The 72,089-nt window shown below is 41.5% G+C and overlaps 3 protein-coding genes across 4 annotated transcripts in view; 2 read left to right on the forward strand and 1 right to left on the reverse strand.

Moving 5' to 3' along the window:
• The first annotated feature begins 2,877 nt into the window (after window positions 1-2,877).
• Window positions 2,878-14,718, forward strand: slc38a9 (solute carrier family 38 member 9). Its single transcript, XM_056265574.1, has 14 exons — window positions 2,878-2,996; window positions 4,662-4,794; window positions 7,080-7,198; window positions 7,476-7,539; window positions 7,635-7,728; window positions 8,310-8,480; window positions 8,574-8,630; window positions 9,263-9,460; window positions 9,947-10,054; window positions 10,530-10,636; window positions 11,635-11,748; window positions 11,842-11,990; window positions 14,246-14,335; window positions 14,415-14,718. Exons 1-14 carry the CDS (start codon window positions 2,914-2,916, stop codon window positions 14,578-14,580), a joined length of 1,653 nt encoding a protein of 550 aa, XP_056121549.1. The 5' UTR covers window positions 2,878-2,913; the 3' UTR covers window positions 14,581-14,718.
• A 1,010-nt stretch (window positions 14,719-15,728) lies between these two features.
• On the reverse strand, window positions 15,729-35,534 carry sh2d4a (SH2 domain containing 4A). The gene is made up of 8 exons (XM_056265566.1): window positions 35,291-35,534; window positions 35,010-35,169; window positions 29,459-29,582; window positions 29,246-29,381; window positions 22,523-22,712; window positions 19,067-19,197; window positions 17,135-17,352; window positions 15,729-16,385 (listed from the first exon to the last, which is right to left on the reverse strand). Exons 1-8 carry the CDS (start codon window positions 35,463-35,465, stop codon window positions 16,290-16,292), a joined length of 1,230 nt encoding a protein of 409 aa, XP_056121541.1. The 5' UTR covers window positions 35,466-35,534; the 3' UTR covers window positions 15,729-16,289.
• A 13,794-nt stretch (window positions 35,535-49,328) lies between these two features.
• Window positions 49,329-72,089, forward strand: part of psd3l (pleckstrin and Sec7 domain containing 3, like) — a 146,494-nt gene continuing 123,733 nt past the window's right edge. Inside the window, exon 1 of one of the 2 annotated variants that reach the window (XM_056265554.1) lies at window positions 49,329-49,881. In XM_056265554.1, the coding sequence (XP_056121529.1) occupies window positions 49,354-49,881 (528 nt within the window). In that variant the 5' untranslated portion in view covers window positions 49,329-49,353. The remainder of the gene's footprint in view (window positions 49,882-72,089) is intronic. The other variant, XM_056265552.1, reaches the window with a different exon arrangement.

A 72,089-nucleotide genomic window follows, 5' to 3' on the forward strand; every position in this document is an offset into this window, starting at 1 on the left:
GAACATGCAGGTCTTCTGAAATCTCAAGGGGCATTTTAAAATATTGCTCCAGTTTTCGTTTACTATAAATCTTTAAACAAAAGCTGCTTTGTTTACAGGAGAGGAGAATGTCTGTGGTTGTCAAACTACTGTGATAGAATCCATTATCGTGAAAACCTCAAACAGATTCTCAATGTTCACGTCTGCGCTTTATGACAAAATGACATTTAAACAATTTCTCGCACAGTAACCCTTAACCACAGCATCTGGTTTGTAGTGTCCAGTATTGGTTCACTCGGTTATGTATGCATAAAGTTTATCATTAAGACCACTGTAAATAAACAGTCCTGCTTCTCTGGTGTGATTGGCTGAGTTGTGTCCTGGAATGAAGAGGCCGCAGTAATGAATGGTCATAATAAACGTTTTAGAAACACCATGTATTAATTTTTTCTGCAGTGCATGGAAGTGAAGTCTCAAAAGACTGGCACAAATCATAACTACCTATCCATAACTTATTAAATATAGAATGAGTTTGAGGCTACTGTATTCTGGTCTCCATTAGAGACACTACATGGCCCTTCAGGAGCCCCAGCCTCATGCTTTCCAGTGTGAGATTTATTAAGGATTTTAAATATACATTTCTTCTCAATTTATACCGAAAAAATATGAGTTTGGTATAATTAGAAAAACTTATTTTTATAACATGCCTGGAATTATAAGACGTTGATGGGGTGAATTAGAATAAGAAATATCTGGAATTTTAGTGGTCTTAGCTTATTGCTTTTATTTATTTGTTTGTATGTCATCCTGAGCCCCTTAGAAGTATCATGAGGACCACACTGCCCTGGGCCTCTATTATACACATTTGAACTCTCATAAATCATATAAGAGCTTGAGTAATTTCTAATACCAACAGCAACACTATTACAATGACATTATAACGCTTAATATAAACATTTTAATTTGAACATAAATAGAAAAAACTGTATAAAATAAATAAATGGGACTCTGCTGATTAAAGGTTTTAGGAACTCAATATGAAATGTTAGTTTTGTGTTTAATAACTTTTACTACATTAAAAGGACACATTTGGATCTGTTCTCAGAACAGCTTCCATCGCGTATGCACCGCCGCCCGCTGGGGAATTGTGGGTAATGTAGTTGTTTGAACTCTTTCTCACGTTCCACATGCGTTGTGTATCCGTGAAATCCGCACTACTAATCCCATGCGTCATCTGACAGGCATGTGCCGTTTAAAGACTGAGTTTCCTTTTCAAAACATTTGTCTCAGCACAGCAGATTGTCGGCTTTTGTCTGGTTTTGGTAAGTTTATTATTAAAACTTTCTTATAGATGGGCTTATATTTAAAAAGTAAAGCAACAAGCGATATTCATGTGAAGCGTACGGATATGTAAACATAGCCACATACCTAACAGTGTTGTTTATGACAGATTGAGCCGATGTAAAGGTGTTTTAGTGTATGCAGGAATGCTCGCATGAATGATGTGTTAATCTGTTTCTAGGCTAAACGCATATACTTTAACATGATGCACTCACACATTCACATTCGTGCTATGATTTACCTATCATATTGTAGAGAAGCTGCAGGTGTCTTAAACTGAGTATAGACATATTTCATTATTGGACATTGGATATGAATGTGTTTTCCCCATAAAAGCTGCAGGGCTCATAACACCTGATGATGTCATATGACTTTCAGAAGTGTCTTCAAACTGCAGAGATGATATTATGAGCTTCAGTTTATCAGTGAATGGCGTTTATATGCAGAAGTAAAAGAATTATGAGCATTAATGCTCTTTTCCGAACTTGTTTTGTTTGTCAATACCACAAACGACAGGAAACGTAATCTACTTACATTGCGTGTTTGTTTACAGGATTTAGTGATGATTAGATTTGCTGTTTCTGAATAACTTGTGGATGATCATGTGGATGACACACACACACACACACGCACACACACACACACACACACACACACACACTTGGTGGTATTTATCTGACAAAATTATTTGGCAAAAAATTGTCAAGAAAATGCATAGAAAAACAATCAACCTTACAGGAAAAAACATACATTGACAACAACACAATCAATCATTAATATTTCATTGGTTCTCTCTTGTTCATAATTTCTTTGTATGACAGCATGGACAAAAATTAAGTTGTGTTATCACAAATAAAACTATTAACTACGCAACAACTATGCATTATGCTTACAAAATCTTGAACACATTTTGAATAAAAGGTGAAGATAATGTAACTGTACGTAGAAGTTGTTGTCAGGGGCTGTGAGTGCCGGTGTCCTGCCGCATGTGTCCACGTTACTCACAGGACAGGAATCTGTGTGACGCTTTAGAGTGTGTGTGTGACATGCCTCATCATGTGTCATCATGTCTTATTATTCAGTCATGTGTATGTGCAGAGTTTGAAGTGTCATGTCTGCTTTTTACACAGGACATTGATATTGAAGTGTGGTCCTCCCTGTGGAAAGTCTTCTGATGTTTGGCTGTTAGTGTGGTGCTTTAGAGGAGGAGATCCTCTTTCTCACTGACCCGCCTCAGATCCCGCCTCAGATCCCGTCTCAGATCCCGCCTCAGATCCCGCCTCAGATCCCGCCTCAGATCCCGCCTCAGATCCCGTCTCAGATCCCGCCTCAGATCCCGCCTCAGATCCCGCCTCAGATCCCGCCTCAGATCCCGCCTCAGATCCCGCCTCAGATCCCGCCTCAGATCCCGCCTCAGATCCCGCCTCAGATCCCGCCTCAGATCCCGTCTCAGATCCCGCCTCAGATCCCGCCTCAGATCCCGCCTCAGATCCCGCCTCAGATCCCGCCTCAGATCCCGTCTCAGATCCCGTCTCAGATCCCGTCTCAGATCCATCTGTACAGCTGATGACGGTTTAATCGAAGCACAGCATCATGGATGAGGACAGCAAACCGTTACTGGGATCAGTGCGAGCTGGGGACTATTACACCGATTCACTGGACCCCAAACAGAGGAGGTACTGTGTGTGTGTGTGTGTGTGAGAGAGAGAGAGAGAGCTGGGGAGTATTACACTGATTCACTGGACCCCAAACAGAGGAGGTACTGAGTGTGTGTGTGTGTGAGAGAGAGAGAGCTGGGGAGTATTACACTGATTCACTGGACCCCAAACAGAGGAGGTACTGAGTGTGTGTGTGTGTGAGAGAGAGAGAGCTGGGGAGTATTACACTGATTCACTGGACCCCACACAGAGGAAGGTGTGTGTGTGTGTGTGTGAGAGAGAGAGAGCTGGGGAGTATTACACTGATTCACTGGACCCCAAACAGAGGAAGTACTGAGTGTGTGTGTGTGTGAGAGAGAGAGAGCTGGGGAGTATTACACTGATTCACTGGACCCCAAACAGAGGAGGTACTGAGTGTGTGTGTGTGTGAGAGAGAGAGAGCTGGGGAGTATTACACTGATTCACTGGACCCCACACAGAGGAAGGTGTGTGTGTGTGTGTGTGAGAGAGAGAGAGCTGGGGAGTATTACACTGATTCACTGGACCCCAAACAGAGGAGGTTGTGTGTGTGTGTGAGAGAGAGAGAGAGAGAGAGAGCTGGGGAGTATTACACTGATTCACTGGACCCCAAACAGAGGTGTGTGTGAGTGTGTGTGTGTGAGTGAGAGAGAGCGCTGGGGAGTATTACACTGATTCACTGGACCCCAAACAGAGGTGTGTGTGAGTGTGTGTGTGTGAGTGAGAGAGAGAGCTGGGGAGTATTACACTGATTCACTGGACCCCAAACAGAGGTGTGTGTGTGTGTGTGTGTGTGAGTGAGAGAGAGCGCTGGGGAGTATTACACTGATTCACTGGACCCCAAACAGAGGAGGTTGTGTGTGTGTGTGTGAGAGAGAGAGAGCGCTGGGGAGTATTACACTGATTCACTGGACCCCAAACAGAGGTGTGTGAGAGAGCGTGTGAGTGAGAGAGCGTGTGTGCGAGAGCGTGAGTGTGTGTGTTTGAGTGAGTGAGAGAGCGTGTGTGTGTGTGTGAGTGAGAGAGTGTGTGTGCAAGAGCGTGAGTGAGAAAGCGTGTGTGCGAGAGCGTGTGTGTGAGTGAGAGAGTGTGTATGCGAGAGTGTGTGTGCGAGAGCGTGAGTGAGAAAGCGTGTGTGTGTGTGTGTGTGTGTGTGTGTGTGTGCGAGAGCGTGAGTGAGAGAGTGTGTGTGCGAGAGCGTGTGAGTGAGAAAGCGTGTGTGTGTGTGTGTGTGTGTGTGTGTGTGTGTGTGTGTGTGCGAGAGCGTGAGTGAGAGAGTGTGTGTGCGAGAACGTGAGTGTGTGTGTGTCCATCAAAATTCCATAATGTAGTTTACTCATGAATACTTTCCACCCTCTCTCAGACCCTTACAATTAAACTAAACAATTTAGGTTTCCTTCCAGGACTAATTAGCAATACCGGCAGGATCAAATGAACTCAGTCTGGTATTTCACAAATACTGTATAAGATGTCCCCCCCCCCCCACCCCCACACACACACACACTGCTGTTGAAAGCGTGCGATTATATCACACAACACACTAATGCAATCCTCACCAATCCTGTCCTCATCGATCTACCGTCCTAATATCCACTAATGTACAGTAGCAGACATGTGTGCATTCTGAGACATGCTCCTGAACCCTGTTTGCTCATGATCCTTCAGGCCGTTCCACGTGGAGCCGAGGAACATTGTGGAGGACTCGTCGGCCCAGGAGAGGGTTTCTGCTGAAGCTGCGGTGCTGAGCAGCAGAGTCCACTACTACAGCCGTCTCACCGGCTCCTCAGATAGACTGCTGGTGGGTCACCCTCCACACCTCACGACCAGCACAGGCTTCACGAGCGCGGCTCTGTGTGAGGACAAACACGACAATAGCAACAACAGGTTTAGGAGGTTTATTAAAGGGATCGTTCACCCAAAAAATAAAATTAGCCCATGATTTACTCCCCCTCAAGTCATGCTAGGTGTATATGACTCTTTTTCAGACAAACACAATCAGAGTTATACGGTATTAAAACATATCCTGGCTCTTCCAAGCTTTATAATGGCAGTGAATGGCCGTTTCTGTTTTGTAGTCCATCAAAGTGCATCTATTCATGATAAAAGTGCATCTATTCATGATAAAAGTGCATCTATCCATGATAAAAGTGCGTCTATTCTTGATAAAAGTGCATCTATCCATGATAAAAGTGCATCTATCCTTGATAAAAGTGCATCTATCCATGATAAAAGTGCATCTATCCATGATAAAAGTGCGTCTATTCATGATAAAAGTGCATCTACCCATGATAAAAGTGCATCTATCCATGATAAAAGTGCATCTACCCATGATAAAAGTGCATCTATTCATGATAAAAGTGCATCTGTCCATGATAAAAGTGCATCTATCCATGATAAAAGTGCATCTATTCTTGATAAAAGTGCATCTATTCTTGATAAAAGTGCATCTGTCCATGATAAAAGTGCATCTATTCTTGATAAAAGTGCATCTGTCCATGATAAAAGTGCATCTATTCTTGATAAAAGTGCATCTATTCTTGATAAAAGTGCATCTGTCCATGATAAAAGTGCATCTATTCTTGATAAAAGTGCATCTACCCATGATAAAAGTGCATCTATCCATGATAAAAGTGCATCTATCCTTGATAAAAGTGCATCTATCCATGATAAAAGTGCATCTATCCATGATAAAAGTGCGTCTATTCATGATAAAAGTGCATCTACCCATGATAAAAGTGCATCTATCCATGATAAAAGTGCATCTACCCATGATAAAAGTGCATCTATTCATGATAAAAGTGCATCTGTCCATGATAAAAGTGCATCTGTCCATGATAAAAGTGCATCTGTCCATGATAAAAGTGCATCTATTCTTGATAAAAGTGCATCTATTCTTGATAAAAGTGCATCTGTCCATGATAAAAGTGCATCTATCCATGATAAAAGTGCATCTGTCCATGATAAAAGTGCATCTATCCATGATAAAAGTGCATCTATCCATGATAAAAGTGCATCTCTACTTACGCCTAAAGAACAATTTGCGCAGCTTGTGCCGTCAGTAGAAGCGTAGTGAGCCACTGTTTTGCAGTGCTTTCTGCAAAGCTTTTTCTGTGGGCAAAAGCGTTGTCTATTGTCAGTAGTGTAGTGATGTATGAAGCAGCGCTCACACAGAGATCACGAGCAGCTTCCCGTTGGTCAACACAACACATCCACATTACAAAACCTGCGAGGGGAAGTCTCCCGTTCCCCACGTGAAATTCACAATCGCATGGATTCCTATTATTACTGTATCTTACCCGCACAAACTCACAGAACAACGGCAAATGGACTGCGGCTTTAGAATGAAGAATATATTAAAACAACTTTTGTCAAATACACACACCAACGCAATAGTCTTCCTTTGTGTGAAGTGAAAGCTTGTGGGTTCAATCAGACCACCTTAAAATACAAATGAAAATGGAGAATTCAGGATAAAGTATTCAACACAATTGTAAATAATGTATTTAGAATTTCATTCATTCATTCATAACATTCATTCATTCATAACATTCATTCATTCATAACATTCATTCTACCCCTTTCCAATACTGGTTTACACTTGGTTTAAAGGGATAGTTTACCGAAACATGTAAATCCAGTCACTGTGTACTCGCACTCATGTCATTAGTTTAATGCAGCACATAACACAGGTTTGGATGGACGTGAGAGAGCAAGTGACAGATGTCAGTCTCCCCGTAAGCGTGCGCTGTGACTACAGGACAGAGGATTAAGATGTTAATGGTATTGTATGTCAGTTAGCCTGTGAGATCGTGCTGTAGTTTGAGGGCATCTTTATCCTGCCTTATTTCACTGATATGCCGTTTTAAATCTGTGTATGATTACATTTTCCAGTTGCTTTGATTTTCCTTCTTTGTTTTTCCTGGTTTGGTTTGTGGAGGATGCGTTTCTAAAGCCAGATTAGCAGGTCTTCAGCCATGCTTGTGTTTTAGGACAGGGCCTGGGTTGTTTGGGGACTCCTGGAGGTTGTGGTCTAGTCCTGTACTGTGATGTAATGCATGTGTGTATGCACCTTATCTTCCTCAGGCACCGCCAGACCATGTGATTCCTTCTCTCGAGGACCTCTATATCTACAGTCCACTGGGAACAGCGTTCAAAGTCCAGGGAGGCGACAGTACTGCCAAAAACCCCAGCATTGTCACAATGTAAGACCGATCTCATAAAGGCTTTTAATGCAGTGCTTTTCACACCCAGTTATGAAGTGCCAAAGCTAAACGCAGCCAGAATGTTATGGCGAGTTGATTACCAAAAGACAACCAATCAGAAAACTAAGCAATACTTGCCTCGTTCAATATTCATGGGCTTTAAACAGTAGTTGGATTTTTAAACGTGCAAGTGGCTTTACGTGGTGACATTTCTACAGATGTACAAGCAGTTATTATTACTTATATTGTGTGTGTGTGTGTGTGTGTGTGTGTGCAGCTTTGCCATATGGAACACAATGATGGGAACATCTATATTAAGTATACCATGGGGAATAAAACAAGTAAGTTACCTCGTGTGTGTGTGTGTGTGTGTGCTGTATTTATTTTGCTCACTGCAGGCTATAGTGAAGATGCATTATTGTTGGCTCTGTTCTAGGCTGGGTTCACTCTGGGCATCATCATCATTGTTCTCATGGGCCTGCTGACGCTTTACTGCTGCTACAGAGTGTTAAAGTCCACAAAGTCCATACGTAAGCCCACCACATGACTTCACTCGAAGAAACAGCCAATCTTTCACATTCTTACACCCGCAGTACACAAGGCTCATAGTGGACTGAAGGTTTACTTGATTATCCACACACAGCTTTTCATTTTACATCAGGCTTTTGAGGAATGTTTATTTGTTCATGTAAATTTGTAAAACTACAGAGCTTTGACCATAACACTAAATAAATAAAGCATTTAAATATCATCTTAAAGACATATTTGGCAGATTAAGTGTGACTGATGTTTATGCGCATGTTATGTCAGTAGTCTGCTGTTCTACAGATCTTGATGATTCCAAGCTATCTCAATTTCATCATTTTTTTGGCCATTAAATATGATCCAAACTGCATATGTTTGGGGCTCTGAATACCTCGTCGGGTTTGAGCTCTATATTCTCACGATATCATACTATATGAGCCATAAATGCAGATGTATCAAATATTAACTCCACAACAAACGCTAGGACTCTTTGCCTAGAGGTTCTAGAAGGCCTAATGCTCCGGGATTTCCCTGACTTCCTCCATATGTCGCGTTTACAGGGATAACGTGACTTCTGTGTTTGCAGCTTATATGGATACCTCAGACTGGGAGTTTCCTGACGTGTGCAAATATTACTTTGGGGCATTTGGAAAATGGTCGAGCCTTGTCTTCTCACTGGTGTCACTGGTTGGTGCAATGGTGGTCTACTGGGTTCTCATGTCCAACTTCCTGTTCAATACTGGGAAATTCATTTACAGTAAGTGATAGTTTTCCCAGCATTCCTCGTGTATGGGATGTTGATGTTTTCTGGGAAGATCTGTGTAACTGCTTGTGTATTTTGCATCCACAGACTATGTTCACAATGTCAGCTCATCAGATACATTTGGCACAAATGGAACAGATAGAGGTGAGTCGTCATAGTGTTTTTATGATTATTATTAGTAGTAGTAATTGGTTTGAAGACGTGAGCCTGGTCTCTTTGGATTCCTCTAATAATACACAGGGTTTAATGGTTTGAATCTTGTGTATTTTTTTTTTTTATTTGAACAAAACTTGGTAAGTGTCATTGGGACGATGCCCTGAAATACGGGGGGGATTTTGAGATGGCGCCATCTAGTGGTTGGGAAGTTATGCATGAAACATGAGTCCGTCAGCCATGTTGCCTAGAGGAGGTTTTTGACAATCCTCTCACAAATTATGACCATTTTTTGCACCATATAATTTGCAGACATGGCCTCACCAAAATTATTCACTACATTTTCGATATTCCAAACCATTTTTGTGACACTATAACAAATATGATCATGAAGATCACAAAAAGCAAGTATCTACTGAAGTGAAAATGTAAAAATTCTGTTTTTCTTGTTGCTTTAAAAAAAAATCTACTTATAACTTTAGAGCTGATTTGCTTGAAACATAGTTTTCTTAAACATTGGGATGATTAGAGATGTTTAGATATGCTCATTTGGCCATCGAAGCTGCAGTTCATGTCATCCATTCATTGATTCAGAATGAGCAGGTGTGTTCCTCTTGCACTAGTGATCTGCCCGTATCCAGATGTGGATCCACACGGGAACAGCAGCGCTCTCCTGCACGACGCGCGTGAGAACAGCACAGGTCATGTGTTCGACCTCTGGTGGAGTAAAACCAACACCATCCCGTTTTACCTCATCGTTCTGCTGCTGCCGCTGCTCAACTTCCGCTCCGCGTCCTTCTTCGCCAGGTTCACTTTCCTCGGTATGACCTTCATTTTCACAGCTAGAGGGATCATGTTTCGTCACAAATACTGTTTTAGGCAAGAAAGACATTTAGATATCAAGGCACATGTATCCACTAGGAATTGAGGGTGTAATAAGTTTTGCTGTATTAGTCTGTCATGTGTGTATGTCGGGGGTATTTCTTTATTAATAGTTCATTAATGATCTTGCACTCCTAGACGAGTATTTTGGACTTGATCTGATCTGGGATGGTGAGTTAGTGTAGCAGCGATGTGAAAATACTTGGAGAGGTTAAATGTTGAACTGGGTCAGCGGCATCGGTCAAGAAGACAGAGCAGAGAACGACTCAAAATCAACAAATCAACGTGAAACAGGACGGCTCTTGACACTCCTGTCTACTGAAATGGATTAGTCTTGCCAGTGCAGTGTTATGACTGATCTGAACAGCAGCTTGTGTTTTCATCAGTGTCACCCTGTTGTCTAAGAGGCTTTCATTGTTCCACAGGCACTATATCGGTGGTCTATCTCATCTTTTTGGTCACGTATAAAGCTATTCGACTGGGCTTTCACCTGGAGTTCCACTGGTTCGATTCTTCAATGTTTTTTGTTCCAGGTAAAGGAATCTTTTTTTTCTTCTTTTCCTCCAATCTGGCAACTTCTTGAGAAAGAAGTCATGAAATCACCTGTAAACACATTCTGAAGGCATATCTATGGTTGTTTATTCATTTCCTTTCACACGACTCTGTTACCCGTTGCAGTGACCTCAAGCGAGCCAAGCATCAAGCCACAAGCTCAAAAAAGTTTCAGAAAGCTAATTCAACTTTGACCCCATTTGCTGTTTAACTTTTGAAACACGACCAATAGCCCCTTTCACACAACAATCCCTGTAAATTACTGTAAAATTTTTGATTGCATGATGTTAAATGTCCAATTCAAGTGCAAAATCAGGCATCCACAGATGGAAAAGGTTTGCGAACCCACATTTAGTTTGTGTTTTCTTTCCCATGGTGTACTGGAGTCCGGTGAAAGAGAAGTGTGGTGGTGTGAATAAGCACGCACTGATGTATGTGGTCTCTGGCTTGATTTAGAGTTCAGATCTCTGTTTGTTCAGCTGAGTGGAGTTCTCACATTAGCATTCTTCATTCACAACTGCATCATCACGCTTATGAAGAGCAACAGGCATCAAGAAAACAACGTGAGTGCTCTCCGCCTGTCATCATCACTGCATGATCACCCACTCAGCACATTCATATTCGCACATTATACTTCTGCATTGTGTGCAAAAGGGACTGCTAACCTTCCACAAAGGGGAAATAGGAGTTGAGTCATTGTGCTGTCAGTAGAACAGAAATAACCTCACTGTCAGCCATTTTCTGTCCATGTCATGATTCTTGGACTTCTGAGGAGTTTGGTCATAACGCTTCACTTCACATTGTTACTGAGCAAACACAGGAAATGTTTATTATGGCAACATGAAGATTTCTCTCCTTTTTTTATATTGGAGTGAGTCTCACAAAACCTTTTCAAGAATACCCAGATAACATTTCACCAAAAACAATGGGTTATATATATTGCATAAAGACATTTTAGGACCGTTGAGATGCTCTAGAACAGGGTTTGCTAAACCGGGGATCGTGAAGGAACCGCAGGGGGTCCACGAGCTGAAGAAAACCTAATAATCCAATCAAATCTAACATTAAAATAATCAAATTGGCCTGAACAATGAATTAAATAAATCTGAAATCGCGACTAAATCTTATCAAATCAAAGGCTGTGATTTTACCTGCAGAAGCATAAAGTGTGTTGCTCCGTGTGTTTCCGAGTGTGAAGATGTTTCATTTACACACACGCTGCTTATCATCATATTATAGACCTTATTCAGAGCAGCGCCACGAGCAGTGAGGGACCGTCTTTTCAATGGCATTCACTGTACAAAGCTCAGGGATTACTTATCATTTTCCACAGATCATGTTGTCTGGAGTTTTTTGACTACTTAGTTTTCTTGTAAAGATGTTCTTGCAGTGTTTCGTCAACAGAATAATCCAAAAACACGTTAAATAACAGTACAGCCCACTGACGAGATGTGTGTCTCTCTTCAGTCCTGTTGTTTTTATCATCATCATCAAGTATTTTGCTTCTACAGTTGCTGTCACTGGTGTAGAGTGTATCTGAGTGTGGTGTGTGTGTGTTCAGGTGCGGGATCTGTCCTTGGCGTACCTGCTGGTGGGACTGACGTACCTGTATGTGGGAGTGCTGATCTTCGCTGCTTTCCCATCACCCCCGCTGTCTAAAGAGTGCATCGAGCCTGTAAGACCTGCAAACGAAGCATCACACACCTTCAGTTGTTAGTAATGAGCCGTTTGAAGTGCAGACATGAAGTGGTCGTCTCCTCGATTACAGAACTTCCTGGATAACTTTCCCAGCGGCGATGTGCTGGTGTTCGTGGCGAGGACCTTCCTCCTGTTCCAGATGACCACTGTGTATCCGCTGCTCGGGTACCTGGTGCGCGTGCAGCTCATGGGACAGGTCTTCGGGGATCATTACCCAGGGTCAGTCATAGCTGTGGGCACCAATCACTATTATAACCCAGTCTCACTATCAACTACGACTTTTGCCTCAACAAACTCGCTTATTGGTAGTTGTTAAGTTTAGGGATTGGGTGAATTATGGGATGTAGAATACGGCATGTAGAATAATAATAAAGCATTAATATGTGCACTACACAGGTGAAACTCAAAAAATTTGAATATGGTGCAAAAGTTCATTTATTTCAGTAATTCAACTTAAAAGGTGAAACTAATATATTATATAGACTCAATACATGCAAAGTGAGATATTTCAAGCCTTTATTTGTAGTAATTGTAATGATTATGGCTTACAGCTTATGAAACCTTTTCACAATATTCTAATTTTGACTTTGGGGTTTTCATATCTGTAAGCCATAATCATGAAAATTATTGCAAATAAAGGCTTGAAATATCTCACTTTGCATGTATTGAGTCTATATAATATTTTAGTTTCACCTTTTAAGTTGAATTACTGAAATAAATGAACTTTTGCACCATATTCTAATTTTTCGAGTTTCACCTGTTAGTACTAATAAACAGCACAATATCCTAGTAATATGCATGTTAGCAACTAGTTAATAGTGAGAATTGGACCCTAAGCTAAAGTGTTACCAAAGTTGTGTGGATGGTAATGAGTAATGACTGTGGCGAGTGATGATGGGTGCCTTTCAAATCAGTGCTTTGTAACCAAGTCACCTGACCTCACATCATACTGGTTTGAAACATTTAGAAAAGTCAGCGCTTTGATGTTGACGTGTTATGAACCTCAACTGAACCCTTAAACCAGTATTACAGTCTTGAGACAGTTTGAGTAGAATTGTTCTTGGGATTCTGTCTGCAAGTGTTATTACAAACATGTTTGTGGCACTTAAAAGGTAACATGATATTTAATGGTATTTGCTGATTATAGAGTTCACTTTAAAGACCAGACTTGCAGTTGTTTTGCGGAACAAGTGTTTGAACAAATAGCCAGTAGATGTCCTCAGCAAGTTTCAATCGCTTCGAAACGGCAAATAATTGTGAAATGATCACAAGTGTTGCTTCTGCCTTCCCTAAAGCTGCATGACACGTCCACTGAAACACACATGAGCTTCCCATCCAGTCTTCATGGCTGTTTGGATGAAATGTTGCTCCTCTGAATGAAATAAGTGTAGAACAACAATCATACTTGACAGAGCGCATACATAAATATCATTATATGTATATAAAATATTGTCAAAAGGTCCACTTTTCCACTTTCTTGAACAGTAAACAAGCAGGCTTTAACAAATAACTGTTATAAAGCAAAGTCTGTCGAGTCGCCGGTCATATTAGAGACGTCTTTCAGGCATCAAGACCAAGTCCTGTCTCACAATTAAACGACATCTTTCAAATCAGCAACGAAATCTGTCATGAGCTGACGCATAAATGTAGTGCCTTATGCTCAAATAGCATTAAAAAAGCTTATTCTTCAGGCTAGAGCAGCCAATGCTGTTCTATAGTATCAATGTAATCTGGACGCACCATGATGTCATTATCATGTGATCCATCAGTGTCAGTTACGTCGCTTCACTGCCATTCACAATCCTCTCCCGTGGCCTCATGGGATAGTGTCCATCGTGTACTTCAGAAGGTCGTCCGGGGGCTTCCTCCTACTCTTTGATGAGTACATACTTGCTATATAGCGGGGAAGTGTGTGATCTCAGACGCAGCCTTTATAAGTTACCTTCTTTTATTTAGAAGGTAGGACTTATTCTGCCATACTGTACATTGCCCTTTCTCCCATTCATTGTGGACCGTCTTTGTATAAAGTAACATTTAAAACCATCCGCACACCTAATGTAAAGGGTAATGAAACACACATTTTTGAGATGCGTTTGCAGATTATCGAACAAAATTAGGATCTGTTATTATTTTTTGCTCTTATTTTTAAGAGCAAAATGAGTTATTAATTTGAGACTGAGTGGCCTAATCCTTTAAGAAGGTGCTGTCTCATAACTATTCATGACGTCATGTGACATTTGTCCAAGTTGAAAGATGGGTTGTGAGTGTGAGTTTGACTGTCTGCCACTGATCGCAAACATCACATTTGTAAAACGGTTAAGCCACAGCCTCACTCATTAACAATTACAAAACCCCATGAAAATGATCATACGCAATGCTTGGAAATCATATATTATGAGCAGAATATACAAGAATGGTCTTAAAGATTAGCCCGTCTTCATGATTGCGTCAATCCCTTGTTTCTCCATTGCTAGTTTCCTCCATGTGTTTGTGCTGAACGTGGTGGTTGTCGGAGCTGGAGTCGTGACGGCCCGGTTCTACCCCAACATTGGCTCCATCATCAGGTGAGAGAGCAGTGCCGTGTTAGCTCCAGGACCAGTGTGGCGCCGGCGCGTGGTGTTAAACTGCTGTGTTTGCCGTCAGGTACTCGGGGGCCATCTGTGGCCTGGCTCTGGTGTTCGTGCTCCCCTCTCTGGTCCACATGGTGTCTCTGAGACGCAGAGGAGAGCTGCGCTGGCCCTCGGCGCTCTTCCACGGCCTCCTCATCCTCCTCGGGGGGGCCAACCTGCTCGGACAGTTCTTCATGTGACGCGCTCCAGCGCCCACAGGAGGCCAGGGTGCTGGAAGCCTTAACCTACTAAACAAGTACACGTGATTTCCATCTCAAGAAACTCACCCGAAGGCACCAAACATCGAAGTTTTGACATTTAAAAAAAGTTAAAGATCTGTCATAACTGCTCTTCCTAGCTCAAGACAAGCTGTTTCAACAGGGATTTGATCTTTAAAAAAAAAAAAGTATTTTTCTTTAAAATCACAATAATCGTCATGATTGCATCGAGATTGAAGCGGTTTAGTTGAGTGCGGAGTTGATGAGCAGATGATGTGTACTGAACGCCAGTGGGTTCTGCCTAACATCACTGTTGCTTCCAACCGAGAGCGAGATGAAGTCATGTGATCTCGCAGCTCTGCCCCGGGCCTCACTGTGACAGTGTTGTGTACTGAAATATAACCTGTGTGATTAATGGATACATAAAGGGAAACTTCAGTCTCTAGACTGGGTTACAGCGCACATTTCCTGATGACTGTCTTTGTGTCATTCTCCAGCTGAATCTGAGCGTACTGATGCATTCTGGGTGAGGTTATGTCACTTTATGAAGTATGTGCACAACAATAAGGGAAGCTTAAATTTGCACATTTTGTGAGATTCCAAATCTTGAGTCACTTTTCTGTCTTGTCTCTTGTGTGTTTTTAAACAATTAAATTGAAGTGACATTGTAACCTTTCTATATTTGAACTTGCATTTCAGAGTATAAAATGAACAGCATAGTCAAACCCTAAAACAAATCCAATACCAGTGTTCTTGTTAAGAGAGGGAGTTTTTTTATGGTTTCCTTCATAATGTTTCCACTCACTTCACAAGCGCAAAACTAAATGTGCTGCTTTTGCACAGGAAAACTGTTGAATTTACTGTCGTAAATGTGTTCATATCGCAGCCAAACATTTTTATTATAAAGTGTCGGAGGGAAAAAAACTGCACAGTTCCAAAAATATGTTTTAAACATCTGTTGTGAATAAAAAGAATAAACTGTTCATGTTCCATCAGAGTTATGATTTCGCCATTATTCCCGGCACACCCGTGACAGTCGGTTACACTGGGCCAGCTACAGTTAGTCCAGGAGAAGTGAAGAGTGCATTTAGTAATCATCAACATCAGATCCGTTTCTGAAGTGGAAAACTCTGTTCTACACGAAGGAACAGGCGCATATATGTAGATGGAAAATTGCGGATTTATACTTTTCAGTTAAATTCAATACTTTTAAAACGGGGTGTTTATGAATTGTGAAACTGACTGTAATGAGAGTCATGATTGTGTGTTGTTCTGATTGATGTGAGAGTAGTGTGTGTGTGTGTGTGTGTGTCAGGTGAAGAGCTCGGTATAGTCCGCTGTGGCCTCGCTCGGTCCGCACGTGTGTGTGTGTGTGTGTGTGTGTGTGTGTGTCAGGTGAAGAGCTCGGTATAGTCCGCTGTGGCCTCGCTCTGTCCGCACGTGTGTGTGTGTGTGTCAGGTGAAGAGCTCGGTATAGTCCGCTGTGGCCTCACTCTGTCCGCACGTGTGTGTGTGTGTGTGTGTGTGTGTCAGGTGAAGAGCTCGGTATAGTCCGCTGTGGCCTCACTCTGTCCGCACGTGTGTGTGTGTGTGTGTGTGTGTGTGTGTGTGTGTGTCAGGTGAAGAGCTCGGTATAGTCCGCTGTGGCCTCGCTCTGTCCGCACGTGTGTGTGTGTGTGTGTGTGTGTGTGTCAGGTGAAGAGCTCGGTATAGTCCGCTGTGGCCTCGCTCTGTCCGCACGCCTGCAGCAGAAACTCCTCTTCTCCACACGAGCTCAGCGGCTCCACCTGGTGCCAGAAAACACAGTTACACACGGCTTGGCTGAGCTGCACACTGACCCCAACACTGAAGCACTGCATCAATAACCAATGTGGCGTGAGAACTAATATGTGAATCAATACGCTGTATTGTGACGTTCCTTTCCTTTGTTTCTGGTGTAAGGAATGCACTCGGCGGCCCGTCTATTTAAACCCGATGACTCTCCGCCTATGACTGGCATGCATGTGAACGCACATGTTTCCTGTTAGCAGGCGTGAGATGCCAATCCGTCTCTGTGCTCATTATCACCATGTTAACAATCACACTGAGGGGAGAAGCATCTCATTTATACTGTACATTAAAAAACATCAATTCAATAGGAGTGTGAGCATTACATTTAGAATGAAATGATTTGTTCTCTAAAATAACTATAATCATTTCAATGCAACATGAGTCATACACAGACTGCTGGCCACACATTTGAAGACTTTAAGGCTGATTTTATATTGTGGCACACATTAGACACCAATATCAGGACACTATATTGAATTTTACACAAGCTTGTGAGAGAGACTTATGATGTTTAAAACCACAAGCACTGTATAAAGACATCACTTGTAACTTTCAGAACTGTTTTATGGAGTTTTTTTGGACAACTGGCATGTTGCTAAACAACAGTACAATGCATTGAACGCACTGTGCTTCTGTCCCTCACAGCCTGATCTAGGAATCTAGACCTCGGCCCAGTTTACCCCGAGTGGTGTGCGCAGTACGTCACCTGATGATACTCCACGAGTTCACTGAGGGATGTGAATCTGATCTGGTCCCCCAGGAGCATGTAGCAGTTCTCCGAGGCGTCGATCAGCAGGTGCTTGACTTCCTCTTTCGATCGGTAGGAGAGCACATATCCAAATATCCTCTCGCTAACACGCACCAGGAAGAGCCCGGGCCCGCCGTCCTTCAGCAGCGCCTCCGCCTGTTCACGAGATATTATACCTGAGGGGATATGAGATGATGCACATTACAGGAAAGCCAGCAGCGTTCGGTGTCGATGCAGTGCACACCACAGGGACATTCACTTTACAGTGACCACTCACTCATTTTAACAGGAAAGACGCAGTCGTTGATTTTTCTTTTTGGGGAAAAATGTTGCTAAAATGTTTTAAAGCAGCTTCACAGTGACAAATATCGCTGCAAGCTGCAATTAAGGGGCCAAGCACAACACAAATCTAAATGATTTTTTTTATGCAAGCATGGACGGAAGAGTCAGATCAACTGCAACACTTATTTTAGGCAAAGCGGCTGACAAATCACAAATACAATCACGTGATAGGATTTTACTTGCTTATCACTTTTGACCAATAGGTGGCGCTGTTACTAAATGGATGTTGTATGGGCAGTGTGAAGAGGCCAAAGCAGTGCAGAGATACAGCCTCAGAATCAGCTAGGCATCAAGCCATCAGTTTCGCTGATGCGTTATTCCACAATGGTTTGGTCTCACGATGATTTGAGCTGATTTTGGTAAATATCAGATCAACAGTCTAGGAACAGTTATTCTCTACATTATTCTCAATATGACTCAAGGAATCTACCAGACCAGTTTCAGACCAGCAAAATTAATCAAAAGCTATGAATATTTTTTCAAATTTCATTATAACTTTTGACTGAATCAAGAGACCAGTTTTACAATTTCAGAGGTTATAAACAAAAAAAGGCTATTTTTCATTTCTCCTGACCAGTAGGTGGCGCTGTGCCGAAACGCAGCATGTAGCCTCAGGTCATGCTTGTGATGACATGTACCAAGTTTGGTCTGAATACACTAAAGCGTTGGGGAGATACAGCCAGTCACACATTCATTTTGCCCTGCTGTTCATTAAATTCATTAGCACATTATTCGAGAACAGTTTGGTCTATTAAAAAGCTTTTTCACAACTGTTTGCCAGTAAGGTCTAAAGATGATCTGAGCCAATTTTGGTGAAAATCAGACAAACCTCCAAGGACGAGTTTGAAAAAGTATGTTTTTACAAAAATGCGAAATGGCTGATGTCAATCGAATCGTTTTGAGCCACTGAAGTTATTAGCATAAACGAGGCAAATTTGGACAGTTGGTGGTGCTAGAGTGATTGAATTAGACCAAAATTGCTGTAGTTAAAGTTCAGATTGTCTATCTGTGCGCCGAATTTATAAATAAATACACGAAGAAATGTAAAGAAACAACAATATTTATACTTTTATTTCCTTATTTATGTATAATTGTATTTTTTCCCAGATTTATTTATTTTTCATTTATTTATTTATGCATTATTTATTTCCACATTTATTTATGTAGGCCTATATATGCATTTATTTATGTCTCCATTTATTTATGTCTACATTTCTTGCTCTGTATGCTAATGAGGGGGCGTGTTGTACCTCAGACATAGCAATCGAGCTCAGAGTGGCAGTGCAGAAGCTTTGAGGTTTGTGGTTTGACCAAACGAGCTCATTCAGCTCTGTTCAATTCAGGTTTTATTCTCATCCAATAGTGTCACTGCAGTCAGATCAGATCGATGAATATGAAATGTCTTTTAAACCCCAGCTAAGCTAGTCAGAGTCAGCAGTAAAGCCCAGCTCCCCCAGAACAGGAGCTTGCTGGGTCCGGGTCTGGGTCTGCCAGGTGTGTCTGAAGAGAGAGGACTGGAGCGGGTCCAGATGAACAGCTGTATCTCACCGTGAAACCAGCGGGCGATCCGGCTGTGGTCGCGCTGGAATCCTGCTCTGAGGGGGAACTGCTCCTCCCGAAACCAGCGGACGATATGATCTCGACTAGTCGTCGAAAACGAGCGCCGCATACCAGCCTTCCTGCCAACCACAACAGAAGACACATTCATCACATCCCTGTCCAATCCTGGATCATCACAACCCCAGCAACTGAAGCGGTGGGAAAGATATTTACCCAGGCTAAGACACTGAGCTCTACACGGGTCGTACAGTAGACATTGAGCTCTATGAGTAGCTCAGATTGTGAGCTATTGTGTTGTTCAGATGTGTTGAGGGGAAATTCCTGTAAATATGTACAGTCTGCAGTATGACATTCCTGAGATGAGTATGACTGATGAATGAAGACATGACGTACAATATATCACTATTAATAGCACAAGACAGGTGGCATTGCAGTTGTGGAATGAGTCAAGGTCTCCGCATGTACTTACATTACTGATTATTAAACAGATAGCAGGTTTTCAACATTGATAATAATTATAAATGTTTTTTGATCATCAAATAATCATATTAGAGTGATTTCTGAAGGATCATGTGACACTGAAGACTGGAGTAATGATGCTGAAAACTCAGCTTTGATCACAGAAATACATTACACTAGTGATGTAGTACTCGAGTCCGGTCTCGAGACCGATTTCTGCTTTCTCGGACTTGTCTCGGACTTGTTCCTTCAAAGACTCGGTCTCGACTCGGACTCGACCCTTCAAAGACTCGGTCTTGACTCGGACTCGACCCTTCGAAGACTCGGTCTCGACTCGGACTCGACCCTTCGAAGACTCGGTCTCGACTCGGACTCGACCCTTCGAAGACTCGGTCTCGACTCGGACTCGACCCTTCGAAGACTCGGTCTCGACTCGGACTCGACCCTTCGAAGACTCGGTCTCGACTCGGACTCGACCCTTCAAAGACTCGGTCTTGACTCGGACTCGACCCTTAAAAGACTCGGTCTTGACTCGGACTCGACCCTTCGAAGACTCGGTCTTGACTCGGACTCGACCCTTCAAAGACTCGGTCTTGACTCGGACTCGACCCTTCAAAGACTCGGTCTCGACTCGGACTCGGCATAGGCGGTCTCGTCCCCATCACTAGTTAAGACTGGTCCTCTAAACAATTACCAGTCTAGCTTAGTCTGTAGGCCTAACTGTTGATTATTAACTGGGTTGATATTAAATCATGAATATCAAAACTGACATGTCGAGACAAAATCTCGACTCGGACTTGCTTCCTCAAAGACTCGGTCTTGACTCGGACTCGACCCTTCAAAGACTCGGTCTTGACTCGGCCGCGACTGTATTTGAAAACCAATGGACTCGGTCTTGACTCGGACTCGACCCTTCAAAGACTCGGTCTTGACTCGGACTCGACTGTATTTGAAAACCAATGGACTCGGTCTTGACTCGGACTCGACCCTTCAAAGACTCGGTCTTGACTCGGACTCGACTGTATTTGAAAACCAATGGACTCGGTCTTGACTCGGACTCGACCCTTCAAAGACTCGGTCTTGACTCGGACTCGACTGTATTTGAAAACCAATGGACTCGGTCTTGACTCGGACTCGACCCTTCAAAGACTCGGTCTTGACTCGGACTCGACCCTTCAAAGACTCGGTCTTGACTCGGACTCGACCCTTTAAAGACTCGGTCTTGACTCGGACTCGACCCTTCAAAGACTCGGTCTTGACTCGGACTCGACCCTTCAAAGACTCGGTCTTGACTCGGACTCGACTGTATTTGAAAACCAATGGACTCGGTCTTGACTCGGACTCGACCCTTCAAAGACTCGGTCTTGACTCGGACTCGACCCTTTAAAGACTCGGTCTTGACTCGGACTCGACCCTTCAAAGACTCGGTCTTGACTCGGACTCGACCCTTCAAAGACTCGGTCTTGACTCGGACTCGACCCTTCAAAGACTCGGTCTCGACTCGGACTCGGCATAGGCGGTCTCGTCCCCATCACTACATTACACTACTATATTTATTCACATAGACAACAGTTATTTTAAATTATAATAATATTTCACTGTTTTTACTGTATTTTTGATCAAATAAATGCAGCCTTGGTGAGCAGAAGAGACTTCTTCCAAATTTTCAAAAAAATATTACTGCACCACAAACATTTGATGTGAATGTGTTTCCTAGACATAAATAATTGCTATATCATCACGACAACATAGCCCAGATATTGATATAATGTCATATTTTTGGGTTCCAAATGAATGTGGCTGTTGATAAAAGACACCGAACAGTATTATTTTTGAGGAGGAGGACGATTCCATGCAACCATTAAAGGGTTAATTCACCCAAAAATGATCATCATTTACTCACCCTCGTTTCATTCATTCACTTTCGTTCATCTTCGGAACACAAATGACGATCTTTTCAATGTGAAATCTGAACGATTTCTGTCCCTCTTTTGACAGCCACGCAACTACCACGGTGTGTTGACGCGGGAGCAGACGTGGTTGCGTGAACATGCGTTGGAGATTCATATTTTTGTAAATAAAGTGGTAAATTATGTTTGTTTGCGCAAACAAAGCACTCGCATCACTTCATAAAACTGAGGTTATGGTGTTATGGTGTCACTGGTGTCATGGATTACTTAAATGAAGTCTTTACTACCTTTCAGGGCTTGAAAGTGGAAGTTGCGTAGCTGTCAATGCAGGGACAGAATGCTCTCATATTTCATCAAGATCTTCATTTGTGTTCCGAAGATGAAGTGAGGGCGAGTAATTAATAACAGAACTAACCATTTAAACAAAATGAGCATAAATCAATACAGACAGGCTACAGCACCATAAGAGTCTCATGAATGAGCAGGAATACGGTTTAATTACAGTGCAATTACAACAACTGAACTATAATAACTGTCAAGAGCAAGCATTTCCAGTATTTCCACAAGAGAACAGCAGGTAAAAGACACGCAGCTCTTCACAGTTCATGTGGAATATGCTGATTACATGAATGCAGGAATAATCCAATGTAATATTGAATAATCCCTGTATATTTGGGTCACAAAAATATTTAAGTATTTGTATATATTTTATTTTGTCTATTTCAATTTATTTACAGTATATATATGTTTTATTTAAATTACTTTAATTATAATGAATTTGCACTGAATAGTTCAGTTGCATTTTCTGAATTCTGAGTGGCAGTTGGGATTTGAGAGTTGCCATGACGACTGTGGCACATCCTCAAACAACAATACAGAGAGGACCACTGGAATAACACACAGTTTTGTCTCTCTCACTCTCATTTATTACTAAAGGGAGTACTACATAAACAAACTTTGTTATGCAAACATGCTCACCATGACTTTCAAACCACCAGCTCTTCTTTTTAATTATGTAATTATTGTTGAGTTATTGTCACAGTCAGAGATGAAGGACACTGGCTGTGGGACTCACCGGCTGATGGCAGCGCTGGTGTTTCTGGGTTTGGGTTTCGGTGGAGGGTCTGGGTTTGGGCTGGCGAAGGCCTTTGTGACGGCCGCTACACGTCCTCTCTCCAGAGCTTTCACTGAGCGCCTGCGGTGATCCTCCATCGTCTGCTTGGCTAGAGACCGTCTACGCACGTCTGCGGCTTTTGACTTCTGCACTGGAACCACATATGCAAAATCACACTGTTAGTCCTACTGTACATGTATGAGAAAATAACACAAACACAACCGTAGAGAACAAAACTTCCCTATTCAGACTACAACTGTCATGTGTCACTGTCACCAACCTCACCCCAAATAAACCGTAGCTATTCTCATTATTCTCCATGATGATTTTTAAATTCAAATATGTTTACTGTAAAGCAGAATAAAGCAATAATGCATCAGTATTTGTATTTACTGTATACATATATGAATTTGGCACAATTGCTCGATGATAAAAGTGTTAGTAAGCACAATAAGCAGTGAAGAAGAACTCAGCATAATTGCGCGTCTTACTGCGCTTGAACAGTCAAATACACACGCAATAATGTCAAAATGCATTTCGTGTGGAGTAATCATGTAAACAGCTGTGTATCAGTATAATGGATCATGTACGTTTGGTCTTAAAGTGACAGCAGCCTAACAATAGCTAACTAATAGCACCGCAATAAATTAGAAAAATACTCTGTAAATAAATAACTACAAGTAAAATAATCGGTTTGTTGATGGACATGCACTTGTTAATGCTGATGGTGAGGAATTACAGTTGCAACATCTCATAATGTCCCTCAAACTGAGTAGTGTATCACTGAGAAGCACTGAGTGCTGCTCGAGTCGTCCTTGCGATGGAGGTTCGGGTGAATAACGAGCTCTTCCAGTGTTTCATCATCGCACTCGCGCGATTGATATGGTCAAATCGACATCATTTTTCGTTACTGTGTTTAGTTTACGGTTTAGGAAGCCTCAGGCCAAGCTGTCTGGCCAATCAGAGCAGAGACCAATCATAACAGACTGAGCTGTCTGGCCAATCAGAGCAGAGACCAATCATAACAGACTGAGCTGTCTGGCCAATCAGAGCAGAGTAGACCAATCACAACAGACTGGGTCATCTGACCAATCAGAGCAGAGTAGACCAATCACAACAGACTGAGCTGTCTGACCAATCAGAGCAGAGTAGACCAATCACAACAGACTGAGCTGTCTGGCCAATCAGAGCAGAGTAGACCAATCACAACAGACTGGGTCATCTGACCAATCAGAGCAGAGTAGACCAATCACAACAGACTGAGCTGTCTCGCCAATCAGAGCAGAGTAGACCAATCACAACAGACTGAGCTGTCTGGCCAATCAGAGCAGAGTAGACCAATCACAACAGACTGAGCTGTCTGACCAATCAGAGCAGGGTAGACCAATCACAACAGACTGAGCTGTCTGGCCAATCAGAGCAGAGCAGACCAATCACAACAGACTGAGCTGTCTGGCCAATCAGAGCAGAGTAGACCAATCACAACAGACTGAGCTGTCTGACCAATCAGAGCAGAGTAGACCAATCACAACAGACTGAGCTGTCTGACCAATCAGAGCAGAGTAGATCAATCACAACAGACTGAGGTGTCTGGCCAATCAGAGCAGAGTAGATCAATCACAACAGACTGAGCTGTCTGGCCAATCAGAGCAGAGTAGACCAATCACAACAGACTGAGCTGTCTGGCCAATCAGAGCAGAGTAGACCAATCACAACAGATCGAGCTGTCTGGCCAATCAGAGCAGAGTAGACCAATCACAACAGACTGAGCTGTCTGGCCAATCAGAGCAGAGTAGACCAATCACAACAGACTGAGCTGTCTAGCCAATCAGAGCAGAGTAGATCAATCACAACAGACTGAGCTGTCTGGCCAATCAGAGCAGAGTAGATCAATCACAACAGACTGAGCTGTCTGACCAATCAGAGCAGAGTAGACCAATCACAACAGACTGAGCTGTCTGGCCAATCAGAGCAGAGTAGACCAATCACAACAGATCGAGCTGTCTGGCCAATCAGAGCAGAGTAGACCAATCACAACAGACTGAGCTGTCTGGCCAATCAGAGCAGAGTAGACCAATCACAACAGACTGAGCTGTCTGGCCAATCAGAGCAGAGTAGACCAATCACAACAGACTGAGCTGTCTGGCCAATCAGAGCAGAGTAGACCAATCACAACAGACTGAGCTGTCTGGCCAATCAGAGCAGAGTAGACCAATCACAACAGACCGAGCTGTCTGGCCAATCAGAGCAGAGTAGATCAATCACAACAGACCGAGCTGTCTGGCCAATCAGAGCAGAGTAGACCAATCACAACAGACTGAGCTGTCTGACCAATCAGAGCAGAGTAGACCAATCATAACAGACTGAGCTGTCTGGCCAATCAGAGCAGAGTAGACCAATCACAACAGACTGAGCTGTCTGGCCAATCAGAGCAGAGTAGATCAATCACAACAGACTGAGCTGTCTGGCCAATCAGAGCAGAGTAGACCAATCACAACAGACTGAGCTGTCTGACCAATCAGAGCAGAGTAGACCAATCACAACAGACTGAGCTGTCTGGCCAATCAGAGCAGAGTAGACCAATCACAACAGACTGAGCTGTCTGGCCAATCAGAGCAGAGTAGACCAATCACAACAGACTGAGCTGTCTGGCCAATCAGAGCAGAGTAGACCAATCACAACAGACTGAGCTGTCTGACCAATCAGAGCAGAGTAGACCAATCACAACAGACTGAGCTGTCTGACCAATCAGAGCAGAGTAGACCAATCACAACAGACTGAGCTGTCTGACCAATCAGAGCAGAGTAGACCAATCACAACAGACTGAGCTGTCTGGCCAATCAGAGCAGAGTAGACCAATCACAACAGACTGAGCTGTCTGGCCAATCAGAGCAGAGTAGACCAATCACAACAGACCGAGCTGTCTGGCCAATCAGAGCAGAGTAGATCAATCACAACAGACTGAGCTGTCTGACCAATCAGAGCAGAGTAGACCAATCACAACAGACTGAGCTGTCTGGCCAATCAGAGCAGAGTAGACCAATCACAACAGACTGAGCTGTCTGACCAATCAGAGCAGAGTAGACCAATCACAACAGACTGAGCTGTCTGGCCAATCAGAGCAGAGTAGACCAATCACAACAGACTGAGCTGTCTGACCAATCAGAGCAGAGTAGACCAATCACAACAGACTGAGCTGTCTGGCCAATCAGAGCAGAGTAGACCAATCACAACAGACTGAGCTGTCTGACCAATCAGAGCAGAGTAGACCAATCACAACAGACTGAGCTGTCTGACCAATCAGAGCAGAGTAGACCAATCACAACAGACTGAGCTGTCTGACCAATCAGAGCAGAGTAGACCAATCACAACAGACTGAGCTGTCTGGCCAATCAGAGCAGAGTAGACCAATCACAACAGACTGAGCTGTCTGGCCAATCAGAGCAGAGTAGACCAATCACAACAGACTGAGCTGTCTGGCCAATCAGAGCAGAGTAGACCAATCACAACAGACTGAGCTGTCTGGCCAATCAGAGCAGAGTAGACCAATCACAACAGACTGAGCTGTCTGACCAATCAGAGCAGAGTAGACCAATCACAACAGACTGAGCTGTCTGACCAATCAGAGCAGAGTAGACCAATCACAACAGACTGAGCTGTCTGGCCAATCAGAGCAGAGTAGACCAATCACAACAGACTGAGCTGTCTGGCCAATCAGAGCAGAGTAGACCAATCACAACAGACCGAGCTGTCTGGCCAATCAGAGCAGAGTAGATCAATCACAACAGACCGAGCTGTCTGGCCAATCAGAGCAGAGTAGACCAATCACAACAGACCGAGCTGTCTGACCAATCAGAGCAGAGTAGACCAATCACTACAGACCGAGCTGTCTGACCAATCAGAGCAGAGTAGACCAATCACAACAGACTGAGCTGTCTGGCCAATCAGAGCAGAGTAGATCAATCACAACAGACTGAGCTGTCTGGCCAATCAGAGCAGAGTAGACCAATCACAACAGACTGAGCTGTCTGACCAATCAGAGCAGAGTAGACCAATCACAACAGACTGAGCTGTCTGGCCAATCAGAGCAGAGTAGACCAATCACAACAGACTGAGCTGTCTGGCCAATCAGAGCAGAGTAGACCAATCACAACAGACTGAGCTGTCTGGCCAATCAGAGCAGAGTAGATCAATCACAACAGACTGAGCTGTCTGGCCAATCAGAGCAGAGTAGACCAATCACAACAGACTGAGCTGTCTGGCCAATCAGAGCAGAGTAGACCAATCACAACAGACTGAGCTGTCTGGCCAATCAGAGCAGAGTAGACCAATCACAACAGACTGAGCTGTCTGACCAATCAGAGCAGAGTAGACCAATCACAACAGACTGAGCTGTCTGGCCAATCAGAGCAGAGTAGATCAATCACAACAGACTGAGCTGTCTGGCCAATCAGAGCAGAGTAGACCAATCACAACAGACTGAGCTGTCTGGCCAATCAGAGCAGAGTAGACCAATCACAACAGACTGAGCTGTCTGGCCAATCAGAGCAGAGTAGACCAATCACAACAGACTGAGCTGTCTGGCCAATCAGAGCAGAGTAGACCAATCACAACAGACTGAGCTGTCTGGCCAATCAGAGCAGAGTAGACCAATCACAACAGACTGAGCTGTCTGGCCAATCAGAGCAGAGTAGACCAATCACAACAGACTGAGCTGTCTGGCCAATCAGAGCAGAGTAGACCAATCACAACAGACTGAGCTGTCTGGCCAATCAGAGCAGAGTAGACCAATCACAACAGACTGAGCTGTCTGACCAATCAGAGCAGAGTAGACCAATCACAACAGACTGAGCTGTCTGACCAATCAGAGCAGAGTAGACCAATCACAACAGACTGAGCTGTCTGGCCAATCAGAGCAGAGTAGACCAATCACAACAGACTGAGCTGTCTGGCCAATCAGAGCAGAGTAGACCAATCACAACAGACCGAGCTGTCTGGCCAATCAGAGCAGAGTAGACCAATCACAACAGACTGAGCTGTCTGGCCAATCAGAGCAGAGTAGACCAATCACAACAGACTGAGCTGTCTGACCAATCAGAGCAGAGTAGACCAATCACAACAGACTGAGCTGTCTGGCCAATCAGAGCAGAGTAGACCAATCACAACAGACTGAGCTGTCTGGCCAATCAGAGCAGAGTAGACCAATCACAACAGACTGAGCTGTCTGACCAATCAGAGCAGAGTAGACCAATCACAACAGACTGAGCTGTCTGGCCAATCAGAGCAGAGTAGACCAATCACAACAGACTGAGCTGTCTGGCCAATCAGAGCAGAGTAGACCAATCACAACAGACTGAGCTGTCTGACCAATCAGAGCAGAGTAGACCAATCACAGCAGACTGAGCTGTCTGGCCAATCAGAGCAGAGTAGACCAATCACAACAGACTGAGCTGTCTGGCCAATCAGAGCAGAGTAGACCAATCACAACAGACTGAGCTGTCTGGCCAATCAGAGCAGAGTAGACCAATCACAACAGACTGAGCTGTCTGACCAATCAGAGCAGAGTAGACCAATCACAACAGACTGAGCTGTCTGGCCAATCAGAGCAGAGTAGACCAATCACAACAGACTGAGCTGTCTGACCAATCAGAGCAGGGTAGACCAATCACAACAGACTGAGCTGTCTGACCAATCAGAGCAGAGTAGACCAATCACAACAGACTGAGCTGTCTGGCCAATCAGAGCAGAGTAGACCAATCACAACAGACTGAGCTGTCTGACCAATCAGAGCAGAGTAGACCAATCACAACAGACTGAGCTGTCTGGCCAATCAGAGCAGAGTAGACCAATCACAACAGACTGAGCTGTCTGGCCAATCAGAGCAGAGTAGACCAATCACAACAGACTGAGCTGTCTGACCAATCAGAGCAGAGTAGACCAATCACAACAGACTGAGCTGTCTGGCCAATCAGAGCAGAGTAGACCAATCACAACAGACTGGGCTGTCTGACCAATCAGAGCAGAGTAGACCAATCACAACAGACTGAGCTGTCTGGCCAATCAGAGCAGAGTAGACCAATCACAACAGACTGAGCTGTCTGACCAATCAGAGCAGAGTAGACCAATCACAACAGACTGAGCTGTCTGACCAATCAGAGCAGAGTAGATCAATCACAACAGACCGAGCTGTCTGGCCAATCAGAGCAGAGTAGACCAATCACAACAGACTGAGCTGTCTGGCCAATCAGAGCAGAGTAGACCAATCACAACAGACTGAGCTGTCTGGCTGGCAAAGTAGCTCGCGGAAAGGAGGGATTTAGAGATTGATTCATCTGACGAGTCGTTTGAGAATCATTGAAAATGTGATGATGTGCAAATGTAGGCTATATTATGAAGAAATTAAACAGTTTTTTGACCTTTGATGCATGTAAACCTGTTGTAGGAGACAACATTAGGAAACTGTAAAATAGCATAATCGGGGCACTTTAAAATAACAAGAATTTTGATGGAAATTCCCCCCAAAAAACTCTTAATTTTCTTTATTAGGTTTATTATTTTTTCCTTGTGGTTTTTGGGGTGATATATGACTTTTTTGTGAGATGAACCATATGAACCCTTTAGATTAGATATTTGATAAGTGGTTGTGATCAGTAACTGAGGGCAGAGTGAGTGTGTGTTGTTTACATGTCTGCTGCCAGTGGTTGTCCTGCTGGTCGTGTGTGTGTTCTTGCTGCTTCTTCTCCTTCAGGCTGATGTAGATCTGCTGTTTTCTCTCCTGCTCCAGCCTCCTCAGATCCTCCTCAGCCTTACGCCTCTCCTCCTGACACACACACACACACACACACACACACTGAGACCAGGGCAGAACGCGTGAGTGTGTGTGTGTGACGGCAGTACCTTGAGTTCCTCGTCTGCTCTTCTCTGTTCCTCTCTGGCCTTCAGCTGATCCGCCAACACGACCTGCTCCGGCTCGAGACTCAGCCCAGAGAAGCGCTTCTCCAGCTCAGCTTCTTTCCTCGCCCTGGACAATTATACGCGGAAAACATTAAACATGCAGGCCACTTGCAGAGGTTATCAGAGGTCATTAATTATTAACTGAAGAAATGTTGCTCTGAGGGGAGAGCGTGAATGTCAATGAGAACGTTCATCATGAAATGGCAAAACATAAGTGCTCATGTTCACACACACACACACACACACACACTATTCCTTTTGCTCATTGTCTAGTTGTCAACGTGAAAAGAAAAGCAGTCAAACGTGTTTTCCCACATATTTTCCATGATATAAAATCAGAGATCTGTCAGTTTGTGTTGGATTCAAGCCCCTGTTTCATTCTGCAGTTGTTTAATGTTGCATAAACCGTTATTTTTATGCCTGGATAACAGAGCACATTTGTCTCACACCTGATGTTAAATCCTGCAGAAGCCTCTTCAGGTTTTGCCCTTTGGCTCAGGGCAGGTCTCTACAACACACATTGCATCATGGAAATACAGATCATACAGGTTGTGCTTGAACTGATATACACCAAAACTGTGATTATCATAATCTCACATCAGAAGTGCCTCTAAAAACAGAAACAAATCCTCATATTAAGTTCTGATTAAGTTGTCCATGACGAGATCAGGCACACGAGGAGGAATGAACGCACCAGCCCTGTGTTGATAACATTCCTTTACTGGTCAAATATTAAACTAGCCTTGACCGAGTGGATTACTCTGTAGTTTATGCCAAACAATACATGTTCAAAGAATATTTATAGGTCAATTCAGCTATAAAGCAGCTCCAGAGTCATTATTCAGATCAAGGAAAGATTATTTTCTGATTTCTTTTTATTTACTCTTACAACTTTCATCACTTTTGTTGATTATTTTATTATTCTTTATTTTGTAATCATCATTTATGGATTATTGCTATAAATGTATCTTTTACTTATTAAACTTCGTTATTCCTTATAGGATATGATCATTTTTCATTGTCCCAGATCAGAGAAAATATTCTCTTTGATTATTTGTATTTCATCAGTTTTACCACAGAAATAATCTCTAATGTAACACAACACATGAGAACAATACTGAATAATATGTGCTGTTGCAGAGTATAACTGTTAAACTCTCAAAAATATTCATAATTCTCCTCAAAATTGAAAGAAATGAAATCTTAAGCCTATTCTAACAGTTTTATTTTACTTCTAAAATAAGTTTGAATGTATTTTTTAGGTACATTATTCTAAACAAGGTTATTATTGTTAAAAAAAAAAATTTGTTAATTGAAATAAAACTGAAATAAAATAAAATACAAATATTAGACGAAAAACTTAAACTAAACAAAATGTATAAATGTTTAATTTGTAGCACTAAAATTACTAACTTTAAATAGATACAAAAACTAATTAAACTGTATTAAAAATAAAATAAACCAAAATAATAATATTTAAAAAAGTGACAAAAGCATTTTACAAAATTACTAAAAATTAAACAGAAAATACAAAAATAAAAGCTACATTCAAAATATAAATAAAAACTACTAAAATAACTGATTGTCAATAATGATTCTCATGATACAGTATTACATGACTTATTACTGTAATAATGTTTTTTTATTAATTTAAATATGCATAAATTAAAGGCAGCACAATAAATAACATTATGAGACCGGGTATAGTTGTAACGCCATCAATCATCAGTCATTTTATAAAGAAAAATCTGATTTTGAGGTAAGAATATAACTTTTTTGACCAAAACTAAATTTCGTTTAGTCCTTAAACTTTTGCAGATAAAATCATACAACTTATATTAGACTAAATTGTAGTTTTTCAGGCAAATGTTATGCATTTTTAACTTTTAATTTTAAATTCAAACCATTATGCTAATACAGCTAGCTAAACACTAGCTGTGTTACTATACACAGCGTTATAACAATCCCTGGTTACTTTATTTTAAGATGTCAGTGTTACACTGTAATTATACATTTAAATACTGAGTAATAATACTTAACTACATGTACTTATAGGGTTAGATTAGGGTTAGTTGCATATAATTATGCATGACTAATTTATAGTTAGTACTACAGTAACCACATCTAACATGTGTAACAATGACACTCTAAAATAAAGTGTTACCCTTACATACAACTCAGGACAGTTTCTTTGTAATAATCTTACAGAATGGCTGGATAATGGAAATGAAAGACAGATAAAGGTGTGCCGGACAGTGTTTAAAAAAAGAAATCGAGAGGTTTTAGGAGAGGGCAGGACAGACAGATCAGTTGTGAAAAAAAGCCAGTGATGAGGATTATGAGACCTCAGACAATGAAATTGTGTGTATGGAGACATTTGGCAACTAAGCCAAGGGAAGTGTGTGTAAAATGTGTCCAATGCAGTTTCTGTGCCCAGCAAGCCTGCACTCCAGAGTTAACAACATTCATGTGTCACCATTGTGATTCTGATATGAGTGTTCATTAAGGAAGTTTGTTCTAGTAGACTCATTTACACACACACACACACACACACACACACACACACACACACACACACACACACACACACACACACACACACACACACACACACACACACACACACACACACACTCCTGAGTCTAACAGTACTCTCTAGAACATTCTCGTTCACGGTTCCTTGCTGGAGGAACGGTCTCCCCACCCTCATCCGGAATGCAGAATCCCTGACCACAATCAAAAGACAGCTGAAAACTCATCTCTTCTGTGAGCCCTTAACCTCTTAAACCCCCCCCCCCCAAAAAACGTCCTTTTCCATGAATCCCTCCCTTGTCTGGCTTATGCTACTCTGAGCAATGTCAGAAACTTTGCATTTTAAGGACTTATTGCATTGTTTGCCTCTTCATGTTGACATGTTGGCAGTATTTCTCAATTGTAAGTCGCTTTGGATAAAGGCGTCTGCTAAATGACTAAATGTAAATGTAGCCTATGTGGATTTGAGTTATGGTCAGTCACAGAGAGAGGCGTGTTTTAGGTTGTTCATATGGATTGATCAATGTACCTATTTTTGTAGCATATAGCATAATGTGGCCTCTGTTTTGTTTGTCTAATTGCTACAACTTACCCCAGCATGCATTACAAACTAAGATGCTGAAGCTGAATTTATAGTAATATAGAATTACTGAGAAGTCTTGTTAAATATAATTCTTTTGAAATGTTGGGTGCTTAATGTAACACTATCTAGTGTAAATGATAAATCACGTTTGAGATTTGCGCTGGCTACTGTATACAGGCCACCAGGGCACCATACAGACTTTATCAAAGAATTTGCTGATTCTCGTGTAAACTTCATTTAGCCAAGGCTGGAAAGACGACTCTGTTACAAATATGTTAGAACTATCACTTCTGCCACTAAAGATTGCTTTATTAATAATATTCCTGATCAGTGTCATCATCTCAGCATCCCGGATAGCTTAGAAGAACTCGATATTGCAACAGAAACTTTTGACTCTCTCTTATCCAGCACTTTAGATGCAGTTGCTCCGTTGCGCTTAAAGAAAATAGTCCAACGCCATAGTACAACGAGCAGAAGAAATGGACCACAACAGGAAGATTTTTCGCATTTCATGGAAAGAGAGCACGATTGCATGCAGAAAGGCCTTAAAAGCTGCTAGATCTGCTTATTTTTCAACCCTATTAGAAGAAAATAAACTCAACCCTACTGTAGGTATTTATTTGAAACAGTGGCTAAACTAACGAAAAAGAAAGCTTCAAGCCCAGAAGGGTCCAAGCAACACAGCAGTAATGACTTTATGAACTTCTTCACTTATAAGATTGATAATATCAGGGATAAAATTATAACTATGCAACCGACTACTACAGTATCGCATCAGGCAGTGCATTGTAGTCTCCATGAGGAAAAATTCGATTCATTCATTGCTATAGGAGAGGAAGAATTTACTAAACTCGTTAAATCATCTAAATCGACAACATGTATATTAGACCCTATACAGACTAAGCTACTGAAAGAGATGCTTCCAGAGGTCATAGATCCGACTTCTTAATATCATTAATTCATCTTTGTCATTAGGATACTAGCAAAAACTTTTAAGCTGGCTATGATAAAACCGCTTGTTAAAAAACCGCAACTTGATCCTAGAATATTAGTCAATTACAGGCCGATCTCGAATCTAAAAAAACAGAGATTCTAATTATTGGACAAAAAACTTCCACACGTAATAACCCAGAATACTGTCTAACACTTGATGGCTGCTCTGTTAAGTCCTCGTCGTCGGTTAGGAACCTGGGTGTGCTCTTTGATACCAATCTTTCATTTGAAAGTCACGTGTCTAGTATCTGTAAAACCGCATTTTTACATCTTAAAAAAAAAAAATCTAAATTAAGTCATATGCTCTCATTGACAAATGCGGAACAATTAGTTCATGCGTTCATGACATCAAGACTAGATTATTGTAATGCTCTACTGGGTGGTTGCCCTGCACGCTTAATAAACAAACTACAGCTAGTTCAAAACGCCGCAGCTCGAGTTCTTACCAGAACCAGGAAATATGACCATATCAGCCCGCTTCTGTCAACACTGCATTTGGCTGCCTATTTAACATCTTATACATTTTTAAAATATTGTTGATTACCTACAAAGCACTAAATGGTTTAGCTCCGCAGTACTTGAGTGAGCTCTTAACGCATTATAGTCCGTCACGTCTATTGCGTTCTCGAAACTCCGGCCAGTTGATAATACCTAGAATATCTAAATCGACTGCAGGCGGTAGATCCTTTTCCTATTCAGCACCAAAACTCTGGAACAGTCTTCCTAACATTGTCCGGGAAGCAGACACACTCTGTCAGTTCAAAGCTAGACTAAAAACACCTCTTTGGCCTAGCATACACATAACACACTATAGACTTCTATAATTCAATGTTAGGCTGCATAGATTAGGTCAGCCGGAACTGGGAACACTTCCCTTAAATCCAGATGTACTCGCTACATCATAAGAAGAATGGCGTCTACGCTAATATTACCCGAGGTTTACCGCAGTCCGCCGGATCCAGGGCGTTTCCAGATCTGATGGAGGACCTGCGCCTGTACACGACGACAACGCAGTCCTGAAGTGTCACTAGTCCCTCCCTGTGAAGGCCTTTTGAAGTTTACGCAGAGATAACTTTTTTTTCCACAAATACACATATTTTTGCGAATACAGTTCATAACTAATGATCTTTGCAACGGAAGTGAATCAATCAAAACTAACTTTAATAACTTTATGCTAGAGCTGCTGTAAAGCCAAAACAATCTATGTTACTTTAATTTCCTATTATCACTGTAAAGCTGCTTTGAAACAATCTATATTGTTAAAAGCGCTTTATAAATGAAGGTGATTTGACTTAAAGCCAAAAGTGTTACATCCATACCCGGTCTGCCTATAGCGAGTGTGTAGTTGTGTTTGCGCTGCATGAATGAAGAGTGTGTGTGTTTCACCTGAGCTGCTCAGCCTCTCTCTGCGCCTGCAGCGCTGCTCTCTCGCCCATGATCTCGTCACAGATTTGATCGTAAGGTTTGTCGTCACGATGTTCTCCCATCACCCAAACCCACACATCATCATCAAGACCCTTCATCCATGACACAAACTTTCCTGAAACTGCACACACACACACACAAACACACACACACACACACAAATTATTTCTGGTAATATGTATGACAGATCCTTTGCCTGTATATTCACATCTTATTGTCAGTAAGGATGTGTAAATGAAAACCTTTTCTGTCTTTCAGGCGTGCAGCCTCCTCCTTCTCCAGCTGTGTCTCTCGCTCTCTCCATCTCCTGATCTGCTCTTCCCTCATCTTGAGGAACAGCACCTGTTTCTGCTCCTCGTTGAGCTCGGACAGCAGCTCCGGCTCGATGTACATGTCAGCCAGGATCTGCTGCAGCATCTTCACGCTTCACTCACAAACACACGGCTCACAGAACGCGCGTCTACTGGTCTCGCTTGCGTTTGGACTCTGTAAAACAGATTCAAAAGAAGAAGTAACACCACAGAACGTCATGCAGAGTAAACTATCCCAGAGAGAGAGAGAGAGAGAGAGAGAGAGAGAGAGAGAGAGAGAGAGAGAGGGCTGATAGAGTTACAGACAGAAACATCAAACATATTATACAAATGTTACTTTTCAATTGGGGTTGTGAAACTAGCTTTAAGTTAAGTTCAGTTAAATAACTTAGGTTGTTGTTATATTTTTAAAGTTCTGTATAATTGTTAAATATAAACCTTTAATTATGCTGTTATGTTTAATGGCTTTTAAAGAAATTAAGGAAAAAAAGTGATACTGGCCTTCATTCATAGTACTTAGTTTAAAACACTTCAACAACAAACCCCCTAAAAAAACAGTATTAGGCTATACCATCATATTTTTTGTTGAAAAGTAAAATATGACATTAATGTATAAAATGAAAATAAAAACCATTTACTTTTATCATAAATATACAGTAAAGTGGAATTCAATTCTGCTTAATAACATTAAAAGAGGGATATCGGTCAATCTCGACACACACATATTCAAACAAACAAACAGAAATCTGATACTGCCACATTTGAATGTAAACAAGGAACAGGAAGCAGGACAAAGAAGAGCCGTCAATCAATCAATGGCAGCGACGCCGCTGGCACGCGCTTACCGCTTCAGACACGCTCGCGTTACTCGCGCGAGGAGGACCACTCCACAACACGACAAGCTGTACAGAACCAGAACAATCCCTACTGAGGATAAGGCTTAGAGCTCTCGATACCTGTACAGAAAGGTAAATGTCGAGTGAAGTCTGTGGTAATGTAACTTACTGTACACACCCTCAACTCAACCCTAGTTACAGGTCAAACTATAGTTCCCTCCTACACACACACACACATTCCGGCTGCGTGCTACTGCTCTCACACACTCATGAAAGCTGCTTTATAGGCTATTTGTTTGTATGATCAGCGCGGAATCTCTACAGTACACATTAATCTCACATTTATACATGCAACTTTAAAATTATTAAAAATAAAAAGTGCACTCTGTTGCTGTAGTAGGGTCTAATAACTCCAGCTTTCTTTCACACGTGTGACCATATCCATCCCGCAGTTTAACGACCCTCACAGTGCAGATCATGATAAAAGTGTTGGTCAGTGTGTGGAGGATGGTTTAGTGACGTCTGACACGGATTGGTCAAATTTGACCCTCAAATTGTGACTTTCAACAAAGAAAGAAAAAATCAGGAAGGACTATAAATCAATAGATCGTGACTAAGCATGATCCACATTTTGCTACATCATTACAGCATCACCGACAGGTTTTGTAGTTTCTTGATGTGTGCACTAGGTGGCGCACGTGTCACAAACCTCCACGCCCGATGCTCATGCTGTGTGCCTATGAGGTTTGGGGCCCTAAGCAATTACAGTTACGGGCCCCAACTCACCAACTATGATCCTTTTACCCTCATAACCCGTATTTTGCTCTTTGCTCTTGTCTCTTTCTCAAAAAACTCACACACGACAGAGAACACTTACAAAAAATATTATTATATCAATAAATTGACACCTCCATTGAGTTATTGACTAAAACTAACTGATTTAAAAAGACAAAAAACCTGTTTATTGCAATGTTCAAATAAAGCAAAAATGCGAAACTTATTTTTATTAAAAGTATCGTATGTGTTTTTATAGGTGATAAAACAGCAGAGTCACTCAGAGCATATGAGATGAGAGACAAGAACGTGAATTAAGAAGGAAAAAGATAAAACACACACAAGATGTTCTCCGTCTTAAACTCGCATTATGTAAAAGTCATTTATGAGCAATCAAAAAGAGATATATTAAAGATGTGGGAGTGGGTTTGGGTTGAATAGGTCCATTTGGTTCATATTAATTGCTTGTGATAATGACAGTGTACCTTATAATTACTTCAAAAAGCTGTGTCCTGAAGATTATTACAACTATTTAGAAAATGTGGATAAAATCTGATCTTTAAATGGATCCATCCGTTTCAGATAACTGTGGATTCTGATGTGCACTGCCGTTAGTAAAATATCCTCGTGTTTGTTGAGGAAGACGTCTTCTCGCCAGAACCACTGCAAGTGTGATGATGAGCCGTCTCTTTTCAAGAGAAAGCACAAAAATACTCATTCTGTGCGTCCCAGAGTGTTGATGACAAATATCATCCATATTTCAGCTGATGTATTAGCATATATTTTGGGTCCCTTAACTGGTTATTATTTTATGTTTTTATACTTTTTTAAAGAATCTTTTAGCTTTTAGAGTGACATGATTTTTTTCCGTTATCAAATATTTCATGTAGTCTCCCAAATAACACTAGCTCATAAAACAGCCTATATAATAGAAATATAATAGATAAATATTTAATGAGTTACAGCTGTTCCCCTTGCAGGACACTGCTGTCACTTCAACGGCCAACATAACGTGTATAAGGGCTCGGCATTAAGGATTTTCCCTCAAAAGGAATGAAAAATATTTTTTTAGCAATGCTCTATATTTGGTAGAAATATCTATATTTTTATATTCTTAATTAAATGTATTTACAAAAAAATTACAACAAGCCACAAATTATATACGACTTTAATGTGATTACTAGTAATTTTTGCAATTTTGACAAAATTGTTAGCAAGTTTGATACCCTGACAAATCAGCAGAATTTGAAACAATGTAGAACACAGAAAACCAGATGTTTGCAAGGTATTCAGATAGATCGAAAATAAACCGAATACAAGATGAAATCATGTAGATTTCAGTGGCAGTGCGGCTGGTGTCACTTCTGTCACACACTGATTTTGAGCAAAAAACAACAACAACTAAACTGAAACTGGCCTTTTACACAGAAACCCCGAAACCTTGTTCCCCCCTCTGTTTAAAAATGATTTACCATTCGCTGGTTTTATTTATGCTGTTGTTGCTGTTGCTGTTTTCCATTATTTATCATCTGGTGATAAATCACTTTATTAAAACATTTTTACTTGTTAATATGCCTATTTCTGAGTTATCACCTAATCTAGTTTATTATGGACTATCTTGTGGTTCACTATGTGTACAATTATTCTATTTCGTCAAGTCTGTGATTGTCATTGGTTTAAAAATGCATTTGAGTTGTTGCTCGAAAACCTAAACACAGTTTTACACATCAGCATGACTGTTTACATCAACCACTATTTGCTGAGATATTTTGTAAAAGCGTCTGCAATAGTATAAGTGTAAGGAAGAAGGCATTTCCTATTCAGGCTGGACTGGAGCTCTGTAATTTACCCTTGTTTATATGAGGCTGTGATGATATCTGGCTGGGGCTTCATGTGGCCTTGGATGTTGGATATATCAAGGGTGTGATTAGTAGCGATCCATGATGGTTTACATATTTGTCCCGTTTGATGTCAGCAGTGTTGGGAGGTGCAGTGTTACAGCATGAGGCGATCGCTGGCGGATGGAGGGAAGATGATCGCAGACGAACACCTCAGGGCTAATTCCTTCTGAAAGCTGAACTGCACTGGAGTTTCATGGTTGCAGTTTCTGCTGGTAGGGCTTATTGTGCTTAGGGGTTAAGCCTTATAAATGCACCAATGTGATTTGGTGAATTGCCGAACAAACCAGATAACTGAGAATATATTTGGCTTCTGTCCTATAAAGGCCCATGATGTTGCCTTCTCTAGTGATGTCTTTATAGTAACTGGCTTTTTTGTGCAGAACAAATGGTGCAGACTGCTAGTGCAGGCAGTGATTGAAAAAGGCTCTCATTTGTATGATTTAAAGCTGATGTGTGTCATTTTCCTAATGGACGTGAGTTGGACTGTTCCTCTGACCAGTAAGACTGGGGGCGGAGAAGAATTGAGGTGAATTTCCATGTGTGAAATCCAGTTATTTCAATAGTAATCTGGTATTTTGCATAAGGGAGAATATATTCCCACGCAGATTTTGTAACGGGTTCAAGTTGGTCATGCAGATTCATCACATTGACCAGCAGAAAGATGCTTGGTGTGAAAGTGACTTCTGTGTGAGCTTTACTTCATACATCAGTACAATCTTGGCTATAGACAATGGACCTTTTTTCCTGCAAAATGTGACCTAAAATTGAGCTAATGTGACCTTTAAGTGGTGGTATGAGTGTTTGGGAAACCTGTTTGGAAACAATGCATTAAAGGATGCGTTCACTCTAGCAGTTCTGGTGCGCATCTGGGTTCAGTTCATTCGGATGATGTGAAGGCTGTGTTCTCAAGTGCGCGCACACGAACCCAACCCGAGTCCGCATAAAAAGGGTGGTCTGGGGTACGGTTCATGTGAACTCCGGTACGGTTCGCTAGTGATTTGAAAGCAATCGCACTTAATCGCGGAAGTGAACCACTATTGGTGGTATATTATTGGATAAAACTGTGTGCTTGTGTGTGTGTTCTCAATCACTGTCCTGACAAGTGTGAGTGACACACTGCAATGAGAATTTGCGGTAGTTGCAAGTGCCGTTATGTGTTGACGCTTTGAAATCAAAACCAAAAGTTCAAAAACCAACATGTAAAAGTGCGGTGCAACCACTGATCTATATAATGACTGGATAGCTCATGACGTTCTAAACTGCCACCAGGCAGTGAAGCCACCGGAAGTGTTCGAGCGGCCATCTTACGATTCCCTACCAGCAGAGGGCTCCAACGGCCGTTATACAGAGATCGGTAGCTCCGACGGCACTTTTAAGATGACCCGCTGCGCATCAACAAGTATAAAACGAAGATCACAAAAGCATCTTGAAAAACTGCTCACAGGTTGTACTTTAAGCCCATATATAGTAATTTATATGCACAATTGTCGCTATTTCCGTGTTGTTTAAATTTTTTTTTTATAGCCTACTATGCATTCTTTCACAGACGTATTCAAGTTTAAACCCAATAAACGTATTATTCAATGCATTACTTCTTATAAATTTAATTAAATGCATACATTTAATATTTTCATGTCAATCCGTGTTCAGTTTGACCACGAACCATGCGCTGTCACTTTAATTCAGCGCCTGCAGCACAAACGATCTCTGCACGCACCGCACAGTTCGGGCATCCGCGTGCAGTGAAAGCTCCAACCTGTTGACATGGGTATGGTAAAAAATATGCACTACAAACGGAGTAGGCCTATGTGTAAACCCCTTATTTACACTGCACACATCTGCGGCGCATTATGGCTCCGACAATGTTTTATTCCTACCTTCACGCGGTGTCAACTCACACCGGGAGCATTTCCACGTGATTTGCCGATTTGTGGGCGCGATCAGCTCCGGTAGCCGTGTCGCAGCTGTAAACGCGCCGCAGACGTGTGCAGTGTAAATAAGGGGTAAATAAGAGGTGAAACAGGTGTACATTAACCCATACAATTTGTATTATGCATTTCCTGGACATGTTCTTGCTAACTAATCAAATACTTGAACAGACTACTGATCTATCTGTAAAACACAATCAGAAAGAGCTAAATTTTAAGTTCACAATTCACATATACTTAATTTTTAGTAAGCAGGAATAATTTCCGACTTTAAACAAATACCCATTTAAATGCTTAGGATGTTTGCGTTGTAAGACTGTTCAGGGAGACTTTAGATTTAAAGACGGTGTCTCGTTATGCAATGTTTTCTCAGTCAAATCATAAAATTTCCTATTGATTCAATAGAACGCGTGAGCTCACTAGGGAAAAACAATATGGCGGCGCGGTGGCTTCACTGTTTATGACGTCATGAGCTATCCAGTCATTCTATATAGATCAGTGGGTGCAACCCAACTGTGTTTGGACCAGGAAATTGCACCAAGTGTGAAAGCACCCTAAGGGTACATTTACACGATACGCTTAAAACAGAGAAGTTTCTCCTTTGAATTTTCCCTTGTAGAGACGACACCATTGTCAAAACGAAACCCCTATTCATACGGATCCGTGAAAACAGCTATTAGATGGCGATGAAACACTACAGACTGAACACATTATACTCATGTGCATGACGTCATGACGCGGTTTTATTGTTTACACAGAGACCGTTTTCAAAAACTTGCACTTTGAAATGCTTTTTTAAAAGTTTGGTTTTCAGGCTCCCAAAACGCCATTGTCGTGTAAACGAACGGCCAAACCGCATAAAACATTTTACGTTTTTAGTTGAAAACGGTGTCAGGTAAACAGCCCCTAATACACTATTTATGAAGCCTGCTAATCTAATTGTAAAGCCATAGACATGCCACTTTAAAGTAAATGTTTGTCCAACACATGGTGGTTAAAAAACTCAGATTTGGAGTGTGGATTTTCCCTAGCCAGAGTCACCCTTGGGTTGCTCACTTGGGGCTTAAAAACATAAGCCTAACACATATCCCAAGAATATTGCTCCTTCCAGCGGAAGTTTACATATGAGCAACTGCTCCAGGTCACGACCCCACAACAGAGCATTGAGTCCCATTATTGAGTTCCACCAGACGGGAAGGAAGGTCAAAGCTGTTGACACAACGCACTGCTCCACATCTCCGGGAGTGAGGAGAAGAGAAGGCAGTATCTCAGTGGCTGAATGGATCCTCTGTGCGGGACATGAGAGACCTCAGCTGTCCCTGAAACCCTTAAAGAATGACTGCTTGTGTCTGCGCCCAAATAGAAAGTGTTTGAAATAGTGAGAGTTTTGTCTTTATCAGAACATGTTCATTGGAACAACAAAGATGGCCTTATTCTTCACAGGTCAAAATAATTCTGTGCAGATGCAAAAGACATTTCCTCAGTGTCTATGGCAGATGTGTTTAAGGCCGCGACCAGGGCCGGTTGCATAAACCGCTTAGACTAGCCTTACAAGTTAGTCATCAATTTTTTTTCTTTAAGACTGTTCATAACTTTAAGTTAGTTACATAAAAACGTACATTGGCATAATTTGACACCGAAAAGTGAGACTAACCATCCCTTGAATAACTGCTAGTGGGTCATACTAGATCTTTTTATTTGATTAATTTAGTTTTATAAGTTTATGCTACTGGCCCCGGCTGTCATTGAGCATCAGTCGACTTCGTTGGTGTGTTGTGTTCTGCACCGTTGGCACTTTTTGGACCCGTGGCTTTACGGGCGATTGCGCATGTTGAATTGGCGGCAGAACCATCGGTGAGAGAGATCACTCTGATCGGACGTTCAGCTTAGAGACCAGTGCATGAGGGGAAGAAAAGACGTGACGAAAGCAAGCAAACAACAAAGTCAAGAGGGGGCACTCTTTTAATTACATCTTCATCTCATCTGTGATGATGATTCCACCGAATCCATCTGTGGTGAGCACGACTGGTCTGAAAGCAAGCAAGTGTTTACGGATGGTCCACAGTCCTAGCACTTCTGGTTTCCTTTTGAGGTTTTGAGCATACGGACTGCTGCCACCTGCTGGTGTGGAGAGTTATTTCTTCTCACATGCGCACAGAACACACATGCTACTGTATTTGGCTGATGGATGTAGTCCAGGGATGGGCAACTTTGGTCCTGGAGGGCCACTGTCCTACAGAGTTTAGCTTCAACCCTAATCAAACACACCTGAACAAGCTAATCGAGGTCTTCAGGATTACTAGAAAGTTACAGACAGGTGATTTTTTCAGGGTTGGAGCTGAACTCTGTAGGACAGTGGCCCTCCAGGACCGACGTTGCCCATCCCTTGATTAAGTCTTTAGGGTGTGTTCAAGCACAACTTTTGACCCAGTCGCAGGCGACGTAAGGTGACACCACAGTCGGCTTTCATCACCGCCAATGCTTTGATGACGTTTGGTTTGCTTTGGCCTTAATATTGTACTGAGTTAAAGTATAGTATCGATCTGAGTTGAATCAGATGTGTTTGATTAAGGAGACATGTGCAGTGCTGGGGATACTCCAGGATTGGGAAACACTGGTCACTATGAGTTATTGAGTTTTCCCATGTGAGCATCAGTGAGGTCAGTGATGGGGTCTGTCCTGCTCTTCAGTTGATCCCGAAGGTGTTCAGTCAAGTTCTGGGATTTGTGCAAGTTAGTCAAGTTCTTCTACACTAGACTTATTTATATATGGACCTTGATTTGCGCACCGTGTGATTGTCATGCTGGAACAAAAGGAAGGGCATTTATAATGTCCAGTCATGGCCAAATGTTTTGGCAGGGATATTATTTTCTGTTTCGCAAAGTTTGCTGCTTCAGTGGTTGTGGTGTTGATTCACATTGTTTCTAGATAATTGTGCAAATGTTCAGATGAATTTTAAATCATTGCAAAAAGCTTCATTGGCCCCCAGAATTTCACAGTTTTTTGGCCCTGGTACAAAATGACCAGCTTACATAATTTCACTAATCATATCATCAGCACATGGGACAATGTGAATGAGTGCTGTCATGTGGATTACTGGATTATAAGTGCAGACTGATTGCTATAAAAGGAGGGAAGAAGTGCTCCCAATCACTGTGTTCATGCAAGAAATTGCTGCAAAGAATATTGCACCCGAAAGAACCATTTACTGGATCAAGAACTTCAAGGAGAGGTTAAACTGCAGTGAAGAAGGGTTCAGGACATCCCAGTAAGCCCGGGACTTTAGGAGTCGCTGCAGAATCGTGTCTCGGCAGTGAGGACAAGACTTCTGGATGGTTTCAAGGAGGGCCGCAAAGAAGCCACTTCTCTCCAAGAAAAACATCAAGGAAAGACTGAATTTCTGCAGGAAGAACAAGGATTGGACAGCAGAAGATGATGAAGACTGAAGAAGCTCCTTCTGACTGTTTGGGACATCGGAAAAATCAATTGTCTGGAGAAGAAAAAGTGAACGCTGCCATGAGTCCTGTGTCGTGCCAATAGTGAAGCATCCTGGGACCATCCACGTGTTGCTTTTCATTCAGCGGAATGCCTCTCTCACAATTCGGCCCAAAAGCACTGCCACGAATAAAGAATGGCATCAAAGCGTCCTGCAAGAGGAGCTCTCCCAACAACCTGGGGATGATCCGTGCATTTCCCAGCATGATGGATGACCATGCCACAAGGGAAGAGTGAAATGAAATGAAATGTGGCTCGGATATCGTTACATTGAAATTTTGGATCCTAGCCATGCAACTCCCCAGACCGTAATCCCATAGAGAACCTGTGGCCAGTCCTCAAGATGTGTGGCCGAGCAGAAGTGATCAACGCCGAGCGCTGACAGAGCAAGAGTGGATCGCCCAGACGCCGATATCCAGCGTGCCAGAGCGAACTGCAGAGGTTAAGAAGACAGGTCTACACTCTACATATTGAAATATAGTAAATGTTATAGGCCAATAAAAGCCTTTAAAGCTTATGAAATGCTTTTCATTGTTTTCCAGTAGAAACATGTGAAAAGAATTCTCTACAAATACTGAAGCAGCAAGCTTTGCGAAATACAAAATTTATGTCACTGTCACGACTGAATTTAACAGATAAAGATATTGCGACAAGCCACACAATTCAACCCGTCCAAACACTCTCAAAAATACAGGTTTTTCTCTGCTTCTGTTGTTCCATGAAGAAACTTTAGCATCCATGGATCCTTTCCATTGCACAGAAGGTCCTTATAGTGGGGAAAGGTTCACACTAAGAAAACATGGCTAAGAACCGTTCACTGAAAGGGCATCGGGGAACCGAAAATGGTTCTTCTATCGCAGCACTGTGAAAACCCCACTCCAAAGCACCACACACTGATCGGGATGTAAAGAACTGGAATAAGACCGCTGCACATTTTGTCATAGACTTTGTCAGGAAACCGTATATGAAAGTGCCATTGAACCTGGTGTGAGTGACATTCGGTGAACAGGAGAGGCTCATTATATCACGAGAAACACTGAGCCTTTGCTAAAGTCAGCAGTCCTGTCTGGAACGAAGCGTACTGTGTGTGAGATGGCAGGAGCATTATGCAAATCTATCATTGCGAGAACTAGTTCAAGTAATGAGTCCTGATGCTCTTTTCACAGCTCAATCACAGTTTGACCCATTTCTTTATTTTAAGACACTCTCAGTCTGTTACTCGAATCATCTTTGGCCTCTTATCAGTAGCAGGTTCATTTCAATCGTAGAATGCCCTCATTTTCTGAGCTGAACGGTTCTGATGTAACCCAGTTCACAATCCCACCACATCATCATCAGTCCTGTCTCCATTATTTGACAGGAGGACTGCATGAGGTCAAGACAACACCGTCAACTTTATCAGGTGACACACTAAACGCAGTTTAAATTTCAGTGTGCTACCTTCTATGGCAGGTATAAAGTATGCAAATACTTGTCCATTTATCTTGAATCTCCTATACACGAGCAGTGCATGAAACACACAGCTGTATGAACACTTTTAACATTTAACATCATTAGGACTGAGAGGGAAAACAAAGCAAATAGTCACTTGTAATAGTCATACAATACTTCCTTAAATCAGAAGTCTTAGTGGACAGAAGACACTGATGATCTCAACAGACTAAAATTAGTTTTTCTATCACTAAATATCGATGTACTGTAGGTTTAGAGGTGTGTTGAATTTTAGGATTTAAGATGTCCTGCACTCAGTGCCTTAATCCTGCATATATTGGATATAGATATTTTGCAGGGGTGACTGTATAGTTGACTGTTGTGATTGTGAATATGTTTTACGGCTTCAGTCACTGTTCCCTGGTCAGTTCCTGGACGTTCAGCTCAATAATGCGTGTCATGTGACTTTGACAGGCACATGCTCGGTCTTCTCTTCTGTAAAATCTCAGCTTTTTAAAAAGGCAGTTGCTAACAAGTAGATAAATGGCACTAGAGAGGTTGTTGGCATTAACGCCATCACACCGAACAGGAGAATGAAGTCTCAGATCCTCAGTGTTGGGGATAACGTTGTCTCAGTTATGCTCTGCTCAGTTGTTCCTGTGGTGTCTGTATGAGATCTCATTAGTTGCTCTGGTGTCTGATTAGTTAATCTTGGTCCAGCTGTTCCTGTTTAGTGTCCTCATTTATATGTGTATTTATACTCCCTGTTCTGTCGGTTATTGTTTGTGTTAACGTGGTGGTGTGCCATTAGATTAAAGACTCTGTATCTTCTTCATCGTGCGTTTTCAAAGCCACCATAACAAACGCATTGCAAGTAATGTGAGTTACTTTATCAGATTACTTAGTAAAGTAACACATTACCTTTAAATTTACAACAAAATATGCAAGTTACTTTTTCAAAAGTGACTTTTCCCAGCTGTCCCCATGTTGGGAGAATCGTGAGTGCAGAGGTGTGTGTGTGTGAAAACATGATGAGTATTGTAGACTAAATGTGAACATCCGTTTACTCATCTCAATGGCACAAAAACACATTCAGTGTTCCTCAAAATGAAGTGAAATGCAAACTCAGAATATTACGCAAACCTGCAATTATTTAATAGTTTAAATTACACAAATATACTTTATGTATTTAATCTCACTTTATTAACCAATGTCTTCGCTTCAGTGATCCAATGCAGCCATACAAATAAGCAAAAATCACTTTAGATAAACAACCCCAACTTCTTCTGTGATCCAGAATGGCAGAGCAACCGAAAGGTTTGTTTAAGCGGCGCCCTCTACTGTACAGACGTGAACTCGCATTTCCCTTAGCCTGAGGCTTAATCATTTCACTTTTGGTGTGAAAGGGGACTTCTGCTTTAGTTTTTAGTTTTAGTTTTACTTTACTTAGTATTTAGACTTCAAGCTGTGTTCGTTGTTGTTTAGGGAACCAGGGTGATGCTAACTTTCGGTTTGGCCTACAAACACACCATCACTGCAGCACTCTATTCATCATAGTCTGATGAATCATGTTAAAGGTGCAATGTGTAACATTTTTGAGTATTAACAGAAATGCAATATGACATCCATAACTTACTTAATAAACCGTAATGTTTTTATTACCTTAGAATGAGGCATTTATATCTACATAACCGCGGGCACCCCCTTCTATGAAGGTCGCCATATTGTGACGTCATGTTTCTACAGTAGCCGAACGCGAACACACAGCGCTACAGAGCGCGTTTCGTCACTACCTTGAAAGAGAAGCAGCAGAAAGCTAGAAGAAGCTAGCCATAGACACCGTGAGGAGTGACTTTTCCCTTGTCAGTGGTGTAAATATGTAGTTGGATTGTTTCATGTAACTTAGTTCTTCTCCCTCGCTGTGTTATGGCTTTGCTATGTGGGGATAAATGTGCTGGTAATGTTCGTGAGACAGCTGATTAGCACTATTGACCGTAAAACAGTAACGTTACAGGAATCAGCAACCCGTCGATCTTGGAAGCATTTGAAGTCGATCGAGTTTTCAAAATCAGAGAAAAAAAGCCTATTGTGTGTGTAGTAAGTGTGTCTAGGGATGCGGAGGCGCGCGCGCTGTTACAATCACGTCATTTCTGCCGCGCGCACCTTTGGGCTCATGCGGACGCGTCGAGTTTAAACAAGGCTTTACGCCAGCTCAGCCACAGTAACAGCTCATATTAGCCAGCTAAACTTTTACTACCCTGTTAGAAAACATATATAGTTGCATAGTTTCATGTGGTTCTTCTCCCTCGCTGTATTATGGGTTTGCTATGTGGGGAGAATGTGCTGGTTACGTTCGTGAGACAATCAGCTGATTACTATTATTATATTATGTATTAAGACCCTTGATCCTCACCTGAAACTTTATCCATGATGTGGTTTATAATGGACTGTGGTACAGAAACTTGGTTTACTCTGGCTATTCTCTGCTGTCTCAGACGACGATGTTTTTCCCGTTTGAGCCACCGTAGCTTCTTCGAAAGGGAGGGGTGAGCAGTGGGCTGAGCCCTTAGTGTAAACTCGCAACCGAACCGCTAGATGCCGCTAAAAGTCACACACTGCACCTTTAAAAATGTTCTTCTTTGAAATAAAATACTTCTCTAACTATGTGTATGTACTGTATTTGGCTGGAGTGAGAAAGGGCCGTCTTTAGTTAATGCAGTTTGGGTGGATCAACAATAGGTGGACCAGTAGGGCTGCACAATTAATCAAATTTATAATTGCGATTAAAATTACGGATGCCACAATTATGTACTCGTTTAAAGGCGCAACACAAAAAAGTTCACTTACATTATTCTGTGTGCTTAAGATGTGTTTTTTTCTTTCTACAGCTTATCTTAAGGGTTTCCCCCTTTTAATTTTAGTTTTACTATAACATTATAATACCATGCATATATTTACTTTGGTTTGGTGTCTTTAAATATTTATATATATATATTTGACACTTGAGGCTTAATGCAATAGAAAAGCAAAAAAAAGTTTTTCAGGAAGAGTGTTTTCAGCTTGTTTATAACAATAAGGCACGCAGTCGCTTCAAACAATGGCATAAAGCTATTCAAAACATCATTCGATTTAAATTGTGATAATCGTAATTAATAATCGCAATTACATTTCAAGGGAATAATCGACAATTATGATTTTGGTCATAATCGTGCAGCCCTCATGATTCTGGGACTGCTCCTTAGTGAGCTTTCCAGAGCCCCTCACACCAAACTCATAAAGATGAGCCTCTCCTCAGGAAACTGGAGATCATCATCATGGTAAGACTTCCTTCCTCTGGGTCCAGCTTCAGTCACTCTCCAGGTCCACCAGCGCCGGTCTCACACCAGCTCACGGGACGCATTCCCCCAACCGGAGAGCCTCTGCCAGGGCTCGCCAAGACCGTCTCTTCAAGGACGTCCAAAATATTACAATATTACGAGTATTGTATTGACAGTCATAGCACTGTAGCACTGGATTACAGTGAAACTACAGATCGGAGCTCTTCACTGAGAATCGAAATTAGGACAGCCGACACTAGATGAGACACAGATTTCCCTAATTGGATTTTACGTCGAGGGAAATCTGAAATCATGAGCCAGATGAGTCCTGCTTCAGAGGGGAACTCTTCCCTCTCAGCGCTGTGTCCCAAACTCACCCGAGCGAGCTTCCTCTATCCAGGAGCGGGGCCGTGCGGCAGCGCCAGGACTGCAGGGACCCGACCCGCACCGGGCCCGAAGCCCCTCGTCCTCCCCCCGCCTCCCGCGGTCCCCGTGGTGAGCCTCAGCAAGCCTCGGGCGCCGCACACCAGCTGGGTGCACAGCGCCAAACAGAAAGAGGAAGCCTGTGCTCGGAGCAGAGCGAGCGAGAGGTCCTTTCTGTGCGCCGTCGCCGAGCGCTCCTCCAAGCTGTATGGGAACCGACACACACCTGTCCTGCAGCACAGCTCCTCCAGGGACGCACCTGACGCCGGTGTGACATCACGTCCTGTCCAGGACGCACCTGACGCGGGTATGACGTCACTTCCTGTCCAGGACGGCGCTGAGACTTCGCCAGTGCTGGCAGAAACACAGATCATCATGGTGCCGTCGGCCAGACTCAGACCTGCCGTTCCTGTCAAGGTACATGCGCTTTCCACTAATAATGCTTCTCTGTCTTTAATTCACACTGGACATGTGTGCACATCTGATGGATTTACTTATATGTGGTATTATAGGTATATATTTGCATGTGTTCATCACAGCACTGTTTTAGACTGATTTGAAGAGCGCTCTTTGGGATTTGAGTGTTGTTTGTCCCTCCACCCAGATGTGCTGATTACAGCTGATATCTGAAGCACATCTTTGCCATTCCTCACATTAAATGGACTAGAACCAATTTTCAACTTCCTCTTTTACTTTTACAAGTTTTGAGGATTGTACAATGGCCCTAAAACATATCTGGACATGTACTGTAGTTCATACTTAAAATGAGTGAATGTATTTGTATGGAGGAAATATGAAAGCAACTGTTATTTATTGTGAAAGCACACTGTAAGCAAAGTTTCTGACAAAAAAAAGTAAAAGTTTGTTCATTTTGAAGTCTTGCGGTCACTTTGCTGGGTGAACTTGCCTTCATTTTCTATTGTTATGACATCAAGTGTGATTTAGGGTCAACACTTTTGGGGGCAGTGCAATCTTCCTGTCGAATTTCACTTCCTTAAATATGACTGATTTAATGAAAATGGATTTAACAACATTGCATCAGGTTTCTCATTCAAACATGATTGTATCGTGTGAAACTGACTTGAAACAGATACTCTTTGGGTTAACTCGATGTTTTCATGTTGAAAGAGAACTGGATTTCCACTTGCCATCATGCTTTGTATCGGGCTGGTCAGGGAGAGCGATGCTGCGTCCCAAACCTCTGAGAAGGTACATTTTAATTTACTTCGCGACAGGTAAAAAGAGTGCTCTACCTGTATATAGTACGAATATGTATGAAATTCGGGTACTACATCTTCCATGTTGTTGCTGCCAGAATCTCGCCCGAAGCCGAACCATCCCGGGACTTTTCGCATATTTTTTTTATGTATATGTATGTATTCGGACATACTACTCTGTTGGCGCTCTGTTTTTTACATATTATATTAGTAGGGACGTATTCAATTTCAGACTAAGTGTTGACAGTGTTATTTTATGCATTTTTGGCAAGATGTGAAAATGGGGAGAACCTCTTAACCGTCTCCAGAGCGTCGGCGCACTGAAGCGTTTTTTTATTTATTTAGTTCAAATATACTATCAGATTTAATGTTATACCTTGACAAACTATACATCATTAAAAAGATATAAGACTCAAGATTCAGTATTTGACCACTATTGTATTCTGAGAAACTTATAGTGACAGTTATGTCTTAATTTGTGTCAGGAGTTATGAAATTAAAAAATGAGTCGTTACCTTTAATATGAATTATGAGCCTCAGCCGGTCTCATTCAGAAAAAAACTCCCGTGCGATCGTCATGACAGCGCTTGACAAAACAACGTCCCTCAGGGCTTTTAGCTCAAACATGTGCAGATTTGGAGAAATATTGATAGATTCTCATAGCTTTACATTAGACTTCTATAGACAGGAATAATATTTATTGAATTTATACCCAAATGCGTCGATGTAATCATTTTGAGCGCTGTATACTCTGTACTGTGTTATCAATTCATCCTGAAAGTGAGGGCGCTGTTTGAACAGAAGTCCATAATATATGGATCACATGAAGAAGAGCCATAATCATGTGACATTCAGGAAGTCCTGCCACAACAAAGCTATCCGAGATCGCTGTAAAGTGCAGATAAAGATGTTTTGAAGACAATAAACATGATTGCAATGATATTTGATTTACCTGTGTTCTTCGAGTCATGTCAGGTATTTTCATAATAATTGATTATATGTATAATGTAATGCTAATCGAGATAGACTTTCAAATTGTGCAGAATACAATAAAATAATATATTTTCTATCTGATTTTTTTATCTGAAGCCAAATCAGATTACAGAAAGTTATTTAAAACACTCGACTTGCGCTATAAAGTAAGTTTGGAGAACAAACATAGTTTTATTCTCATAAATTGTCGTGTATTGATGGTGTGCTAAGCTAACATGCTAGCTAGTACTGAGCACCTGCTACCTTACTTCGGTGTAATTTTTATGATTTTTTTCTAAATAAGAATGCTTACTGAAATGTTTCGTTTTTCAAAAAGGGCATTTGATACAGTTTCACTGTGAAGTGAGAACTTTTATAAAATAAATGAGGGATTGAAACAGTGTGAATTGCTAGTCGTTAGTGATTATAATGCAGACAAAAGAAAAGCATATTTAGAGCAATAAACTGGCTGGAGAGGTGTGAATATGTGCAGGGGAGACTGAGACTGAATGGGGCTCGTTTTTGCATCACAAAACAATAGAGGCAATAGACTGAATAGATGCTTATAAGAAAACAATAAACACCAGTCTAATCAAAATAAAGTCATATGACATGATCTTGAAAAACATTGAACTAAATACAGAGTTTTAGACTTATCATCTTCAAATTTTAAATATAACATGGCCAGACATGTGGCTTTAGCTGCAGTGCATTTCTAGATTGCTACAATGCCAACTTCAATTTTATTTTCATGAAGATGTTTCATAAAAATAAATGTATAATAACTTTACAAAACTTTGAAGCTATTTATAACTATTTTTTTCATTATGATAATAATTAATTCTACATTTACAATAAACTTCCAGGTGTCAGCTTTCAAATGAGATCTTACTTGTGCTTTTAGTACAAAGGGTTCATGAACTGTATCTGTTTCAGTTTGGGAATGCCATATCTGGGGATTTTTCAAAAATGGGCTTGAAGCTTAACAGGTTAATCTATTGCTTTGGGATTTAAAAGAGCTTGTGTTATGTTGGTGTTTCTGGGGGTTTAGCATGTGGTGAAGTGTTGGATGTGTTTGGGTCGAGGAGGACCAGCTAACAAGAGTTCAAGTTGCATAAAAATGCAACTCTATGGGAATGCCATGGATTAACCAGTACCATCCTCTGGTTACCAACACCAATCATGTGAATAGAAAAGTATTTTTGGCTGAACTTTATTCAATAGTGGACAGTGGTTTCACATGATGGAAACATGTAGGATGAACTAAACTGAATTCAACTTCAACTTAGACGAATCCAGTAACTTGATTCAAGAAACTTTATGCTATCTCCAAGAGATAACATGTTTTCATCATGTGGAACCATCATGCTTTTCATCAGCCAAAGAGGTTTTGTTGAGTGCATGATGTGCTTGTGCTTGGAGGAGGCTTTCTTAGTAAAGTAACGCAAACATCACAACAAAATGAAGCAGCACAGACTACATCAAAAGATAAATCAATTACCATACTGGAAAAATCTAGAGGTAAACAAAGACCTGGTGGTCAGTCAGATACAGATCATTACTAAATCAATTTTGCAGATAGTTTTATCTTAAGCAACAGACACCTGAATGTCATGATTAGTTCATGTGTGTTTGACTGAGTTTGGAGGCAAGCATTGCAGGACAGTGTTCATGCTGGTTGAAAGTCTTCACATCCTGATAGCAATCACTAGTTAAGTGGTCTAAAGTTATTTATATATGTGTGTTTATAACACGGCTTGGTTGAATTCTAATGCAGAAGTCTGCTATTTCCTGATAACAGACGCTGCTAAGTATAACACACCGTTGCCATGAAAAACAGAGCGTTGCCATGGACGCAGTTCTGTTCACTCTGGAGGGTAAACTACTTTAAATCAATATTTTGTTTCAAATTTTTTTTACGCCGACTTTTACCTGCAGTAAAAAGGTCCGGAAAAATGACCTCTGGTGATACTGATCCTGTGCGATTAGACCCGCTGTAAATATGCACGTAAATATTTTGTCATTTCCTGTTTAAAAGTAGTTTCCCGCAGTTTTGCAAGTATGGAGACGCTTGAAAGCAGTCAGTTGTGTTCTAGACACTGGGACGAGTCTCTGGCAAAACTCAAGTGTTTTACACACACCATTCAGATCAGAGACAAGATCGAAAGCACTTGTTAGAGGCACGAAACATCTTTTAGCGATAGTGCCTATTACCAACACAATCCGATCTGAAGGTAATACATCGTTCGACCGGACATAACTTTTATAAATATAGGTTATGTGTGTTTGCACACGTGATATCATGATATTCCTGGAGGAAGCAGCGTAATACACACTTGACGACAGGAGGGACGGCGGTGTGTAAATCGAGTTACTCTCCCGCTTCTGCTGGTTTTACTGAGATCTTATCCCGTGCGAATTGGCCATTAATATCACAGACGTCCTGTGGTAAAATTACATCACTCCCTCTACCCTTGTAAAGCTAATCCCGTCCGGATAGGGCTTTAGACAGACGTCAGTCACCGAGCGCCACAAACAGCAGTCGCCTTTTACAGTTCCTCCTGAACCAAAACAGCCAGCTTATGCTGCGTTCCCCCCCTAATACTGTACTCTGGAGAGATGCAAACCTGTGACGTTACACTCGAGCGGTTCGAGACTCGAATTTATGTGTTTCAATGGCAACATTATCATCGCCGAAATGAATCTGCAGCAGTCAGGTGGTCCAGGTCAGCACTCTGTAAGTTGGTTATGTTCATTATTATTGTAATGTTATGTGCTTTGAGACATTTAACGGCGTCTCTCGTGACTCTAGTGTGTGTGTTCATGTGTTTGGAGGCGCTCTGGAGACGCTCTGAAGGAAGGGTGGGATCTCATGCTTTCAAAGCTAGCTCGCTATTGCTAGCCGCTCAGAAAATTGCCTACCCTACCTTTAATACTGAGTAATTTAAATTTCTGTTAAAATAGGCAGTCATTTTGTGTATATATTCCTTTTTCCACTAATGAAAAAGAAACTTAAAGCACAAGCTTTGAACGTGGCCCTGAACATTGGGCCTTTCTAACAATAAGTGTGTATTTGAACCTTTTACACTCACATTTAATTATTAAGCAGATGCTTTTATCCAGAGTGACTTACAAAAGTGGATCATTGCAAGCAATTTATTAATAGGAACCAACCAACAGTGATTTGCAGTACATACACAGCACCAAGTTTCATGTGTAGCTATAGTAGGATAAAAGAAAGAGAGAACAAAATACATAAGATGTGTAAATTAAATGCACCAGCACAGCCTTTACTTAAAGTAGGCCTATATATATGCATTTAATTAGTGCATTTAAAGTTGTTTAAAATGTATATAGGCTACAGCTACAGTATATCAAAGATATAGCCTAATATTATATTAACAAATTGGCCACACCCTAAAAAAGTTGCTTTTAAAGAAAAGCCCCGGATCCTCAACATCTGGATTTAAAACAGCATGATGACGTCTGAGCGCGCGCACACGAGCACACGCGCGCACTCCCACAGGACTGTACCAACTGACGCCAGACTGAGGGGACGCGCAACAACAACACGCGCGCACACACACACTGCTGCTCTCAAACTGAGCTGAAGTAAATCACAGTGATGCTCAACATCCAGCTTTAAATGACTGTTGCTGAATGTAAACATTCTGCCGGTGAGTTTCCCTGTTTGTTTCGCTGTTTCGTTCAGTGTTTTGCACGATTCCCGATAACTCGCTTCACGCGCTTTCACTTCTGGAATACGTTACTCACTGTTGGTGTCATACATTCAGTTTCAATCTAAATGCGATTGTGTGTTTGACAGAAAACACACTTTAAGCATGTTTATGTGTGTAGCTGCTGCTTCTCGTTCACATATAGTAGCGAAGCTAACATACTTTAGCACAAGGATACAAATGAGTGATAAATAAATGAGAATCAAATAGTGATGAGGAAGAGGAGGAGGAAGAGGAGAAGAAAAACACACTGCGACTCCTCACTATATTCAGTTTTTTCGTCTTCATTCAGGACGGAGCTTTATTGTTGTTTGCTGGCTGGCGAGATGAACGATGATTTGATTTCCATGTGATGATGATGCTGTGCATTTGACCTAAATACGCGTTATAACAGTGTAAATATACTGTAATAATAATAATAATAATAGTGTAAATCCGCTGCAGAGTTGAATGATCAGTGCTGGGTGAGAGTTACCATAGACCCTCAGTACTAACATCACTGTTCAGCCTTTGTGTTCATTGTCTGCTGATGTTTGATCAAACCAGCCAATCAGCGGAGTGATTCAGTGCGATCTGGTCCTGTAGGGTTTGCGTCCAGAGCCACAGCTCTGTCACGTGGCACACAGCTTCACCCTGAGGTTCAGTGTTTGGCACAGACAGTGCTTATAGTTCATGGATGAAGTATTTTCAGATTTGGTATCAGCAACCGTTCAGTTACCATCCCATCATTAACCACTAAGCTTGAGTGAGATGGAAGAAAGAAACATCTGTCTTGGAAAATATGGATTTTGATTTAGCATTTTGCATTCTTACAAAACCGTGCCATGGGGTTACAAGTGTTATGGCAAATGCGTTGCTGTTTTTTGATTGAACTGTCACTGTCATGTTCGTTGATCATGTACAAATGTATGGCTTGCAGACTCTAAACAATTGTATATCAATGAGAAGTCGAACATTAAATGTAGAATTGTTCTGCACACTTAATAATTAAAAACATTAAAGGTTTTTGTGCTTTTAAAAGTACATTTTTGATAGTAATCAGCATATTGTGTATGTAAATGTTGCAATATTGATTTTCTTTTCCATCAATAGTGTTTAAAAAATAATGTTATTAATCGTCAATAAGCTAGTTAAAGGATAACGTCATATTTGTGTCGGGAATGTTCAGGGGTCATCGTATATAAAACCCTTATTGTTGAGCATTTGCATCATATCTGCTCACAGGGAATCCCCAGACGCTTTTTGGGATTTTTAGCGATTTCAACATACTCTAGTGTAGAGTAAAAATGAAACGCTCTTATTGGTAGATTTCTCAGATTAGCCCGAATATTCCAGCAACCCGCAGTGAACGGACAGGACAGCGTGTGTTCTGCCACAGTGCTCTCCCGGAGACATTGGGCAAGCTTTTGTACGGTTATTTCCTTCAGCATGTATTGCATCATGGTCTCTGGTTTCATGCATGCCACAGCATTGACATATTGGTCATGTTGCAGATGTTTTCTCATCCACAGCAACTGACAGTTTCCTAGTAAGAGCCGAGGACAGACCCTATGGAGTAACCGGACTCCTAACGTCTTGTTCAGGGCACAGTGATAGTAGGGCTGGGACTTGGCAAAAATCGATAGTATTGCGATATTTGGGCCACGATTCAATATTATTGCGATTCTTAACATATTGCGATACAGCAAGTATTGCGATTCGATTCTGCGATTCATGACCTGTCCTCCATATTATTCAAAGGCATTACAAAAAATGAGGAAAATAAGACTGCTCAACTCACTTCAAATGTCACATTTAATTCTGTGAACATTATCTTCTACACATTAAAGGTGCAATGTGTAATAATTTTGAGTATCTATTAACAGAAATGCAATATGACATCCATAACTATGTGTTCAGTGGTGTATAAAGAACTTACTTAATAAACCGTAATGTTTTTATTACCTTAGAATGAGGCATTTATATCTACATAACCGCGGGAATCCCCTTCTATGAAGGTCGCCATATTGTGACGTCATGTTTCTACAGTAGCCGAACGCGAACACACAGCGCTACAGCGCGCGTTTCGTCACTACCTTGAAAGAGAAGCAGCAGAAAGCTAGAAGAAGCTAGTCATAAACACCGTGAGTAGTGACTTTTCCCTTGTCAGTGGTGTAAATATGTAGTTGGATTGTTTCATGTAACTTAGTTCTTCTCCCTCGCTGCGTTATGGCTTTGCTATGTGGGGATAAATGTGCTGGTAATGTTCGTGAGACAGCTGATTAGTACTTTATGTCATTAACCGTAAAACAGTAACGTTACAGGAATCACCAACCCGTCGATCTTGGAAGCATTTTAAGTCGATCGCGAAGAGTTTTCAAAATCAGAGAAAAAAAGCCTATTGTGTGTGTAGTAAGTGTGTCTAGGGGATGCGGAGGCGCGCGCGCTGTTACAATCACGTCATTTCTGCCGCGCGCACCTTTGGCCTCATGCGGACGCGTCGAGTTTAAACAAGGCTTTACGCCAGCTCAGCCACAGTAACAGCTCATATTAGCCAGCTAAACTTTTACTACCCTGTTAGAAAACATATATAGTTGCATAGTTTCATGTGGTTCATATATATAGTTTCATGTGGTTCTTCTCCCTCGCTGTATTATGGGTTTGCTATGTGGGGAGAATGTGCTGGTTACGTTCGTGAGACAATCAGCTGATTACTATTATTATATTATATATTAAGACCCTTGATCCTCACCTGACTATGGCTTTGTAAACGTTATCCATGATGTGGTTTATAATGGACTGTGGTACAGAAACAGTGACAGTGTTACACACTCTTGGCTTACTCTGGCTATTCTCTGCTGTCTCAGGCCATCCTTAAAAATATTCTTGTTTGCCGTAACCCGACCGACCCTGTCAAATTAGGACTGACCCAATTATTTATTTTTTTCCCCTTTTAGTCCGACTGACTTGCCGGTTGTAAACTTGCATTAAGACCGACCGATTTTTTTTTTACTCTTCAAACAACTAATACAAATGCAATAAAATAATATAAATTTATTATAGTAAGTATTGTGAATATAAATTGCGTAGGCTACGTTCTTTCTTTTAAATAAAAACCCGTGGCGTCATCTATTATGATTTAATTCACGGTCAATGGTTCGCGCTCGGTGATGATGGCTGCGGCGCGGCTGCTTGTGAAATACGTCTGTATGAGCCTACATTTAGTCGCTCATTATTAGAAATTCTTAATGGTCGAATAGGGAATCGATGTTAACGGCCTTTTCTCGGAGCGCGTCCAGCTCGTCACGATATGCCCACCGCGAACGCGCGTCACACAGCAACGGCAGGCTCTGACAAACACACATAAGTGTGGGAAGCCAAACACACCGAAAGGGGGACGAAACGGCGCGGTGTGTTACAGAGTTCGCGCTGCGCTGACTTGTAATCTCGAGCCGCGATAGACTCGACAGCGCAGGGAGAAGTGTTTGCTTGCGCCAGCCAATGGTCAGAGCGGCGGGACCTAATCTCACCAGCGCCACGCTGACCAATAAAACAGCACATCCCATACTAAAATGTACTAAATTACACAAAAGAAAATCGACCATTCCATAATATGTCAGGACTACTTAATATAGTTTCTACAGTGCGCCTAGCCATTTGACCACACTGATTTCCGTTAATAATAGCAGATGTTTATGGGTCAAATCTCTCACTCTCTCCCTGCAACTTTTTGTTACCCTCCTTTCCTGCCCCTAGACCAGGGCTTGTAACAGTATGGGTCAAATGTAAACGAATGGTGCCAAACGCGCTGTTTTATTGGTCGGCGCGGCGCTGGTGAGATTAGTCATTTTAATTTATTTGTTTCCCTCTGAAAATCCACTTTCATTGAAATCTAGTGGCTCCTTTTTTTTCTTTTTTTTTTGATTCTGCCTATTTTTTTTCCAAATGAATGCAGCTGGAATTAATGCAATAAATATGTTTTTTTTTGACAAAGATTTCAAATTGTTTGTGGTCTATAACCTGTATCAGAATGAGGTTCGCAATGGTGCGCCCGAAGGCATGGGTTGAAGACACAGTCAGTGGCGTCACGATATGCAAATTTGTTTAAATTCATACCGACGTAATCACCATGACCAAAATTATCCTTTTTTTTTTACATTGAATCTTACAAAAAAATATATAGACCTACCTACCGACCCTTTTTTTTTTTTTTTTTTTTTTTGCTGTTACTGCAAACCAAAATATTTTTAAGGATGGCCTCAGACGATGATATGTTTGTCCCGTTTGAGCCACCGTAGCTTCTTCGAAAGGGAGGGGTGAGCAGTGGGCTGAGCCCTTAGTGTAAACTCGCAACCGAACCGCTAGATGCCGCTAAAAACACTGCACCATTAACTGAAGTGCAAAAACTTAGGTGGATCGTGCTAAACTTAGTCCTTGAGCATTCAGGACACAGGACCTTATTACAGGACAGGGCGGCATTATTCGTGAACTGGAGACCTCTCGCATGAATGCTGAGCTCCCACCACATAACTTACAATTATTTAAGAGTAACATAAAGCAGACACAATAGAGTAACATAAACCTGAGGATAATCATATAAATAATGTCGAGGTCTTTACTATTCGCTTTTTGATGAAAACCGAAATTTACCCACCACACGTTCGATATGAAAGCAGACGGAGCGTCGTGTTCAGCCGGCTGTGATGGGGAAGCCATTTTCATTTGAATCTGCTGTTGAATGCACACAACAAATTAACAGAGTAAACACAGAGAAAACCAATAGAGAAAACCTGAAAGTAAAACGGATAATTTTATAACTAAATATTGCAATACTTTGCGCTACTGTATCGATCGATATAATTGCATGCGCAGAACATCGCGATACTGAACAGAATCGATTCCCCCCACCAGTAAGTGATGGACCAGCTCAATGACTCTGGGTGCATGAGGATTATGACAAACATCATAGGCTAATTGCTGATTATTTCCCTTGATATTGTAATTGCATGAAGTAATTTGGATGACTTGGACATACTGTTGTGTAAAGCAACTGCGTGTTATATTCCTGATGTAGCTACACTTTCAAAACAATTCATCATATGTTTCAAACATCACTCAAAAAATCTGTTAAGTAACCATTGGCTACTATAAGAAGAAAAATAGTTGCCAAATTATTTTTTTAAGTGCAACATAAGAATAAACATGTTTAATTTCAGCCCTCCTCCACACGTCTACATCTGCAGCCTATCACATTATTTTCCCCATATTCTCCATTGTTGCGGCTCCTCTCTTCCCAGTCTGTCAGTAACGCTCTGCTTAGTTCCTGTCTCTATGAAGCCCCTCCTTCTGAAAAGCACACTGTGCTCTGATTGGTCGGCTGGATCGGTGTGTTGTGATTGGTCGAGCGCTTCGAGTGTGTTTGGGACATGTCCCGCCCCTTACCATTACCGCCATTTTCAACACACTACTGTTTTCCCTTTATTCTTTTGTAAATGAGGAATATTGTGACGTGTTCGTCCGGGAAGAAAATTCAAGACCACAATGGAGGCGTTTCAGGGAGTTCAGAAACAGTGCGCGCCAGGGGTGTGACGGTACACATATTCGCACCGGGTACGTGTCATTCGGTTCGGTACACATGTACCGATGAACACACACTCAGAGTTATTGCCCATTAACCACTTTTAACCACAAATAATCGCAAAAAGCTCTGTGTTTTGTTACTTCCAATAAGAAACAAAGTCTCATCTCTCAAATTCTGTCCATTTTATTCCGAAATTCGACGCTCTTTGTTTTGACGCTCATTGATGTGGCGTGACAGATCGCTATAGGCTAATATAGTGTGTAGAGTCACTATATTTTACTTAACCTGTCTTGATTATTTAATAATCAATATCTCTGCATTAGCAGAGATAGATTTTTTTATCCTTAAGATTTTTTTTTATTATAATTTAATTTAATTTAATTTAAAGGCACAGACACACTTTGTTCAGTAAACCACTGTTTAATAAAAAAGAAAAGTAAAAAAGCAATTTTATGTTCAGTTTTCTCCCTCGTGCGGTTCCAACCCCGTCCTGAACCGCCGTATTTACCCCCGCAGACCCTCCCCTTTACCCCCGCAGACCCTCCCCTTTACCCCCGTAGACCTTCCCCTTTACCCCCGCAGACCCTCCCCTTTACCCCCGTAGACCCTCCCCTTTACCCCCGCAGACCCTCCCCTTTACCCCCGTAGACCCTCCCCTTTACCCCCGCAGACCCTCCCCTTTACCCCGTAGACCTTCCCCTTTACCCCCGTAAACCCTCCCCTTTACCCCCGTAGACCTTCCCCTTTACCCCCGCAGACCCTCCCCTTTACCCCGTAGACCTTCCCCTTTACCCCCGTAGACCCTCCCCTTTACCCCGCAGACCCTCCCCTTTACCCCCGCAGACCCTCCCCTTTACCCCCGCAGACCCTCCCCTTTACCCCGCAGACCCTCCCCTTTACCCCCGCAGACCCTCCCCTTTACCCCCTTTACCCTCCCCTTTACCCCCGCAGACCCTCCCCTTTACCCCGCAGACCCACCCCTTTACCCCCGTAGACCCTCCCCTTTACCCCCGTAGACCTTCCCCTTTACCCCGTAGACCCACCCCTTTACCCCCGCAGACCCTCCCCTTTACCCCCGCAGACCCACCCCTTTACCCCTGTAGACCCTCCCCTTTACCCTGTAGACCCTCCCCTTTACCCCGTAGACCTTCCCCTTTACCCCGTAGACCCTCCCCTTTACCCCGTAGACCCTCCCCTTTACCCCGTAGACCCTCCCCTTTACCCCGTAGACCTTCCCCTTTACCCCCGTAGACCTTCCCCTTTACCCCGTAGACCCTCCCCTTTACCCCGTAGACCCTCCCCTTTACCCCGTAGACCCTCCCCTTTACCCCGTAGACCCTCCCCTTTACCCCGTAGACCCTCCCCTTTACCCCGTAGACCTTCCCCTTTACCCCGTAGACCCTCCCCTTTACCCCGTAGACCTTCCCCTTTACCCCGTAGACCCTCCCCTTTACCCCGTAGACCCTCCCCTTTACCCCGTAGACCTTCCCCTTTACCCCGTAGACCCTCCCCTTTACCCCCGTAGACCTTCCCCTTTACCCCCGTAGACCCTCCCCTTTACCCCCGTAGACCCTCCCCTTTACCCCCGTAGACCCTCCCCTTTACCCCCGTAGACCTTCCCCTTTACCCCCGTAGACCCTCCCCTTTACCCCCGTAGACCCTCCCCTTTACCACCGTAGACCGGTGAAAACGAGATTTCGTAGGCCACATTCACAGTCTTTTGATTTTGATTTTTGTATTAATTTATTCATTAACTTGTTAGTTTTTCAAATGGTATATTAATTTTTCAAATGGCATATGGTTATTATTCAGCCCTAGAGTGAACGCGGAAAACAATCCCCTTAATTATGCAGTCCTGTTCTCAAGTTGATGAATCAGCCATCAGGGTTTGACCTCTGACCTTTGGGTTACTGACCCTTCACCCTCTCTAAGATGCTACCATCATCGCCCTACAGTCAGAGATTATTATGATCCCTGCCGTTGTTGGACCAGCTGTACGAGTCGTGTCTAACAGTGCCTCCGCTCTCGAGTTTGCATGATTGGTGTATGTTCCTGCAGTGATATAAACGAGCGGATAAGTTCATCAGCGCCGCGGCCGTCCCGGGCCGGATCATTGGCAGGGACTGGATCCTCTCAGCACATGTTTCCACCTTTTTTCTTAGCAGATGTTTCCAGCATTTCCCTCACTGTGACGCGTCTGCATGCAGAGCGTGTGGACTTTCAGCATTTTCATTGACTGATTGCTTTTTAATGGAGTTATTTTTGTCTTTCATCTGCAGTATTGAAACCAGGCATAAGAATGGGGCTGACTTTGCTGTCAATAATTCATAAAAAGCTGAGACTGAAGGATCATAATCTCCTAAACATTCATCTTAATACAGCCGCAGTCATTTAGAAGAATCTCACACGGAGTCAAGTGTTTTTATAATGGAGAACTGATCAAATCATATAACGTGCTATACAATAATTTTACCTCCTTAATGCAATTTATTTCCAAGTGGAAATAGATGAAATCAAAAGTCATCCATAATAAAGTTGTGGATATTCTCTGAGGTCTGAGGAATAATGACGGATTTAGTTCTTTAATCCTTGGTGAATTGATCGGATGGTCATATGTGATAGATGGCTGTTGGACGCGATTAAAAATAAGCTGTGAAGTTTCAGAGGAAAATAATGAAAAATGAATTTATTTAGATTTCATGTTGATTTGTAAGCATCATAAATATGTTTCAGACATAACTAGATCAGGTGTGTTTCATGTGTCTGGTTAGGGCTTCTCAATAAGGGGGAAGAATGTTAAATGTGATATTATGAGTCAAATCAATTTCAGTAATTCAGTATTTAAATGATTTAAAGCAAGACAATTATGACACATCCAATACCTTCCCTAGTAATAAAGCCATCACTGCTGTTTCTCTTACTGAAGGGACATTGTGTTAAAGTATTATCACTATTGATGACATTTAAACAAAAAGTACAATTCACTTTTTGCACATCAAGATGGGAGTAATAAATCCTTCAGAGCTAACACACGACATACCAGTTACGTAATTTATTGGTACTTTTTGGTAATTTTCATGTATTACTAATTGACAATACATGCTTGTAATTTAATTTTCTCTTTATATATAGGCTAGTGAAGTGATAGACTGTGTAACTCACATCAGACAGGACAGGAAAGTTAGCTTTTCTGAGGTGGGAAACTTTTGTTTCGTAACAAATTAGGAAAATAACGTTCAAATAATGACACTGACACATAGCCTCTCATTTGACAGCAGAAACTGAATCAGGACAACATGTTTTTCTCTGGCACTCTTAGCCTTTACTTAAACTGTGTTCAAAATAAGTCATTTTTACAGAATGACATTTTTTGCTGTTGTTTTGACTACACACTCTGCGATCCACTCAAAATGGTTTTGCAACCCACCGATTGAGAAGCGCTGTTCTGAACGAGGAGCCAGTCGAACTGGCCTGGTTTGGGAGGGGGGGAGGTTTCCCCAAGCTTGTGTGCTGGACGCTGCTCCTATAGCATGCTGAGCTTGAGCTGACTCGAGAGGTTTGTTGCAATTTCCCTTTGAGAAACCACCAGCAACCTACATGATTGAGTGCACTCGGTTTATAACCAAAATACCATCGCAAGGTGCTTCCTTATGTTGACAGCAGGCTTGGCACCGCTTGGCCGTAATGACACACTTCAGTGCACTTTAGGGGCCTTTCCCACAGTAGCAGCTGAACATTTCTGCTCTGCTGATATCAAAAATCAACTAGTTGTTTAGTATGAACAGAAGATGCACCAAATTAAATTTTCTTGGCCGAATTCCGATTTTTTTTGTAATGCCAAATGTTATTTTCATAAAAAAACAAGTAAAAAGACAGTAATAAAATAAGTTTCATAAAAAAAAATTTATAACAATAAATACTAAACAAATTTCAAACAACAGCACAAATAAATGTAAGAGAGAAATGAAATAAACACGGCTTTAAGTTTTTCCAGGTGGACATGCAGTATATTCAGGCAAGAAATAAAGAAATAAAAATAATCAAATGTAAAATAACATCTTCATTGTAAAAATTAAATACAGATTAATGCATATAATTAGTTACAAAAGTCATTTAGGGAAGAGCAGCGAGTGATTTTGTTCTTTGATGAACATGGCAGACAGCAGCAGGTTTATTAGGCTGCTGTCCCTTTAAGAGCTTATGCACTGATCCAATATACTGTTACACAACATGCGTTATCTTTCTCAACTAATTAGGTTTCAAAACTGACTGTTTAACTGAATACTCAGCAAAGATGGGCATTTTGACATAATTTAGTGTGTATTTGCGCACTTTTGGTGTGAATGCGAAACCTGCGGAATAGTAAAATGATGCGCAGTACCAGCACTATTTAACCGGAGTGAATGAGACGAGTGAGTGACAGGAGGCGGGTGTGTGTCGCTTCACACACAGAGAGATTGCCTGTGCCGCTGGTGCATCTCTGTTTATAATCCTTATTTCCTCTGGCTGATATGACAGCGGTCTAGGATTTTAAACTATCTCTGTGGATCCAGGATCATGCAGACACAAAACATTTACTCCACAAGTGAAAGTGCCTGAAAATGAGATAAAGTGAGTAGTATTGGGCCAGTCATGTGACCTCAACATGGCAGTCACCATGAAGCTAACTAACTCGTTTTGGGTTTTGGGAATCTTTGTTACTTAGCTTACTTCATCTTCAAGTATTGCTATTAATAAGACTCTGGCTAGTTTTACATCAAATGCATTTGTTATTTTAAGTTGGTAGGAGTGCGGCAATCTATAGCCTATTCCATCTAAACATTATTTTTGTAATTCTTTTCCAAGTTTTTATGAGCTTATTAATATAAAACAAGAGTTTTCATAGGCCACATTCACAGTTTTTTGTATTAATTTATTCATTAACTTGTTAGTTTTTCAAATGGTATATTAATTTTTCAAATGGCAAATGGTTATTATTCAGCCCTAGAGTGAACGCGTAAAACAATCCCCTTAATTATGCAGTCCTGTTCTCAAGTTGATGAATCAGCCATCAGGGTTACGGCTGATTCATAAGACACTACATAGAGTATTTGCATTTACAATTAATGTGTCTCTCCACATAACCATTTGTACTACTGAACAAGTAAAGACAAAAAGATTATTCTTTTTTTTTATTTTATTTTATTGGGAGCAGTTTCAGGACCTGAAATGTACATTTAACCTTTTAATAAACGAATAGCCAACTCATTTGCTTGACTATATTCTGTTTGACAATGGCAGATAAAACTCTGATGGGATGAGGCCGCAGTTTTGCCTGAGATGTTATACTGTAGGTGATCACGACACTTATTTGAATTGTATTTTGATTGTAAAACCCTTTAAAATGGTGTACTATATTAAATGTAGTGGAAGCTTGAACCGTGCTCTGCTGTAGCTCTGTTAGTCCTCTATTCTCTGAGAATAATTATTGTGTTAGAGGACTGAAGATCTCAGGCTGACACGCTGTCTATGTGTCTTAAATACATGTTCTACCCTGAGGGCAAAGCTCAAGACTGCTCAATGCTAGGAAAAATCGGGATTGTCAGAATTGGTTCATCTTCATGGTTTTTCCCAGTTCGCCCCTACTTTGTGAACTTCTTGTCTTTAAAGCCCCCCTGTGGTGAAAACCAAGCTTTTAATGTTGTTTGCATGTCTATGTGGTGTTATTAATCTGCTTTAAGACAAACCATGTGTAAATTCATAAGTCGACAGCATTGCTGAGTATTTTATGCTTAAAACTGCAGTGAACCAAAGACAGTCTCAAAAACACTAGGGATGCACGATATAGGATTTTGGCCGATATTCGATATGCCGATATTTTCAAACTAATTTTGCCCGATGCCGATATATTTGTATTTTTTTTTAAGTGCAAAAAAAAGCTTATTAAAGCTTCTATTAAAGTTCTCAGTCAAGAGCAGTGTGTGATTTCCTCTGTGTTTTGTTGTTTTATTAACATTAACGGGATAGTTCTCCCAAAAATTAAAATTGTCATCATTTACTCTCTCAAGTTTCTTTCTTGTGTTGAAAATAAAAGTTATTTGGAAGAATGTGGCTAACCAAACAGTTGCTGTACTCCAGTGACTTCCATAGTATATTTAAGCACAAGAAAGAAATTAATACAGGTTTGGAGCAACATTAGAGTGAGTAAATAATGACAGAATTGTAATTTCTGGGTGCAGTATCTCTTTAAGGACAAGCGGCAGCATATTATAGATACTGTCTCTTTAAGAGCTGCACGCGACGTGTCTATATGGGTACACACGTTTGACAAGCAGATTTTCTCTGTTTGCTTTCACTTTAGACTTAACCAACTTTGTTTATGTAAACCTTGTGTGTATTTAACAGTATCAGCGCAATAAGACTCGAAAGATTAGTCCAGTATGCAGGCGCTGTGACGGCTTTAGTTCCTGTGAGCGTCGGGTGTAACGCGCTCAGAAAAGCGCATGTTAGAACAGCGCGTCAGCACGTGAATGACATGTTTAACTAGCAAGACTTTGACGCACATGTAAATAATGAACTTTTGTGAATTGCGGTGTCCCGTGAGTGTAACTCTACCTCTGCGTTTACATGTGATGTGATGTGAATGTACGTCGCGTTGTACAGTATGTTGAGATGAAGGCGCCAGAATTGAACTGATAGAATGCACGATACTATGATTTTTCTTCAAAAGTAGATCGTGGAGACATTTTAATCGTCCGCGATCAAAAACCGTGAGACGCACACCCCTAGTTGGAAGTTTAAGTTGCTGGCGCTCATGCTTCGTTCGCGGTCGTCACGTGCGTATAGGAAACACGCCACCCTATCGGCAAGGCTCATCGGCAGAAATATTCATATCGGCGGATGATGGTCATTTTAAGCTTTTATCGGCTGATACCGATGTTGTCCCGATATCATCGTGCATCCCTAAAAAACACGGTTTGAAATCGCTGGTGTTTCTGACGTCACACACTACCTTGTAACCAATCAGATCAACGTGTGATCGTCAACCAGTGGATCTCTGAGCTGAGTGAGTGGAGGCGGGGCTCATTTGCATATTCATAGAACAGCACATACTAAATGATTTGTGGCAGGTGGAGGACATACAGTGTCCTAAAATCAATTCAACACCAGTGTTTTCTCTGAAGGTACTCATTGTGCCACTGCCATCCAACAATGACTCCTGTGGCTACTCAGTTCTTCAACTCCATTTAGATCCAATCACATATTATTTGATTAACTTCATGTTTTCTTAAACTAAGCCTTCAAAAGGGACACGTAACGTAGAATAGGAGATGAATTGTGTATAGGAGTCAAAATCGGCTAAGAGGTAGGCCTAATTAAATGTAACAAATCATGTAAAATCTATCATCTTTTATTGGAAAATTAAACAACATTTTATCAAACTGTATTATTTGTTTTAATCTTATAAGCAACCGAGAAGATAATATTCAAACTACATTAATAAAATAAAATCAAGTTCATAATATATAATATCATGTCAGTATATAATATATTAAATCAGTCAAATTGGCCGACTACAGCGACTCGTCTCAGGATCACTCATTTAATAGTTCATCCGTTGCCAAAATTATGAAAAAAGGTCAGCCAAAAATAGAAAATTGTTGAAAATATTCAAATCAGGAATGTCAGAATCAGATTGCGTAGTTCTTGATGATAAATGTCTATCGAAACATCCAGTAGTGTGGGTTTTTCTCAGAATTTTCTCTGCTTCTCGTAAATACGGATTGTAAGTTATTAATGATTTATTTCTTAGCCGGCCAGTATTCAGTGAAGCGAATGATGGCCATGAGGGAGTTTCGCCTGTTTTTAGTTGTAATATTCCAACTGTCAGCCAGCATACGTTTATGACGGACGTGATAACATGCGTAAGAGGTGAACTAGCCTATGTTTGATTTTTGGCTAATTATAAAACATGCTGGAGAAGTTCGCAATGCTTTTTGTGTAGTTCATTATACTTATTTTATGGAATGATGTTTATTTCGGGGCTTAAATAAATGACATTTTACTCAGAGACTGACATGTTTAGCTTGTCAAAAATGTAACATTCAGCTGTCGCAAGTTCATTGACTTGAAAATCAAGTTTCCTTTTTTACCAGGAAAGGAGTGGTTTTGATGAACAAAGTTGTCTCTTATAACAACAATCTTTTATTCAAACCCATGAAAATGCAGGTCCGGTTGTAAATAATAGTGAAAAATCACTTTTTTAAACTGTTGTTCCATTTTTGCAGATTCTTCAGAAGATTGACTTCTGAAGGCAATTTGTCAGTATCAAGTTTATTTGACAGCATGAGCAAAGCCTTGGATACATTTACAGAAGTTTCGTAACACATGCCACCATTTATAATCTTCCAGTTGGCAGAGTTGCACCACTTTATCAACCTCAAGCTCCTTAATGTCACATTGTTCCTCTTTTGAAGAAGTGCAAAGACCTTTGTGAAACGTTTGTCTGTGTGAGTGAAGTGTTCTGTTTGATACATGTGGCTTTTCCTTCACATCGTCATTTGAACAATCGGTCAATGATACCATGAGCCTCGTGTGTGACATGAAACCGTTGTTGCTTCATCTGAAGTGACTGACTGAAAAGGCCACTCATTCATTGAAGGAATCGTCAGGAAAAATAATTTGTTGAGAATGTCCAAATAATGTTCTTATGATTTTGAAAAACTTTTCATTTTAAATGTAAAATATCTAAAAATGTTGGTGTAAGCATCATGTAATACGTAATAACCTATTGAAAAAAACTTGTATAGTATACTGGAGTTGTACCACATGACATTTTACAACCTGATAGAGGTGTCACAATATATCGGAATACAAAAATGCAACAATATGTATTGTGTATAGTTCACTCAAAATAAAAATAACTGTTTTAGTGTCAGCACTACAGTAAACTGCTATAATGTTGAATTTAATGTATAATAATGCAATGGGGGAATATTTGTGTGTCCTGATGATGCCAAATGTCTGATGTTACCAGTAAAGTGTCCGACATTATTATAAATATATCTAGTCAGTGACGGAGTACAAGCATATTCGCCTTAAATAATTCCGTATTTTCAGCTCCAGAATCATGAATATTGTTATTCTGGTGTCTCTATTGTCCTGTGCTTTGGGTTTCAGCACCAAGTCCATCCTATTCATTTACACACACAATGTAACACCAAATTTAGCGTTTTAATCAACAGTACATTTATTGTTAACCTTTTATCATGTGTCTTGGAGTATCGCAATAATATCGTATCGTGAGTTCAGTGTCGGGGTATCGAATCGTGACATGAGGGCATCGCTACACCCCTACAGACCTGGTTAACCTTGTTGACTGGGAGTGCAGCGGTGCGCTCTGATATCACTTCCTGTTTTGTGTTTTGCTTGTTTTTCTGCATGCTGGGTTTGCAGTGGATTTCACCCGAGGACATTCTGAGCAAGTCAAAGCTGACAGCACTCCTGTGTCTATGCCTACAAGTGCTGTCCCAGCATCATCTCACGGGCTCTGAGCTGCAGCCCTAACAGGATCATGAAAGCTCAAGGAGATTTCCTCATAACTGCTGCGAGAGCATTGCATTCATTACGCTCAAGACTGTTTTCTTTTCATTCATTTCACAATGGCCACAAGTAGATAACATTACTTACTAAACAGAGGTATCTCTTAGTGTTTCTATCTGCAATCACTGGTGACCTTTAAACAGACTCATGTCTTCCGTGGAGATCTAGTCAATAACTGGGTTTATCACACTAGATTCCTGACGGGAAGCTGCTGTTAATGTCAGTAGTGTTCCTTCACTCAGATCCGACTAAAACATGCGTTAGACTTTGAGCTTGTTTTATAGACGTGTCTGATAAAGATGTCTGATTTCCATAGTCTATGAACTCTGATCTTAACAAACAAGGGAAAACAGGCAAACCTAAACTCTGCGGTCAGATTTTCACTCATGCTCCTGACTTCTCTTGTGAAAATGAAAGTGGACAGTGTTTCGAGTTCAGTTCCAGTAATTCCTCATGCTCCGTCATGTGGCTAGAGTGTGGTCCATTACTCGCCAGATACAAAAGACACTGGAATTAAATAATCAGCCCTCTTCTGGAAACAGAAACATTCCTGGGCCGCCGGGATCGAGTCATAGTGACCGGCCACTCACAGTCTTATGCTCATGCTGGAGTTAAACCAACAGCTTATCCTAAAATTAAAATGTTCATTTACTCACCATCGGCCCAATTCTGTGTGACTGACTCTCTCCTGTGGATATCACATGATGTTTAGCACAGTGTTCACACTGTTCATCTCGTCTAGTCCTCTGAAGTCATATGTTCTCTGTGTGAGGTGCACACCAAAATAAAACTGTTCACAGAAATCCTTATTTGCATTTCTAAACTTGGTGTGTTTCCATTTAGCATCATTGTTGCGAAACCTGCCGCGGCACGCTTTGACTCAGCATATTTGAATATATACTACAAAATAGATGAGAGAGCAGTGGAGGAGGGGAGAGACTTTCAATGAAAAATAACAACTTCTCACAAAGCTTTTATATGGCATTTAATATTCAGCATTATTATTGATCTCCTGCATTGACACCATTATATGAGAGCTGAACTGAGCTGGACGATGACATCACGGTTTTCTCCAGAGTGGCTATATATATATATAAATGAACTAAATTAATAACTTTTTTTTTTTTACAACAGAAATGAACCATCACTGAACTTACATAAGCTGGACTAAGATGCTATTTTCTTCTAGATACAAACTTTGTTGCATTATTTTCCTGTTATCTCTGTAAAGCTGCTTTGAGACACTGTATTGTAAAAGCGCTATAGAAGTAAAGGTGACTTGACTTGACATGAGAAGATGAATATAGCACACAAGTCATATTTTGTTTTGACAGCGTCCATCATGTAAAACTCGTTTGAACTTGTGTTTCTTTCTTTCAGTGTACTTTGAGCAGCACTGAATTTGGAAGAATTCCTCTCTTTGGTCATATGCACATCTTTTGGTAACTGAAAGACTGTGGGCCCTATTTTAAGGATCTAAGCTCATGGTCTAAGGCTAGTTTAACGACGGGAAAAATGGTCGGCGCTCCCGGCGCATGGTCTAAAAGGGTCGGCCCT

This window comes from Rhinichthys klamathensis, unplaced genomic scaffold (genome assembly GCF_029890125.1).
Source record: "Rhinichthys klamathensis goyatoka isolate OS25496 unplaced genomic scaffold, OSU_Roscu_1.1 h1tg000236l_1, whole genome shotgun sequence".
NCBI classification, from domain to species: domain Eukaryota; kingdom Metazoa; phylum Chordata; class Actinopteri; order Cypriniformes; family Leuciscidae; genus Rhinichthys; species Rhinichthys klamathensis.

What these genes read in the sequence shown, in the direction of transcription:
- sh2d4a (XM_056265566.1), bottom strand. Translation starts at nt 35,465, where the DNA reads ATGCTGCAGCAGATCCTGGCTGACATGTACATCGAGCCGGAGCTGCTG. An exon ending in GAGCAGACGAGGAACTCAAG is followed by an intron (nt 29,382 to 29,458) that starts GTACTGCCGTCA and finishes TGTGTGTGTCAG; the next exon opens with GAGGAGAGGCGTAAGGCTGA. An exon ending in ACCAGCGCTGCCATCAGCCG is followed by an intron (nt 19,198 to 22,522) that starts GTGAGTCCCACA and finishes TGTGGTTGGCAG; the next exon opens with GAAGGCTGGTATGCGGCGCT.
- slc38a9 (XM_056265574.1), top strand. Translation starts at nt 2,914, where the DNA reads ATGGATGAGGACAGCAAACCGTTACTGGGATCAGTGCGAGCTGGGGAC. An exon ending in TTCAATGTTTTTTGTTCCAG is followed by an intron (nt 10,055 to 10,529) that starts GTAAAGGAATCT and finishes GGCTTGATTTAG; the next exon opens with AGTTCAGATCTCTGTTTGTT. An exon ending in TTCGGGGATCATTACCCAGG is followed by an intron (nt 11,991 to 14,245) that starts GTCAGTCATAGC and finishes CTCCATTGCTAG; the next exon opens with TTTCCTCCATGTGTTTGTGC.